The sequence below is a fragment of the Pungitius pungitius genome, chromosome 19, assembly GCF_949316345.1.
Source record: "Pungitius pungitius chromosome 19, fPunPun2.1, whole genome shotgun sequence".
Taxonomy (NCBI): domain Eukaryota; kingdom Metazoa; phylum Chordata; class Actinopteri; order Perciformes; family Gasterosteidae; genus Pungitius; species Pungitius pungitius.
Genome location: NC_084918.1, coordinates 12715734 through 12787822, shown reverse-complemented (window position 1 = coordinate 12787822; position 72089 = coordinate 12715734). Strand labels below are relative to the sequence as shown.

Genomic DNA, 72089 nt, shown 5'->3' with positions numbered 1-72089 from the left:
AAATGATCGTTTTCAGACAATGCGAGCTTTCACAATCGGACATTTGGGTGGACGTCATGAGCAATGTAAATGAATGAGATGGTGCGGGACCCAATGCTGTTTACATCCTCAAACTGTTACATTATTGGACGATAAAGTACAGCCTCTTGTACCTTATTGCTTAAATACGGGACGATTCCATATTTTAAGGGACAGATGGCCAGCCTAGTCGGACCACTTTACGCACTGCTAGGCTAAGCTAGCTGCTAGGCTGCTTCCATCTCAGCTCATCTACTCTGAGCGGCACACAGTCTGCAGAGGATCACCACTGATCACTCTGGAAAACGTGTTGGCTAAATGTGGGGATATTGTTGGCACTTCAAACACAGCCCGTTAAAGAGTTGAGAGCACAGCAAACGAGGACAACATGTCCCACTTGGTGATATTCTGCCTCCAACATGTGTAGGTTGTGTTGAAAAAAATGTGTCTAAAATACACACTTTTCTAAAGTGATTATCCGTTATTCTATATTATGTTATACAGTATTTGGATGATATTTTTTTTCATGGTTGCTTCCTGCATGTTTGGATAAAAAAATTAATATATATCAAGCTAAAAATAACAAAAATCGAAATTTACACATTTTTATGTACAGTATGAGTGCATGATTGGTGATATTACATTTAAAAAAAATACATTTAGCAACATGACCAGTCATGTCCTACCTTGTGTAGTGTATGTGTGACTTAATAAATCATATTGGAAACTGCGATGTCGGCACAGATGATCTCAAAGACACATATACACACAGAGACTAACAATTATGCATGTGTTAGACTTAGCTGCATGGACCAAATAATTAAATCCCAAATCGTGATATTGCAGAACCCTTCCTCATACCCTGCAGCTCTTGGCGTCCTGGCTTATCAGGGCCATATTGATCTGGGCCGGAGGAGACGCTGGTCTAAGGGAATTTCTTTTAATTTTGGAAGAGGACACAGCTGCCAGCAAACCAAAGATTAGTCTTTCTAAAGAGCTTTTCTGACAGCATCACTAAATAGTGTCTGGCTGGAGGAGAATCAAACCTCGGTCTCCTGGGTGGCAGGTAAAATGTTTATTTATCGTTCGTACAGAGACTGGACTTAAAACATAATCGATAATCCAAGTCCTCTTGCATTTGTATTGTAAGATCGTAATTGAGTTATTATTTTTCTATGAGTTTCATTACTATGAGCACATTGGATTTGGATTAACCATGTGAACAACTGGTCTGATTTGTAGGCTGCCTTCATCAAACATGCTCATTCTACACACACTTGAAAACACCTTGAAAATAGCATGTTTTATTTTGAGGTATTGAAACATAATCCTTTATTGAGTCATGTTGGGATAACTTAAGGAAACTTAAATGTCCTGGTGACACAACATTTCTGTACTTTGATTAAAATTTGAGAGATAACTAAATATGATGGGAGAAGTTGCTCAGCGACACACAGGTGAATGTGTGTGGATTATGTTGCATGGCATAGTTTTTGCGTGATTGTGTAGTTGTGTAAATGGCCTTATTATTGATTATTCTAGCCTTGGTGAAGTGTGTATGATGTGTGTAAAGCCTAGATGATGGCCTTGGCTTGCATCGATTAAATATTATCGTCATATTGCGTCTAAAATTAGTGTGTTGTGACTTCAGTATAATATTGGAGAACGTCTCCGGTTACGTATGTAACCTTAGTTCCCTGGCCTAGCTTGGCCTGCTTGACTGCAGAGAGGATCAAGCTACTCGAGCGGGAGACAGATGTGCCCGCGTCATGGTCGAATCCCAGAATCACGTCCAGGAAGGTGGTCCTTTACAGCGGGGATAGTACACTCTTCCTGGCGTTGAGTCTCAGCCCCAGACGGTTGATGTAGGCGAGCACAACATCTCGATGTTGGACCGCCAGTCGCTCGGATGGAGCTAAAACCAGTCGTCGGTGTAGTTTAGAATGCGGGTCCCCTGGGGCTCAATGGTGCCAGAGCTGCATCCACGCATTTGGTAAACGTACGGGGCGAGAGAGAGCTAGGCCGAACGGAAGGACCCGATTATGGTAAGCTTTGTCACCAAAAGCAAACCTCAGGAACTCCGTGTGTTGTGGAAGGATGGGTTCATGAAAGTAAGCGTCCTTCAGATCTAATGTGATAAACCAGTCCTCAGACCTGATCTGTGACGCGATTTATTCGAGTGTGAGCGTTGAAGCTCAACTCTGCGCGATTCAGCCGGCGTAGATCCAGTATCGGACGCAAACCCCATCCTTCTTTTGGAACAATGAAGTACCGGCTGCAGTAGCCTGACTCGCTGCAGGGAGCTAGAGCTCGCTCTATAGCTTCCCTTTGCAGCAGAGCTAGCACCTCCTGCTCCATTACCAAAGCTTGCCGGGCGTCTACCACTGTGGGTAGAACCCCTCTGGATCACAGAGATGAATGGGCTTGCCCTTGGGGTCCCTTTATAGCTTCCTGGTCCTGGCGTCGCTCGCCTATGATGTACCAGCTCGCCATTGGTTAGATTTCACACGTGCTTCATGACGTGGCCACGCAGGGGCGTTCCCACAGCGTTTCCACGCAGCTCGAGTTCCCTGAGAGGGAACTAAATAGGCGGAATACCATGTGTTTAGTTCACTAGAATACACAGAAACCTGGAATGAGACTTGAATCCAAAAAAGGTAGGACAGATCAATTTTTTTCTCCCCTCGAATCTACAGATCTGCTTTTTCAGCTCATTGTTTTGGTTTTAGAGGTCCAAAGTACTATATTGTTTCAACCTTGCCACACTCATTGTCTCTCGGTTTTATATACAGCAGAATCTGACTGTAAACTCTGAGACATAAAATATCTATAAGAAAATATATATGAACTATATATCTACAGATAAATAAATTTTCTCTAGCGCCACCTTAAGGCTTACATTTGTGATTAGGACCAAACTACTGTTTAATGGATTAGTAAGCAGTTTGTTCATGTTGTTTGTGACATTTGGTATCTCATGTTTTTTTATTGTCTGGTCAAAATGTCAATAAGTCTACCATCACTTAGTTTGGTGCTCACCAACATGGTAAACGGCGCTCCCGGTGTGGGGAGAGAGATGGTTCTAATGCAAACTGTGACCAACTTCTGATAAATGAATGTAACTAAATATATACATCTTCACAGAGGACGTTTTTCCCCCGAGATGGCATCATTCATCTACCTTAGGCACAGCTATATATGGCAATAGTGTCACTCAACTTAGTGGATGAAATTGATAGTTTGCTGTTGTGGACAGTTGGCTGGAGAGAAAAACTGTGTAAGATATGGAGCATGAAGCAACTGACCTGCTATTATCTGGCTACAGACTAAACCTAAAACTATTTTCCCCTCGTCTCACCAAAGTAGCAACATGCACATGTCTGGATCAACTTAGAGGCAGTCACAGGCCCATTGTTCTCCATACCATAACCATGGTCTAACTCTGCAGGATAGAGGTAGGCGGTATAGAGGTATAGTACATAAGCTATAGTACATAGGCTATAGTACATAATTCCGACACCATTGCTGGAAGAAAATTTGAGTACCTGAACCGCTTTGAATCTTAATTAAATACCCTTAATTGAATTGTGTTGTAGCATTAGATCATTTTACTCTTCGATGAACAGGCCAGATAGTAAACCCTTACTATTTCAATTGCAATTAGTTTACTACATGCGCACAACAATACAGAAGAAATGAGAGCGCTTTCTCATTCAATGATTTGTCCCATACATTTTATTTTTGTTCTCCTCCAAGTTGAAATCTTCTGCCTCTGTTGCGTGCAACAAGCCGAGTGCTACGCCCACCGCTTCCACACAGTTGCAACCCCCCCCTGTCTGAACTCCATCCCCTCTGATGGATCACCTTCTGCTCATTTATCGAGCCCAGGTAGGTGTATCCAATTAGTGTTTCTGTGTCTCCCATGTCAGGCTATGCTAAATCTGCCTCTGAAAAGCTGGGGATCCTATTAGCTTAGCGTAACGCCTCTGTATTTTATACCATGGCTTTTATGGGCTCTCCAATGTCACTGCATCAAAAGAGCCTTGTCCGTACATGAATCTCGCCATGCCAGAATCCCTCAACCCCATTATCTGGGTGAAGTGCCCTTCCTCAGCTATTTGTATCCTCCTGCGCCTCGCGCCATTACCTTCCACTGGGTAATGGCCCTTTAGGACTCTTGCCTTTCTGTCCTGCTTCTGTTGCAAGAAAAGAATTACGCGAAACTGAAGTTGTTTTGCTTCTTTTTCTCTTCTTTGTATGTTCTGCTGCAATGATGGTCTGTGGATGGGATATCGAAGCAGCACTCACAATGTGATAAGCACTGGGTAAATACGACAACAGAAGCCTGGTGAAACATCTGAAAACCACACTGCATTATATAATCGTACCTTGAGAAAAAGACACCACTTCCATCTTTTTGCTGCTCTCCCATTAAACTCAAATTAAATGGTTATTTACTCTGGATGTGCTCAGTCATGCATAGCCGATCTCTCAAGTCCCCTCCGCAGTGCCGGATGGGTGCGGAAAAAAATACCCCTCAAGGATAATGGAAAATTGATTTTTATCTCGCCGTATCTGTTTAAATATGATTAACAAGGATTTTGAGACAGCACATCAAATTGATAATGACGTGCGGCGGGGAAAACGCAATCAATAAGGGACAAGATAAATATAGATACCGCTTCGCAATGCTCCTGACGTGGGTCGCCCCAATAACAAATTAAGCATTAGCATGTGAATGATCATCAGGAGTCATTAGGCAGGTGTGAGCAACGATACTACGGCAAGTTTCGACGTCACCTCTGGCACTCCGAGGGCAGCGCGTGAAATTAACCGGGCCCCGGTTTCTCTCGGTTAATCAGTTCTGCAGCCTTTTAGGAACCTAGAGGTCATTTGGCAGAGCACCGCGTTACTCCTCCGCTTTGACCCCCCCCACCACCACCATCACTGCCACCGCACTGTTCCCCTGCTGAATCAAAAGTGAAGTGGAGGCTAATGAAAATGAATAGCACATTTGTATGTCGTTAGCAGAGAACGCGTGCTCCGGTGGGGAGAGGGAGGGGGGGCGGAGGAGGGAGTGTTGAGTGCACGAACGCAGCTCCACAGTGATTACGCAGAGGTTAACGGCCGCCCCGACATAAGTGTTAGACTCCTCGTATTATGTCGATTCACCGAGCTGTTGAACCGTTACCTCTCTCCCCCCACTCACACTGAGATAAAGGTATTTGCCTCTCGGCTAGACAGATGTACTTTGCATTTATGAGAGCATACATTATGTTTGACATCAAACATTTGCTTTACACTGCCTTGGGATCTCATTTCATTTCAGTCAGGTTGTGGTTTCTTTGCAGTTTTGTACCAGATATGCGCAGTTCTGTATATATATAAATACATCTGGGGCTGCAAAAGTGTAAGTGACGAGAATCCGTCCAAAGTCCTGACCCCTAACTTATCATCCACCTGCTCCAAACTATAGCTTTTAGATGACAGGGCTCGTAAATGGGTTATCTAAAATCCAATAAATATTGGGAGAGAGATCGCAGAGGGGCGCTTGACTGTATCATCCCGATCCATAACTTTCCCTCAAACCAGGGGCCAATTTATTGTCGATTCCATTCGAAAGATGGGTCTGTCAGTTGTGTGGGAGTCTCGCTGCTGTTTATTTTCAAATCAATACTCAATTACTATAAGGAAGATCCACTCCCTTGCCCATTTTCACGATGAAATTATGGACTGCAGCAATAACACTTAGTCAAGGCGAAAGCTGGTGTCATTAACTCACAACTGGGAAGGATAAGTACACTAGGATTTTCTAACAACTAGGTTTTTACCCTTACCCCTCTTCCCCTCCCTTTACCCTTTTACTTTCTAATGAATCACAGTGAAAAAGACCCTTTGCAACATGACGGATGACCAGAGAAAACAATTTCACCCTAAGAGCCTTTTAATTTTAAACTCTGAAGAGCTCATTGACTGCAACTCCCAACAACCCATCAATGCTAGTTTTTAATGCACTTCCTCTTTTGTTATTGAGAAGAATGGTGAGGCAGCGAAGGTCCTGGCTCCTCCTCATAACTCACGTCATTGATTTGCTAAATGCCAGACATTTGCCAGTAAAGAGTCTTGTCAATGACTGGCAGTGTGTGAGTAAATTACTCCATTAGGGAGCATTTTGGGGGGGGGGGGGGGGCGTGGGGGTATTTATAGTTTAGAGAAATAGAGGTTAGGCTGCATAAATGAGCAAGAACTGGGCGCTGCAAGTCAAACGCGCCCCTTGTTTGATTGCATCACACGAAGAAGTCCTTTAAGTACAAGAAACAAGTTCTCCTCCAATATTGCAAAATAAAAACAGAAAAGCCATCATTCAATGATAACACAACATGACAGACGTGCTTTGCGCTTGCGAAAGTAGGCTAGACAGGTCCGAGGGCAAAATCCGGCCTTGACAGGAGCCGTGCCAAACGACTCTGTTGTAGTTAGAGTCCGCACCAGTTGGACGGGTCAGTCGAAACATTCCTGTGACACAGGAAAAGACGTAAACAGGCCATCACTGAATGCCTGCTGTTGACTAGAAGCATGGAGAGACAACTCGCCAGAATCTGTCCACGTCCACGAAATAGAAGGCTAAAAATGCCTATCAACACAGCCAAGGCTTTTAATTAGCATGTTTTTTCATGTTTGTTTAGTCTGGAGTCTCCGTTGGTTGCCTAGTGAAAAGAATGCAGGATATCAGTGCGTCAGACCAAGAATCCCCCAATATCTCAAAGCAGATAAACTCCTGTTAAACCACAGGAACAGACAGATTAAACAGACAAGATAGAACTTGTCAATTAGAGAGCTTTAGAGCTGTTGCTGTTTCTAGTCTTAAGCTGTGCTAAATCAACCAGCTGCTGATTGTCACCTCATAATCAGCTGACAAACATGTTGAAATACTCCTTAAGAAATCCCCAATGAGTTTTTCCCAATGAGACAGGCATCCAGGAACAGAAAGCATTAATTGTAAGTTTCATTTGACCTTTTTCTACTATTTGTACTGGATGTTGCATGGTTCAAACAATGTTGGACATAAACACAGGAGACCACCTAAGGGAACAGGGATTTGGAGCAGCTTTGGAAGACACCGACACACAATGTAGTCCTGCTTCATGGACTACAATAACGTAACAGTGATCCAACTGTTCGTCTGCTCTGGAATCTCATCAACAGCAAACCCTTCTACTCGACCCGTGAGTTCGCTTCATTCATCCTGGTCGGTGTTTACATACCGCCGGCCAGTGTTGTGCCTGAACGCGTTCATTGAACGATAGTTAATGAACTCGTTCATATTTTGGGCGAACTTGAACTGAACGTACTGTATTAATGCCCGATGAACGTTACTGTGAACTCGTTCATTCCGGTGTCTGTGAACGGCGCGTTCTTTCAGGTTAACATCGTTCAATGGGGTGCCAGATTTCTATAGAAAACACACCGTAAACGCGCCTTAATAAGTAGCGGAAAAAACACCCAATCTGGCAACACCAGCCACCAGTGTCGCACCGCGCATGCGTCATCAAAAAAAGAGAAATGCATGGAGGCGACAGCAGCGTGTAGCAAAGAGGCGGCGTAAAATCATTTTAAAGTTTTATGAAGTTACTGACAAGGTCGGTGAGGATGGGAGGAATCTTAATGATTACTGTCCTTTTTTTTCTTTTAATAATTCCTTATTTAAAAAAGACCATTCAAGCAGCATGTGTTTGAGAATGTACTGTAGGGGTGAACGCTGCAGCTGCTGCTAGTGTGGAGTGAATGGACAGCAACATTAAAGCAACAATGTCCCCTCAATGCTAATGTAAACCCTGGTTGGATAAGGATTCAAAATTGGATATGAAGATTAAATCTGATGCATAGCTTCAGTGTAAAATATATATATATATATATATATATATACACTGTATATAAATAATTGCTGTGTGTGGTTCTATATGGGCTGTGGCAATAATTTTGAAAAATAATAGCTTGCAGCAACATATGGAAAAAAAGAACTGAACTAGTTCATTTTTTGGAACTGTGAACTTAGTTAAAAAATTGTGAAGTTTGAACTATGAACTGAACTAGTTCATATTAATATTTGTGAACTAAACTTTGAACTAGTTCATGTCGAAAGTGAACTTTCCCAACACTGCCGCCGGCAGGCAATGTGCAGGAGGCACAGCGGACACTCGCCGACCAGATACGGCGTGTGGAGCGGACCAACTTGGACACAAAGGAACAAAGGAAACCTCAGCCACGAACTTCCTAAGTTCAAACAGTTTATTAAATGCCCGACCAGAGAGGAGAACACGCTGGATCACTGCTACACCACAGCAAGAAGGGCTTATCATGCCGTCCCTCGTGCTGCGCTGGGACACTCCGTTATGGTTCCACGTTAACTCCACGTTATGGTTCACCTGATTCCTGGATACAGGCAGAAACTAAAGCTCTGCAAACCTGTGGTGAGGGAATCCATGAAGGAATCCAGGAACCTATGCCAGTATCTTGTTTGTGGACTTCTGCTCTGCCTTCAACACCATCATCCCGTCTCTGCTGCACCTCTCAGCTGCACAGAGATGGTTGTGGACTTCAGAAAGTACGCAGCCACACCTTCCCCCCTCACCCTGTGTAACTCCCCCATCACCACTGTGGATTCCTTCAGTGTCCTGGACTCCATTATCACCCAGGACCTCAACTGGGAGCGGAACATCAGCTCCATCACCAAGAAGGCCCAGCAGAGGATGTTCCTCCTGAGGCAGCTGATGAAATTCAACCTTCCAAAGACGATGATAATACACTTCTACACGGCCTTCATCGAGTCCATCCTCTGCTCCTCCATCACCGTCTGGTACGCTGCAGCCACAGCCAAGGACAAGGGCAGGTTGCAGCGTGTCATCCGCTCTGCAGAGAGGGTGATTGGCTGCAATCTGCCGTCTCTCCAGGACTTGTTCGCTTCCAGGACTTTGAAGCGGGCCAGAAAGTAGCCGACCCCTCTCACCCTGGACATGAATTGTTTGTGCCCCTTCCATCTGGGCAGGAGGCTGAGGTCCATCAGAACTAAGACCTCCCGCCACACTAACAGTTTCTTCCCATCGGGCAGTTGGGCTCATCAACAGATGACCCATGTACATTCACTTTGTCACTTGTCACTTTCTGTTTTTTTATTTTTTGTTTTATCTTTATTTCTTAACTTACTACTAACCCATAGCACAGTGTTTCTCAACTGGTAGGTCCCGACCCACTAGTGGGTCGCGGACCCGTTTGTAGTGGGTCACGGGCCGTTGCATGGAGAAAAAAAAAGTTTAAAAAAAAAAAATTCATCCTGGGATTTTATTTTGAAGGGACTTTCTCTAATGCAGCGGAGTGTCTGTGTTTTTCCTGCTCGTCCGTCCATGTTTTCAGTCAGCGCGGCAATTAGAACGCGGAAGCACCCCCCCTCCCCCGATCGAATTGGGTCGCGGCTCGTCATTAAGGGGTAAAGGTGGGTCCCGGAGCCAGACAAGTTGAGAACCACTGCCATAGCATATATTTTATTGTATTTTTATTTTATTGCTGCATTACGTTGTCTTTTGTCCATTGTCGTACTGTCTGCCGTCATGCACCAACTGCCAAGTCAAATTCCACGTATGTCTGTCATATGATGGCAATAAACGATTCCTGATTCCTGATTCTTTTTATCACTTCTTTGTTTCCGTCTCTTCACATTATAGTACAGGGCAGTGAAAGAAAAATACGACCAGCAATGAAGCCTCTTTTGGAACCAATACAGTAAATAATACCTCGCAGTACAGTCATTCCAACATAGGGTGAGTGATTGCGTATTCCTGTAGTGCACAGTCCAACTTTCCAATCATTCATTGCAACAATTCCGACATTCTACCTGTGCATGGAATGATATAGAGGAAAATCTCTAATGCACACTGTAGCATTAGAGAAAAATGACCCTTCTGTAGCATGTTGCGTTCAAACATGATGGAGCGAGCAGCTAGGGTCACAATCAGCAGGTTATTGTCTGAGCTTTTCCCTCTAATCACTACATTGTAGTTTCTCTTTTAAACGGAATATTCCAGCGTCAATGCTGCCTTTAAAACATGTTTCGGCTGTAAAAGAAGTTTCCTTTTTTTGAAGTGATTGCTGATGAGGTAGCATTCGAGTTGATTGAAAGCAGTCTGCTGCACTGGTACAAAGACCTGCCAGTCTTTAAGAGGACGGGGTCGGATTCCAGTAGATCTCTCCTGTTTGCTTTCAATCTCTAGAAAAATGACATGGCACAAGATAAACCAATAGCAAGCTCCGCAAGCTTTAATATCACGTCCCTTAGGAGACTCTTTTTTTCATTACTTTTTATAACTTTTTAAACAATCGCCACTGTCTTAATTAAACAAGATGAATGATATCACACAAGTTTCCAATTTGAAACGTTTCCTCGTGGATTTCTTGTGGCTTGTTTTCGTGCCACTATGCTCACTGCCCATGGATAAGGGCGTAGTGTTCACAAAGATTTTACTCATTCAGTCTGTGAAACCATTGCGAGTCCTAAGGGACTGCATTAACAGAATAAATATAAAGTATAAAGTGCCACTGAAGGGTGGTGTTACTTTTTGCCTTGACTCGTCTATGACACCTTGATAAGAAAATTATAGAGTAATTACCTTAACAAGTGGCATTAGAGAAAATTGTCCTCATTTTTTCTGCTAAAATAACACCGAATCAGTAGTGAGTGAATTCCAGAATCCCTAATCAGCATCTCATTAGGTGTCGCAACTGCCTGATTTAGTCAGCCGTCAATGACAAATGCAATTAGTGTCAGGAAACAACACGAAGGCGACAACATTGTGCCAAACCAGGCGGGTGAATGCGTCGCATCCTCTGGAGAGTTCACACGATTCTGCAATTCATGATGGCTTATTGTATTTGGAGGAGATGCTATCCGTGGCCTGAGGAAAAACAAAAGGTTCAAAGGCAACGGGAGCCACCACGCTGGGAGAGAGGGTCGGAGAATCTCTCCTCTTCCACCAAATAAAGGAGATAAGCGGAAACGCTCCATTCCTTGCTGCTCACGAGTTAGCTGCTGCAGCAAGGTCAGGGGAATGTGATCAGCCACTGTGTCTAAGCGTATTATCAGGTGGAATCTGTGGAGTGACGTGAGCGAACCGGGGCCAGTCAACTGTCTGGAAAAATCATTACACAGAGCCGGACATTTTGGATAACTTTGGAGGCAATAGGCCGCTTGGGACACTGGCACGGATCTCTGCGTGACCAGAACGCCCTTGGATGAAACACTTTCTCATCACACCAGTCAGGAGCCTAATGGAGGGGTTGACTATTTCTATGGAGAACAGGGTGAAGATGCTCTTAAGACTCACCAGTAAAACCCACCATATAGTATAACTTATGGTCTGAACAGGGGTGGCATTTAACTGACTACATTTATTCAAAACATATTCTTAAAGCTGCCCTGATCAACTTTTACATGAACAATGGAACAAGTGACTGTGTATAATGGGAAATTGGGCAAGTGCTGTGACGAAACCAAACGTGAATATTCAGCTTCCATCTGCTCTAAGAAATAATTTAGCATATATTAATATTATTAGCATATATTATAGCAGTTTTAAGGCACGGTTCTGCAAATTAACAAGTTGCAAAAGTTCAACCGCTTTATGTTCTCTTTTTTTACTTCATTTGAGCCTAAAATAAACCAATTGCTGTATTGAATAAGACTTGAAACTATTGAATGAGACCATAAACTCCTGTTTACAATGTGAATAACATTGAATAACCCTCACTGACCAATAGGAACAATGCTTAATGTTTTAAACACTTCTGCATTGACTTCACCTCTCATCGGTGAAGTCAATGCAGATGACGCAAATCAGAATGACGCTTGATCTCAGTTGGTATTTAGCGACATGAACCCGCCTCCTCCTCCTCATGCAAAGTCCATGTAACGTTAAATGAGTCTTCATGACCATTGGTCGATCCAACATGTTTTTTCTAACTTTATTGATAATCTGGGACAACACAGCGACCTGCAAGTAGCGCAGCGTCTTCAATAAAGTGACGTATGTCTTAATGCGAGGCTTTAGAAATGAACACTAAGGGATTCTGTATTTGTTCAATATTTTGATAACCGACCGCTCCTCATCATTATAAAAGCGATGCGCCCCCCCCTCCATGAAGTAGTAAACCATGGGGAGACACTGCAGTCTAATCAATGGGAACAACCTGTGTGTCCTCTGACTCGTGTCACTGGAACATGTTTTTTCCTTTGTTTAAGTCATACAGCATGCGGGTCGATACGTGTGTCCCTCTGTTGTTGTAGCGTCGCCTCTCTGAATGTCGCCATGTTTCCATCATCCGGCAGGTCACGTGACTTGAAGGCACCTTCACATCGTGTTCAATACTTTTACTTCAAGTAGTTTTAAAACCAGTACTTTTATACTTTCACTTAAGTAAAAACCTTGAGCTGATACTTCCACTTCTACAAAAGCATTTTCAAAACCTAGTATCTATACTTCTACTTGAGTAATGAATGTGAATACTTTTGACACCTATGACAGTGAACCAAAACCAGAATGCAAAAAATACATTGCAAAAGCAAGTTCCATGAGCTCTTTTAGGGTTTGTTCTTGATGGTGGAAAGGAAACAGATACATTCATTTGTACCAAAGTCAACTTCTTTAATGTATTTACTCAATGTTTTAACCTCCTGCAAACTAACTTGGATTTCACAATTAGTATCCTAATCACAGCTCATTAATTATAGGCAATAATTAGCCAGAGCAGCCCACTGATAAGACACAATTATGTCCCCGGATGCATTGTTTCTAATTGAGCCCTAAAATTCAAATGCAGCCTAGTGAGTGTAAGTTGTAGACTGTTTGTCACCCTGAAGACACTTCCTGGTTGTGTGACCCCCCCAAAAATACATTTCCCCGCTGTCTGTCTGCATGTGTGCACAACTCATCCCATCACATGGCTGTGTGTGTGTGTGTGTGTGTGTGTGTCTACATAAAGTGTGATGAGGTATAGTTATTACCATACACAAACCGGACGTTTGAAGTAAAATATCATTTAATGACTTATTTGAAGTATATGAATTGCAAAGCGGATGAAACATCCCTTTGAGGGGGGGAAATGCCATTTTCCAATCAAACATTTCACTGTTGCGAAGGTTAATGAATGCCATTAGCTCAGCCCCAATAAATTCAAACTCGTACTTTCACGAGATGCATAAATTAGATAAAAGCATGCAATCCAAAGCTTAATACAGGGGAAAGGGAATGTATGACGACGACACAATTACATGCCTGTAGAAGCGACGGCTGCTAAATCGAGACAATTTGAAAAAGCTTCAACAATTGCAAGCCTCCATCGACTTCCTTCCACACAGGCAACAAACCAGTGAGCTGCTTTTCAATATTTATTTTCATAGGAATAGCAATAATTATTAACCAATTTGGACATTATGATTCCTTTGAGATGCTAATCTTGTTGTTCACTTTGTTGCATCCTTTGGGGAAATGGCTCATCACTTTTAAAATTGTCCTGCTTGGCACTAATAAGGTCTGACATGGACATTTTATATACTTCATTACTCTATTCAAATGATCATTGGCCTCCTTAATTAGATGATAGTTGAATTATAGCCCCGCTGTAGACTGCGACCTTGAAAAGAAGTTGAAATCTGATAAATTGACACCACGCGCTAATCGGCTGGGAGAGAATGACATGTTGTTTTGGTCTTTGTTACTCTTCACTTTAAGGATTTTTTTCTTTTCGTTATAAAAAGTCCCCTTCCAGCCAAATGTAAACATTGTTAAACATTACACCTGCATGCTTTTAAATGCGTATTAACAAAATATCTAATTTACTTCAAGTCATGAAAAGATAGTGGCAGAGATGAAGGAGGAGAATGGGATATTGTTGACTTCATGCCCAGTGGGGCAAGATATTAAAAAACTCTTACTTGCTCTTACTTTTACAGCCTCCCTGGGTTGAACAGTACTATCAGGAATGGACTCCCCAACACACTAAATTGATGACACAAATGATAAAAATAAAAGTTTGGTTGCCTTTCAGAAGGTTTTAAAATGTAGGCAAATACCTAAAGTTTAGTTTGGTTAAAGTCGGAACTGCCTCAGGATTTGTATTGCCAAGTGTAACTGTCGAGAAATTCAGGAGATCAGGAGAGTCAGTATCCATCCACACATGGACACCATGGATGTCTGGATGCCAATCCATCACATATTCGTTGGGACATTTCTGTCTGCACCATAGTGGTGGGCTACTGGCCGAGAGAGTGACAAACTGACACCCCTATATATATATATATATATATACTGTATATATATATGATCTGATTGGTTAAAATGCTAACTACTAACCCATTACCTTTCCAAATGCTAAATTTCCATGCATTTTCTCGAGAAAATTCACCCAGCTACCTTTGTGCTACACTGCGTTTCCCCCCAAAGCATGCTGTGATAGGCCCAAGGATCCCAAGTGAATAAATGGCTCGATGAACAAAAGGATAAGGAATCACTACTAAATGTGCTTTTCAGAAACAGTGAACATTGGTTTATTTTTCAGTACGCCAGTTGGCAACATTTAAAGGGAAAATCTGCCAATTTGTATGATTCATTCATGTCATTTCTTTGATCTAAGATATACTGTATATACTGTATATATATTAACATGAACCACTTTCTACCAAACTGGTCCATAGACAATGAATTGGGGAAGTTGTTCTAAGACTGGGTTGGGACCCTCGGCTCTGTTGCAGAACATTTTACCTAATCTAAAATGAAAGGCTAGCTTAACTTGTATTTTTTTACTAGAAACAAGAGCCATATGACTCCACAATATTAAGTCTAACAAAAAAAATTTGAACAATGAGCCTGTAATTCAGCCTAAGTGCAATTATTTGCCCTTGTGCAGTGTGTTGGATTTGGCTGAATTTAGCAGTCAGGTTGCAAATAGAAACAAAATGAAATCCTGTTTGCCAAAAGTGTTTGACGACAGAGCTGGCTGGTGCCAAACATGAACGGCTACTGTATGAGTAGCAAAAACACAAAACTTCTTGTTTCAGGTGATTATACACTAAACAAGACTCACTTATTGATGTTACACAGCATGCAAAAAGATTCCCTTTAAATGCTGCACTCTATTCCTTTAACATGAAAAATGTGTGTCTCCTTGAAATACCTGGGTTTCCTTTTTTTTGATAATATGAAGGTGATAAAGAGGTGATAATAAAAATGGTCAATTTCTGAACAAATTTTCTCTTCTCACGAAAGGTTTTTTGTAAATTGATTTGAGTTTGTCACGAGGGTCCCCTGAAAAAAGCGTGGTAAACCTTGCTATTGATAATGCTGAGAGCAACCAGGGGAATGTTAAATGCTAAATATTCAGGTACATTCCCGGGGTTTAAAAAAAAAATGAGTTTTCAATATTTTTATTGGGAGATCATTACTGATTCTTACTTCGCTACTTTCTGGCTGTGAGAGTAGAACAAAATAATGATTGGACTTCCCTGAGCCGTGGAGAAACATATTACAATTCTTAAATGGAGCCGGGGTTCCCCTTTAATGCAGTGTGAGAGTTTGGTGCTCCTTGTTAACCAGAGCTGCTGCAGCGCCCGCCCCCTCACCGAGGCATCACTATCACTCTTCGTGTACACCGCCACATCACTCCAGTAAGCAAAAATCCCCCGAGACGGGCCTCTTTTTCACTGCTAACATGTGAAATATTGCTTTGCAGGGTGTTCACTCGAGCGAGCAGAAATCATTGCCTCTCTCTAGGTAAGGTTGACGGATGGCCATCCACACTGTGAGAAAAACAAAGGCTTGGATGGCAGAGTGAAAAACCAGGTCGGCACATGTTTTATTTCCCTTCACTTTGTAAAACGGCCCCCAAGGTTAACCCCCGCTGCCTTTCTTTGTTTTTATTTTAAGGGAAAAACTACAAAGAAAGCTGATCCGGTTGGATGTGCTTTGAGCCTTTGCCAGAGTGTTTTTCTTTCTACACCCGTGGATAAGAACATGTTTTTAAAATTCCACATTCATACCTGGCAGGATACATCTGACATATTCCTGCACTTAATCAACATGCTTAGAAATCTTCGTCTTCAAACTGAAATGCAATTTGCATGTGTTTGCTTGTGCAGAATAATCAAATCATGTGGCATTAGGGCACGCATCCAGCACTAGAGACAGTGGTTTTGTTCAGGCGCCAGTAATTGAGCCCCTCTGCCGTCTTCTTTAGAACAGAGCCTGACATAACTACTGGTTGTCGGCAATCTGACGAGTATCAGATGAATCATTTTAATGTTAATTACATAGTCGCAAGAAAATACATTAACGACCCTTTCATGATGGGCAATGAAGGAAGTTAAAGATGTCTTTGAATGCAGTACCATGGGATCATTTTTAAAACAGAGGATGTGGGACAGGGTTATATTCATAAGAGTTGCAGGTCTGGGTTATTAAACTAAACTTTCTCTTCAGTTAGTTTAGTTTCAACTTCAGTTAGTTTCCAATTTTACACTGAGGTCTGTACCTGTAATTAATTGCTTTGAAAGTACAGTAAGACATAATCTGGAAGAACAAGACTTTTGAAATCGTATATAGAGATGAGAGGTAGTCAGTTATTCTTTTGTTGCTTCCTGAAGGGCAGAAATAAAATATTTTCTAATGGAAACACAGCTGGAGCTCTATTATTATTTTTTCATGGATATGATTTACACTTAATTTCCAAAATAGAAGTTATTGATTTGCCAATCTACCTGCTGTGATCTCCTCAGTACGTCTACATAACTGCTGATCATCTCATTTTCCAACGCTGTGACATGCTGAATTTTCACAACGTAATGGAAGATTGATTTAGAGGATACGTTGAAAAGCTGGGGTTGATCCTTGGAACATTTCTGCACATTTCGGCCTCGTTTCATTTTTCCTGGATCACAGTGACATCAGTTCCATAATGAATGTCATTGTATTGAATATCTGATGGATTTGATGTAAGTCTCAAGCATTAAAACCACCCTGTTCTTATTCCAGACCTGTCACTGACCCTCATGTTATTGACCTGGGTACTCAAACTTTAAACACATATCACTGTAACGTTACAAAAAACCATTAAGTAGGCTTTGGCAAACATTGCGATTTAAGGTTAAAATATGCACATTGTCTAAGTTCTGTAACCTACGTAAATGAAGTGGTCAACTTAATGAACAATGGAAAAGTCCATGACAATTTATGAGTTGGTGTTGCCTTTGATGGCATACAATGGCATATGAGATTTGCTTTTACTCTAAGACACAGTCATTCACAAATCGCAGATCCCTATTATGAACCTAAATCATCACATAGTCCAAAAGACATGCTCTGAGGATTAGATTGATTGGGGACTCTAAATTGCCCTGAGGTGTGTGGATGTAAGTGTAAGTGTCAATGGTTGTTTGTCTCTGTGTTAGCCCTGTGATTGGCTGGCGACCGATGCAGGGTGTACCCCTTCCAATCCATGGTGTACCCCGTCCAATCCAGGGTGTACCCCGTCTCTCGCCTGAAGTTGGCTGGGATTGACCCCCAGCCCCCTCACAACCCTGTGTGCAGGATAAGCGGTTTGAAGATGGATGGACATTTCTACCCGATCAACAGACATCCGTGGTCCGTATTCCCGTTTGGGTGAATGCAGCAGAGTCATTTCCTGGTAGCTAGTTGGCTTGAATTGTAGCTGCAGTAAGTGAAAAGGGTGAGCCAGATAACACAATGTTGTGTGTGCCAAGATTGAAAACATTGTTGTAAATCTAGAGGTCGATCATCTTCTGTCGCTAACTCTGGCTATGTCGACATTGTCTGGAAATAACTGAAAGGGTTTCTTTGTTTCTGATACAAACTAACGTGGCGCCCGAAGCAGCACATCTCTTAGCTTCTGTGCTGCTAATATCACTGTGGTCTGCTTCTGCAAACTGGGAATGTGCTGACCAGCTTCTGACATACACAGGGAACACTACTGGAAAGCTATAGAGTGGCATAAAAACATTAATGGACCGCCACTTTAAGTTACAGAATTTTCCTTCAACTTGGTGCACCAGCCATCTATCAGTGAAAGATGGATTCTGAAGTCAGCTGGGTGACATGAAGACGGCCAGCTCAGACTCGGCAGTGATGGAGACGCTCCGTCTCACAACGCGGTGTAAGCAAAACCCACCCGTCAAGCTGTAAGTCTGCATATAGACAGGGTCACTTCACCTGGTTGCTCAGTCAACCCAGAAAGCATGTGTGCAGGATGATTCGATTTGCTGAGGCGGCTTTGGCGAGAGACATTTATTTTTTTACGGCAGGTTGGTAGCTAACAAACTTGGAGGCCGAGGTATTCTCGCGAAACTCGTTCAGCATTTTAAAATAACTCGGTGGGGCTGCTGCGGCACAGAGGTATCGTTTCATGCTGGGCCCTCAAATTCTCTGTTAGCCTCCCATGTATCTTTCGTTCTCCCCGCTGTGCTCTGCTGTCCATCACTCTCTGCACTTCATCTGGGTGGTCATAACTCACGCGGAGTTCTGTCGAAAAAGAAACCTCCTGTCCTCCGGGATCAACTCCGTGTTATCCCCCTCAGCATTGATTAGCATGCCGCCACACTGACATGGACGGAGACGGATGGAGTACCCAGAATCTGTCCGCCTGATAATCTCCGGTGCCAAAAAGAGGCGAGGACATCGGGGGAAGCAGCCACCGCACGTCCCGACATCCCCGCGGTTAAGGAGGCGACAATGAGGAAATGAGGGGGTGACCCGGCGAGGCCACCATGCATATTGCTTTGACCCCCCCACTTGGCCCCGCCATTGTTTTTCAATTAATCGCAGCCACTTTGCAGCAAACGACACTGACAGATGGCGAGGTCTTTGTCGGGGTTCGCGGCAGTGCAAGGCAGATACTGCTTACTGGTGGGGAAAAGTGAATTTTGGGGCCAAATGATACACGCCCCCGAGCAGAGCCACTGAGGCAGATTTTGAAGTGCTGATCTATTCAGAGTGCAAGGGACCAGGAAATAAGGTAGAGGTGTCTCTACAGGTCTGGAGGATATTACCGCCCTGTGTCAGGGGAGACACGGGGCATGAGGAAGAGACGGGATCTGGGTATCGTCATAGTTAGTCTATTATAGACTTTCATACTTTTAATGGAGGACAGAGCTGTTTTTAATGCAACCCCTGTGATGCCAAGCAGACCCCAAAAATCTGTATTTATTTGGCACAAAATAAGGATAGCAACTGGTTCTTACTTAGAAATATGAATTACCACTCTTTAAAGTAGAAGTTTCTGGTTCAACAACAAAACAAAACGGAGTCTCTTCTTTCAGTGCAACTGAGAATATAGTTTTAGCGGCTCGTACCTTAACAACACAATGATGTTTGTCAATGACCCAAAATGACGTATATGACCTTACTAGGATCAAGGGGACAATGTGGAATGGTCTTTGACACACGGTCAACCTTGAAACTAAAACCAATTTTTAGGTTCAAGAAAGTTAAAATGATATGTATGTAGTGTAAGTAAAGTAAGTTAGGTAACTAAGTACTGTTGTGGCTAAATAAACGCTGACTGCTAACGTAAATCACCCTGTGCGCTGTTTAGATAAAACCCCATTACTTCCTCCTTTGCTCCAGTGATATTTACCACAGCTACTAAAAGCTGCTGCATGAACACAAATATTATAATAACTAATAAGCTTCTCGCACAGACAGCCGTGTGGTCTGGGTTTATTACAAAGTGACAAAGTTCTCTTGACCTGTGTTATTAATTAGTGGAACCATTTCAGAACTTACAATGCATGAGTTCATTAATTCATGTTCTACATTTACTCAACTAGGATGGCTATGAAAGTGTGATGCATGAAGGAATAGATTCTCTAACTGCCATTTAAAAGTGAAAAATAAATACAATAGCTGAAAAATGTTGGGTCGTTCAAACAAAAAAACATAAATCAACAAATTTAAAAGTAAAATCAAAGCAGGACTTTCAACTTTCTATTGACTAACCATATAATTTTGAAGTAAACCACGATTTATCCTTAAAATACCTTTTTTCATCAATCAATCAATCAATCAATTAGATGTCCAACGAGGCACAATACACCTGACAAGCTGAGTTATTGGTGGTTTGAGTATTGTAAGGGGTTGTTAGATGTACAGGGATAGAACCCAGCTGGCCCTCTATTGTCTCTGGGGGCCAGACTCCGGTGCTGCTGACGGCCGGTACACGCTGACCCCTCCTCCTTTATAGCCGGCTACGGCGCTGGCAGATGTGCTGTTAAGTAGCTCTCAATGATTGTTAGTGGAGCCCTAACTTCTCCCTGGTGCCAAGCTATTGATTTTGCATTAGATAAACATGAATCTTGTAAATAAGGGGTGAGCGTGGATCCATTGACCCTCCCCACTCTGCTCTGAGAGAGAAAGAGGGGGAGGCAGAGCATTGAAGCCGACACAATGAACGGAGCTTCATTTGAAGCATAATTATCTTTCCCACTGATGTGCAGTGAGGGGACAAATGGGAGCGCCAGGGGTGACATAGATTCTCTACCGGTGGACCACAAAAGTCAGACCTCCTAGGTAAAAGACTAGTAAGGGAAAAAAATACACAGTTATTATGACCAACAAATACTATTTTAGCTTCGCGCAAAACTGCCCCAAGATGCAAATATTGATTACAAATCAAGGTCAGAGTACTTTTAAAAATATTTTTGAGTGGCCTTTACAGTTCAAGAAACAGGAATCATCATTGCATATGAATATTTTCAATGCATGACAGAACAACAGGGTTTATTGTTCACCAATCTCTACAAGCAGACACACGCATGATGGAGAATAGGCCTTCTGGGATTTGTTGTATGAATTATAAATCGTTCCGTGTCCCCAGAAGGTCAATAAATAAAAGCTATGGTCCTTAACTGATCCAATACTCTAAATCTAGTAATATGGAAATAAAGCAATAGCCTGGAGCTATGACTCTTGGTGTACTACCACAGATTTTCATCAGATCTTTAATGATACCAATAATGTTCTGAATGCTGCGACGACAGAAATTCATTTCAGAAAAGAGTAAAAAAAAAAGGGGCTTTTTTCATCCATCTGTTGAGGCAGCTTTTATTCGTAGCGAGGAATTCATAAAAAAGTCTCTAACAAGTCTGATTAATGTTTATAGGCCTCTAAACAGACAGGTAGTCAGTGGAGCTTGGGGAAGCGCTAAACAGAAGTACATAAAAACAATAGCGACGGGATTGGATCAGCTCAGCTGAGACACATTTGTCCTCGGGGGGAAAAAGCCTCTTCGCCAGCAAAAAGGAAGCGGCGGCAGGGAGAGACAGTATATCTGGGAAATGGAATCCGTTGACCGTTTATTAATCAATAAACACATTGGGTTGCATGAAAGCGTGACGCATTTTGCTGTGTTTTTTAATGTCCCTGATTAATTTCACAGAGGTTTTTCACTGCTACAGAGGGCTGACAGCTAACAAATTGAGCGCATGAGCCTCTGTGTGGTTGATTCTGGTGTAGTAAATACTGTACAGAACATGGATCAGAATGGGGGCCCACATTAGCAACTTTCACCTTCCTCACTCACGGGCGCGGTTACGATTTGAATTCAAGCCTCGTGGACGACGCATCAAAACCAGCAGAATGGTTTTTGTTGGCTCTACTTCTACCGAGAGCTGAATAAATGCCCATACATGTCACATCCCCACATGCCGACATCCAGAGCCCCCTCTATCTCCTGAATCTCCCGGTCGAGGCAACCAAGTTGGAGGCTGGATGAAATTGAAAGTGAAAGCCTTCCAGTTTTATTTAACCCTGTCCCTCTGATTCAATATGACGCCTGCCTGTGTGCACATGATAACTGAGAGCAAAAAGGTTGACATCAATAGGACTGACTTGACTGTCTCTGTTTGTGTGTGTACCAGTCTGTCTTCAAGCATACATACAGGGGGGGGTGCGTGATTGTGTGTATGTAAAGTGTGTGTGTGTGTGGGTGAGAATGCTACATCGCAGACAGACAGGCTGCTGGCACCGAGCTGGCCTGTCAGTGAGTGATTAGCGAAACCTGCTACACTAATAATCCTCCTGTAATAGTTTTCTCAGAAGATGGCCCATTTGATTATTGGAATTCATTGGGGCCTTTAATTACATGCGCCAGGCATTTCCAGGCTAATTTGTACCTCCATCCCGTTTAGCATTTCAAAGTGGCAGATCGTTCTCGGCACCTTATTAGACATTACCGGTTCTTGGCGCAATATTCTCTGCAGCCTCGGCCACATCAAAAACGGAATTTTTTGAATGGAAAGTTATAAAATAACTGATTAGCTGCATCAAGGTAACATAATCAGGGTACATAAGCAAATATTTATAGGATTGTAACCTAAAAAAATAAATGAAAAAAAAATGTATTTTTTAACCTGACTAGTATTATATTTCATGTTATATTCCAGCTAGACCTTTTCATCAAATGCAATTTGTCACAGTCTGAACAATGTCAGAGGTTTAAATGTATGCTAATTGAGGGGACATTAATGCAAACACTGAGCACCCCCCCCCCCCCGAGCTGTACAGCTTTTGTTGCCAGATGAAAGGAACTCACATGCTTATGAAAATCAAATAACTTTCATCTCAAAGGGAGTTATTGAATTTTGATGTTCTCCCTATGAGTGCCATTTATACAACTTAGCAGGAATTTAAAAGCCGTTTGACAATCTGAGGAATCAAACTGTGCAAGCTTATCACCATCATCTGCTCTTGAAATGTTTCCTTAAAGTCTGCGATTGTTTCTTCATTTCCTTTTCCTTGTTTTTTACAATCACAAAAGCCCCCAAGGCGTACTTTTGCTATGTGTACCCTCCACATCATCCTGTATCTTAGACCTTTTTCTCTAATTGTTGTACCACCGCTATTATAGATGTGAATTACTCCTTTTCCTCCCTTCTGGCCGTAGATCTTTGAAATGATTCCCCCGCCTGCCTACACTGATAAGGCGAGGGAGCCTATCTGATGGTGCTTGCTGAGGAAGCATGATTAGATCTGAGCTATGAAGTCAGTAGTCTGTTCTAAAATAGCCAAGAGGCAAAAAGTTCTCACCACAGAAAAATGTAATCTACAGAACAAAATGGTCAAACAATTCTCAAGTCTTCCATGATCTCTGAAACACGAGGGTTCTGCTTTTGCTAGATAACACATTAACAGAAACAGTTAATATCTAAGTCAGAGCCCAACCCGCTGTTGTGTCTTCAACAATTACACACTGAAGAACTGGATGTTCAATTGACCCTTTAAGCCCTGCTCGTCAGCCCATTTTTCCAACAGTCATTTGGTCTTAAAAAACAGGGATACAAGCACACGTGTAATCATTAACCATGATGGTGCCATTCAATCCATGAGGCCTTTACTAGTTAGATAGCCAAGACATCTATGGACTTGCATGGATAGTTTTGAAAATGGGAAAAGTTGGCTTGTCGGTAAACATAATTTTAGCCACCACTACATTTTTGTTTAGCTTTTTTAGCGTTTCAAGCTTGTTGTTGGCTACGGCTAATGTGCCAGGTGCAACTCGTTGACTGGTTGATTGAATCCCGACTGATTGCAGGCTTGGTAGCTTTAGAGCCTGTTTTGGCTCATTGTTGTGCCTTTCAAAACCACATATTTGGTCATTTACACAGCTCTTGCCAACCTCTTATCCAAAGTGAGCGACTAGCTGGTTAAACATTAGCATCTAATGAGCCAGATATTTTTCCTTTGTTGAGTCCAAAATGAGGGTAAATATTGGTCCTTTATTGCTCACAGAGTCTCTTAGTATTGAATGTGCCCATTATAAAAAAGGACAAAGTCAATATAATGACACTGTAAAGTATTTGCTCGTGATAATACAGCAAGCACGCTGCCACGTATGCTAGCTAAACAATTGTCAAAAGAGGCAACATCTCCAAAACCACAGTTCTCCAAGCACAGAGCATCACTTTAGCTTTGGCTAAGTTCCAGTTTGTATTTCGACTAGTGGACACAGCGGTGGTATTTGTTGTGGCCGTGGGGGGGGGAAGCAGCCAGACTTTGACTTCTGGTTCAAGGTTAATGCCTGTTGGCTCACCTCTGGACACACACGGCTGTGATTGATGCATGCTCGGTTGCCATGCTCCAGGGATTAACACTACCTCAATAACAGCAGCGTTTACATTCGGTGACCTCTTGCGTCACCTTCCCACTCGTGGATTACCGTCACCGGGGTGTCCATTCGTGTTTGATTTACCATCAGAATACAGATATCCTAAGAAGATGAGGGACGGGAGTCTCTGACAAATAAGAACGATGGACTGTTTTAAGGTCAAAAACTAGTCCCGGTTAACACCTAACAGGTACAATTCCAGATATGTTATTTCAGAATTCACAGTTAGTATAAGAGATCTTAAAATGCCAAATGCTAAGTATGACAGATAAACTGTGTTCTTGCTTATTGATCTGTTGAAAAAACTGCTGTTTCCAGAAAGAGTCATCCATGTAATGCTGCATTTCCACCACCTTATAATGAGTGTGACAAGGAAAACTGGGCCCTTGAGGCGATGGACCCGCTGCCTGTGTGCTGCTCCACATGAGAGTCGATCACAGGCCATCTGGTCAGGCCCAGCAACGGCTCTGCCCGCGGCAAACTACACAAGCAAGCCATTTATAAGTGTTGCAGGTGGTCCAATGCGTCCTACACTGTAATGAGTAATGAGGGTTAGTTCATCGTGGATCTGGCTGCGAGAAGGGGGCTGCAAATGCAAGGACACCACATCTACCAGCAGTTAATAGTTTGATAATGCATTATGGGAATGTGACCAGCAGGCTATGCATTTAATAGACACCTTGACCTTCATTTATATGATTTATAATGCATGTCCCCACAGATGTTTTTTTAATGTTATTGACGAAAATAATCATCTGCAACATGTTCATATAAATCAATGTTTATCTTGCCCACTTTGGTGTTGCATGATATTCTTTCAGATGACACAGTGTGGTGACTTTGTGGTTCATTTTGTTCATTTTGTTAGGCACTTCTTTGAAAGTGAAGATGCCATAGCAGTTTTCCACCAAAAACGCACAAAAAAATACAAAACATTCACCATTTCTGTTGGATTGTTCTACAGACAAGAAGTCCAATGTCCAGTCGAGATTTGAGGTTTAGGTTGAATTCAATCTTGAGATCAAAAGGCAACATATTCTTGTGCATTTCGTATCTTACTTACTACCTCTATCCCTTCTCCTTTTTAAGAGCCAGGCTTGGTGCTCAGTGCTCCCAGTGTCAACAAATATAAATATATAAATAAAAAGTGAACAACAACAAAATAGTTGTTAGTCCCACAATTTCCCCATTGTGGGACTAATAAAGGAATACCTTATCTTGAAGAACCATGTTGATAAGTGCAGTGATAAGTGGTGGAAAATAAATGTACTAAAACATACGTGCATATTCAAAATCAAACATGAGTTCAGATATAATTTAAATAAACTGATTATATTGATGAATTTGAGGTGTTAGATGTTTTTGCTTTGTATTGCCTTTAGCTTTGTACTTGCTTGAGTTGTAGTGTTAACTCCACAGGGCCTGCAGCAGCATTGCAGGTGTTACGGCCCAGAAAGATCACGTGGTCATAGGTTAGGACCAGGAGTTTGTGGTCATTGGCGGCCTCACGTGTCCTTCTCCCCGAGAAGGAGACGAACAAGCAGTGCTCCTAAAACACTGGAAGGAGGAGCTACGGACCAGACATCTTTCTCTCAAAATGAGACTGAATACGGACACTGGATACGGACAACAGGATCGATAACAAGGTTGTGTAGTGAAATTAAGCACTACTGCTAAGTAGGGAGAGAGTAGGCGGCTAGATTCTCGCCGTCTCACAAGATCTCGGGAGTATGCTTTTGTGTAATGTGTTGGTTTACGGCAAAACAGGAGGACTAATGGCAGCTGTAGCTTTTGTTTAAGTGCATGTGGGAGATGACACAGAGAAGCACCCATTGGTTCTGAAAAACAATAGCATCTCCTTGAGAGGTTAGCGTAAATGCTGCATGAGAGAAAAGTTGTTTTCCTTCTTCTATGTAATGACAGATGGTCCATCCAATCCCCTGCCAAGTACTTTCTGAAAACGCCTGTCCTTTTTAGAACCGCTTCTCAGATGGCGCTGTGAAACAAACCATCTGGCAAGTCAGGTGAGGAAGAAGCAGGGGGAGCGAAGAGGACTTGAGGAGGTGGATGCCAGAGACCGCACCTGCCTGCTGACATAGAGAGTGTAAAACATTGTTTGAGGCGTTACCATACTTAATAGCAACTAAGAATGGTACCAACATACGACTCAAGGTTTTCCTGAATTAAATTTGACAAAGAAAAATGGAAACTATTTCCATTCACACTCCTGACATTTGTCAAAGCTACAAGACAAGCCTGGTGGAGGTCACAGGAGGAATCGTTATGGCTTTTCCAACTGTTAAACAGCACAGCCTCACATTGAAAATGAAGAAATGTGTGCGACTTTAGTCCTTTTGGAATACACGGGTAAAGACATGCTACCAATGTGTGTAAGTGATAACATCATGGAAAAGAAAAAATATTTAAGCTTTGGTAAAACTTACAGAAAATCTAAGGAAAAGAGGTCACGGCCCCTATACGCCAGTTTGTGTACTTCAATACTGCTTTCAAAACCATAATCCCGTCTCTGCTGCAGGACAAACTCTCTCAGCTGCACGTGCCCGACTCCACCTGCAAGTGGATCACAGACTTCATGTCTAACAGGAAGCAGCACGTGAAGCTGGGGAAACATGTATCAGGCTCTCGGTTCATCAGAACCGGTTCCCCCCAAGGCTGCATGCTGCATTGTTTCCCCTTTGCTCTTCTCCCTGTACACCAACAGCTGCACCTCCAGCCACTAGTCTGTCAAGATCCTGAAGTTTGCAGATGGATTCCTTCCGTTTCCTGGGTTCCATCATCAACCAGGACCTCAAGTGGGATCTGAACATCAGCTCCATCACTCAGCAGAGGCTGTTCTTCCTGAGGCAGCTGAAGAAATTCAACCTGCCAATGACGATGATAATACACTCCTACACGGCTTTCATCGAGTTCATATTCTGCTCCTCCATCACTGTGTGGTACGCTGCAGCCACAGCCAAGGACAAGGGCAGGCTGCAGCGTGTCATCCGCTCTGCAGAGAGGGTGATTGGCTGCAATCGGCCGTCTCTCCAGGACTCTGAAGCGAGTAAGATTGTAGCCGACCCCTCTCACCCCGGACAAAAACTGTTTGTGCCAATTCCATCCGGCAGGAGGCTGAGGTCCATCAGGACTAAGACCTCCCACCACACAAACTGATTCATCCCGTCGGCAGTCGGGCTCATGAACAGAGCCCGGGTCCCCCCCTGACTGACTCTGACATTCTTCACACTCCACACGCACATACACCTGTCACTTTCACATACACTCACAACACAGTTGTGTAGAGAGAGATTATCTGTTTGCTGGTGCACTTTATTATTTATTTTTAGCTTTTTGTTTTTAACTTTATTTTTTTTTTTAATTCCTTCTTGTCCATTTTTTAAAAATTGTTTATTCTACTGTATATCCCCCTATCCCATAGCCTTATACTCCATTTTATACCGTTGTATTTTAAATACAATACAAGTCTGATGCACCAACTGCTATGCATCAACAGTCAAACTCCTTGTATGTCTAACATATGTTGAAAATAAACATTCCTGATTGTGTTTGATTGACATCTGACAGATTCAGTGCAGGCACACTAAAGGCATCAACGGCTGCTTAACTTGAAAGATGAAGCCAGAACCCAGAGAAAAACCGAAAGGCAGAAAGCGTTTGTGGATTACTCCAACTTTACTCCAACATAACCACGAAAAAAAAAAAATACTTTGATGAACAAAGACCCAGAAAGTAAGTTTAGCAGCCCTGATTGTAGCAGCGACTATAACGGGATCACGGTGTCCTTCGCTCCTTTGACAGTCCCCCACTCCTATATCTGAGGACCTAAGGACTGCTGTCCCCGGCTAATAATTGCTGACACGCCAAAGCCAACATAGCCCAGCGAGCCTTTAATAGTTTTCATTTTTCTTCCTTACAGAATGGCCTCTGAGGTGCCATCATGACTGATCAGCACGCAGCGCTGCAGCTCCCTGTGCAGGCTGTAGCTCTTTCTCTCTCTCTCTCTCACACACACACACTCACTCTCTCTCTCTCTCTGATCTTATAGCCAGCCCAGACATCTTTCAGCTCTCTGGCCATTACTCCCTCCGCGTCTTCCTCACCTCTCATCTCCTCCCCATTCAGACAATCTATTTGGGATTTTGTCTTTTCACACACCTTTCATCATATGGCCTATTTTCATCATCACAAGACCCATTTCACAACATTAATACTCTTCTTCTTACCAAAACCATCAAAACATGACTTCATAAACTATTTCTGAGCTGCGATTCATCAGGTCCTGACGGAGGATGCTAGACAAACATGAAGATAAGATGGTGGCTGGTCTATACCACTGACCATTATTTAGTCCAAGACCCTAAAAGTGTGGCATGCAATGATTGGAACGGATCACTAAAATACTAAAAGCCCACAAGGCTAAAATAGTCTGTGTGGATTTGGGGCGCTCTTGCATCCGGCCTTGCAACCCGTTAGCGCAGCAGCACACTTGGGTGGAGAAGAAGCAGAGCACGGAGTCTCGGGAGAAGCAGATATTTCCCACCTTATTACTCGGTTATCTGTGTGGAGGAGACCCGCAACACTTTACCATTTGATGGTAGTGCTCTAAGTCAAATCATACAAAATTATTACAATCATCTAAACCTGTAATGTAAGATGCTGCACAAACAGGACTATAAAACACAACCACGTTGATGTTGACAGAAGCAAAGTTCATTGATTCTTTGTCTTAATTGAATTTCCCATGTTCCTTTTAACTATTATCCCATCACTGGTTACGTACGACATAAAATACTGATTTTATGTTTAAAAAAACATAAGTAAATAAGTAAGTTTATTTATTATTTATTTTTAGCTTTTTGTTTTTAACTTTAAATTTTTTTTTTAATTCCTTCTTGTCCATTTTTTAAAAATTGTTTATTCTATATCCCCCTATCCCAGGAAGTAAATAAGTAAGTTAAAAAGAAAACCAATAAAACTGACTGCCTTTACATGTGTGTCTTATGTGTTCCTACCTTGTGCAACATCTGCAAAGCTTTTTGTTGCATTTGAACATATGGCTTACTTCTTCTTCATTTTGTTAATTGGCGCATTGTTCACTTCAGAGCGCCTGACTCCACCAATTGAGGATGAGGGGAACACCCTGGAACTGCTGGTGGGAAACGAATGTTAGATGTATGTGCACTTTTTAAATTGATTTCTTCTGGTGATGATGAAAAATATCCTAAACGTGTTGTTTCCACTTGCATCCCTAAACCCAAGCACAATTGACGAGGGGCAGCCCGCCAACTTTATTATTACTAACCGTGGTTCTCAAATTCTTTGTTTTCTCAATTTACAAGCTAAATTCCAAAACAAAAGATTCAAGTTTAGTAGAGTGAACTGTAGAAAACAAACTTTCACAATCATTTTAAGATGCCTTCTGTGCTGTCTTGCTGTTGCTGGTTGAAGTTATTACTCAGTTGAGAGGATATTAGGACTAGGAATTAGGATTTTTTTGTAAAATGTCTGTCTGCCTCTCAATTTAAGGTGTTTCCTTGCTGTGTCTCAGCTGTGCCCAATCTCTAATCTCAACTAATCTCGCTGCTATGAGACAGACATGAAATACACACGTTACCATACTTGACATATGATCTCCTCTGCTTTTGCCCAAAGTCCTGACCCTAAGCCAGAGAGGATGAAGTAGATTTGAAGTAAAGATGAACTTGACAAGGAAGAAGTTGAACCCCTTTGTATGCTTATTGTTTACTAGGAGTTCTCTTTGTTTATCTGCTACCCTCCAAAACTTTGGCCTCTGATCTGCTTTCATCAAAACACGTTGCATGTTCCACCTTCAAACCAAACAATCCCTTTCTAATCCTCTCTGACTTACCCCCACTCTCAATCAAACATCTCTGACTGTCAGCCGTGAGAAAGGTTTGATTGTTCATGATGACAATTTGCATCTTGTTTGTCACGATCGCTTTACATCAGTAATCCACCCTCCAACCCCCCCACAGTTACGCACTGTGGCTGCCACACTTCCCCCGGTTCGGCCTCTGCTTTCCGGGCTTCCTGATCTCGCACTGCCGGCTCTGTCTGCTCTGTCTGCTCATGTGCTGGGGCTCCAGCTGTCAAACTAAGGAGAAGAGGGGGGTGAGGGGGGGTGTTGGGCTTGTTTTGTTTCTGCTGCCAAGCTTCATGTACGGCTAGACACAACGCACGTCACTTTCTGGGGTCTTTTGGAACATAATGTGAAGGATATCATTGAGATTGCTTTCTTTTTAGGACACAACGGGTTTGTGCCTGTCCTTAAAATGATCACACTGGCAGCTCATTTAGGCCTGTATCGCATTCGTCTGCTGGAGGCTCACGAGGTGTCGGGCGCATGTTCTGTCAGGCGTGGTTGAACTAATGGGACGGGCAGTGATGCACTTTCGATAATTGCGAGTTTCGACGTCGCTCTACATTCCTCACCAACCCATCTCGGAGGATACTAGGGCGTTTCACACCGGAGCACATACTCGTGCGTGATTGATCGCTCTGCTTATAATTTCCTAATTTCCAATCCACTGGGGGACTTAACTGGAAGTAGCCATTTTTCCTGAGCACCGACCGGCTTCCTTTTATTTCCGCACAGGGCTAAATGGGGGAGAATCTTCCAGCCCATTAAGCAGACTTTCTATGTCATAAAAGTTTGGTGGCAGAGTCTCTCCCTCCTCTTTCCCACTCTCTCCCTCTCTCAGCCACTGCAGCAGCAGCCGGACGGAAAAGTCTGTTTGATCCGGAGGCAGCAGGTTAATAGAAATCAGCCTGCTCATCAGCAATAGTGGATTGAACTTAACCAGCCACCTCCGCCCTGTCAATTCAGATTTGAAAAAAACCCACTAAAACTCGCCATCATCTCATTTCCCTCTGTCAGGTAATCAGTATTTCCTTTTAATCCTTTTCAGGGGTAAAATTTCAATGACCCATCTCCGGTTCCTGAGGTGGGGCGGGAACCTCTAAAAACACCGAAAATAATGTGCTGATGTAGAGATTTTAGACAATCACATTAAGCAGCAGTTTATTCTAAATTAAAATCAGACACATGAAGATTCACAGTGCGACAAAATCATGGCAATGACATTTGTAAAACATGTAGGCCATTAATGAACACAAATAGTTGCCCCCCTATTGATGACGTGGTTTTTGCAGCAAAACGGCAGTAGCACCATTATGAGATGGGTATTGATGGTCAGAGCCTTTTCATGCGACATCCCATTTTGCCTCCTCGTGGCAATGAGTGTTGAGGGAATTTGGCTTGGCAACATGATTGATTTTTTTTTTGTAAATCTTCTATATGTATGGAAGCCCCTCAATCATTAAAATGAATTAACATCAAAGCTGTAATAATATAAAAAATTGAAGTTGTGGGTTTGTTTTATGTGTTTTACTGGCCACCAGTCTGTTGTGAGTGTGCAATCAGCTTAGCTTAGCATAAAGGGGGGGGGGGCAGCTAGCCTGACGTCACATGTTTATTGCTGAGCTTTGGAACAGCCAGGCTAGGTGTTACCCCGTTCTTTTAGTCTTTATGCTAAGCTTCCTCGTCTCCCTGGTTCAGGCTTTCTTCCTAAACGTACAGACAACACAACAAAATGAATAAGCGTATGTCAAATGACTTCCTCACGGTGTATTCAATGCGATGTAATTCAGGCGGTTTTCACCGTGTATGGGGCCTTTCCTGCTCGTCACTGGTTTCTGACTACTCATTGGAGATATACCACAGTCTTTGTAACCGATGTTTACAGGCAATGTTGTTGAAAGGTGCAGAGAACCATTTGCAAAAGTTGTCACATTCCTTTTTGTGCCCACGTCTCCTGTGCTTCTTTGAGGACTTTTCAATCACGCTTTGTGAACTTGGCTCTGAATTTAAGCACCTTTTTCCCTCAGTACCAGTTCAGTCTTCTGTTTGTCTGTCTTTCTTGGGGATTCAACACAAAATTAGATGCTGCTCATTTGCATGTCCCAGAATCTGACTTTGTGCCACAAAGTCCTGGGATTCGGGAACATCTTTTTGTTGTTTGCCGCGACAGGGAATCATTAGACCTGCGTCAAGTGTGAGGGGAGAACCTTATCTGCGGTGTCAGTTAATCTGAGACCTCCATGCTCTCGAACTGGCCAATCAATCGCTGAGAAATCATCAAGTTTGTCAGCCGCTATTATCAGCCTCTAACTTGGTTTAATGTGTAAAGCTTGAATAAAAAGAGGATGCGATGAAAGCACATTTTCTGACCTTAACACCATTAACTCATACATTGAGAATAAATAGAGAGATGGTTTTACGATGGGAAATCAGGTGTTGATTGCAAACTTACGTTAGCTGCTGATTGAGAAACTTCAATTAACAGACTAAAGCATCTCCATACGCAGTCCGGTTTGGGAACTTCAAATCAAATCAATTAAATCATGGTTTAATCATTCATTATTAGGGATTAAGAAGAGATGCAACTCCACTGTATCCCATTCCAATACTGGGAAAACATGAGTGACCAAGTGGGTTGAAAATATCTAGAGAGGGTTTGGAATGAAGCCAAAAATCAAAAGTAGAGCCTAAGAGTATGAGATTTTTCTTTTTATTGTTGAGGGTGTTGTTCAAACTGAAGCAAATTTGGCCCAAAGAGAAGAGGAAACTTGTTGCATGATAACAGAACTTCCTTAAGCTGTTGGCATTTCTGTTGTTCAAATTAAGTTAAAAAAACATGAACTCGCTTGTTTTCTTCACTTCTGTTGAGAACTAGCTATGCTTACAAGAGGAAAAATGCCCCCGAAGAGCGATTGCTGAGGATGTTACGCTGGAACGCTGGACACACAGCTGAAATGTAGAGGAGAAAGCTGCAGCGTCATAATGGCGACTGTGGTTCGGTGGCAGAATGAGCCGTCCTTCAATCAGTTGATTGGTAGATTGATCTCCTGCTCCGCTAGCCCATGTCGGTGTGCTTTTGGGAAAGGTACTCAAAGAGATCATGTGTCAAACTTAAGGGGAGGATATTGAATATGTGTTTTCATTAGCTTAGAGGGGTATCTAGTTTTTGCAATCTGCCACAAGCCACTAGATGCCAATACGACAATATCCACTGTCCCTTTAAGACTCGTTACCACAAATTGCTTCCAAAGCTGCACCTACGGTGTGTGAATGTTGGATAGTCCTGATGGGCAGGTGGCCGTTTGCATGGTAACCCGGGCTGGGCCTCAGGTGCCAGTGGCTGAAGGACATGCTTTTAGTGGTCGAGAGACTGGAAAAAAACCATACAAGTACAAGTCCATTTACCATAGCCGTAGCAACCTTGCTTGCCTTGCAATGCATGCTGGAACACACGGGCACAACTCTGCAAGCACCTTGCAGGATTTATTACTTCAATTGAATAAATTTACCATCAACACTGTTGGAAAATTACATATTAAAAATCACTGTCACGGCAAACAGCAGGAATTTCACATCATCACACTTAACAGTGTTAGCTCCTCCTGTGCTACAAAATACATACATGCTGCTAGAAGTGTGCCACCACGTCTAAGACAGTAGCTTCTGGCGAGCAGAAGGGGTTTATGGACAGGCGTAATAAAAACACACGGGGGGGAATGATACAAATAATTTATTAAAAAGACACAAAATGATAAAATTGTTCCAGAGCACATGACATCAAGCACAGCCGCAAACCTCTGCTGCACTATGTACATGATCCTTAAAACTCTTGCTGTTTTTTCCTGCCATATTTTGAGAAACAAACAACGTGAATTGCAAATCACATTGTCTCAAAATCTAAACTCTTAACAACTAAAATAGCAACTTCGGAAGGACTTTTCTTCAGTTTCTTGCAGCATCCACAAAAGTCCATGAGATAAGAAATAAAAGAAGCTTATAGTTTATGCATTTTTTAATCAACAATCACCCAGACAAACGCAAAAGGCTCAATACCTTGGTAAATGTTCTCAGTGTTTTCTGGGTCAACGTTTAACCCCAAAGCAATTGCCACTATCTGTTGTTTAGAATAATTGAGAGTTAAATAGCATTTTTTGGAATTATTAAAGCTCTGAATAATGCCAGCCTGGAAAAAAAAAGAAAAACCTTCCCGCATCTGCAATGTACATTGTTAAATATGTGTGTGTGTGTGTTTGCATGTGTGTGTGTTTGTATGAGAGAGTGACACGCTGTAGGGTACCAGACAGGAACACCAGGTGCTGATAAGCAGAGAACTGTGATTCTTCCAGAAGCTTCTCCAAACAAGAAGTCGCAGCAGATGCTTGGGATGACAGAGCAATGTGAGCGGTGACAGACTGCGGCGCGCGTGAAGGCCTAGCGCGTGAATACAGCGACATACACGAGCACCAATAGACGAGCGGAGTATTCAGAAGATGTAGGACTAAAGAAAGAAAGATTTTACTAAATGTAAAAATATGTTTTTTTTTAATTTTTTAAAATTGAATCATCAATTGAAATTGATTAAAAAAGGATGTTCCAGACGTTATACCTCTGGACAGAGGATGCCCCCTACTTCTTCATCCGCTGTCTTTTTGGACCAGAGATATCCGAATAACAATTGCAGACAGGAACTTTTCTGGCTTCCTAAACTGTGATATTTTTATTCTTTCTCTTTTTTTCAAGTTCTCCAAAAACCAAATACCTGTCGAAAACTTTCAAGTTGAAAAAGACAAACGCCATCAATGATGTTATACTACTCTCTAGTGGTCACATGACAGCATTGCAGCTGTTACACCTTTCTCCTTTTGTTTCCCAAATGATACCCTTCTGCTGAAAAAACAGACCTATTTCCATCCGTGGGAAAATACCACTAATATTCAACAAATAAAACAAATAATGAGAATCTTCTATGCTTGTTTCCCCGGCCCATTATCATGTCCTAATAGCTTGCTCAATAGTCCAGTGCGTTATGCGGGTTCACTGCTCAACCAACACACACACACCATTAGCTCGAGCAAACGTGGCCTCGCAGTGCCACACAAAGGGCCCCACAAAGGACACCTTGTTTGTATCACATTAGCTCTTTGATGTGGCATTGCATATCATATCAACAGCTGCAATTTATCAAACTATTTCTATGCTGATTTGCTCCACTGCCAGCAACCACCACAGCGCCCTGCAGCAGCAGCACCGCCATCACCACCACCACCCGTCTCCGACTCCTTTCCTCTGTTCCTCCATGAGAGGCTGCAGCAGCAAATAAATTAAACATGTGTCATTGAGCATGCCAAATGGCTTGCAACACATAATCATCTAAATAATTATGAGGCTGCCATTAAAGAGAGCTAGATGGATGACACATGAGGCGTTATGGAGAAACTGGAGGTAATGGTGCAGGATTTGATATGGGAGAAAGGGTAGATGGTGGTGTTGGGGGAGGGGGGTTATATATATATTTATGAAAAAGGAAATACAGTTTTCCTTCACTCAGTCTTCTCTTCTTGCTGTAGAAAATAACCAGACTCAAAGTGCTGAGGGACAATGGGGTGATTAGCCCAATCAGAAGAAGCATTGAAGGATTGTGGGTAGGATATGGCATGGCTCACAGCCGACTTTTTGTCCTCCCACATTTCATTAATCAGCAACCTGAGGCCCCACGGAATCAGTTCAGCAGGTTGGCAGCTCGCTCATTTGTTCCCGTGAGGCAATCAGAGAGGAAAATAAATCAGTTCGCAACCTTTATGCAGTTACCTGACATTATAAACCATCTCTTTGTGTTCCCTTTTTTACTTTTCTCATCTTATTTTTTCCTCTTGTTCTCCACTGTGATTTGCTGCTGAAAATACACGTTCCTGCCACCATATGTGACCTCTATTAACCCCAAGAGAAGGGTTTTTTTGTGCCTATTGATAAAAGATGAAGAATATAGTCTTTAATAATAAGTGATGCTTATTTTTTATTTCTCCGAGTGGTAAAATAAACACGTGCAGCATTCATCATCAGCTGTATAACAGAGTCTGCCACCAAGCGTCTCCACGTACACTATTTTAATGAGCCTCATGCATCAGCCTAAATGATGCAGCACGTCATAGGACATGCACAGCGAGCCCAATGATATTCTGTTCATTGAGGATATTGTTCACGGCTCCCCACTTTTTACACGCCATTACCTCACAGAGTCTGTCCACTGTGTACTTTACATGATTCCACTTTAATGTGGAATACAGAAATAAACTGTAATCTAAACGGGAGAATATGAGACACTCAAATAAGGTGTGCAAATCACTGCAAGGGTTACAGAGATGCTAACAGGCCTTTGTGTAGGGGGCAATACTTGTTTTTTATTAGCAGTATAATTGTGTTGGCTAAAGCTTTCCAATTGCATGTTGCAAATTACAGTTTGATTATTTTCCACTTATGGGGTACCATTTGAAGTATAAACATTAAAATAGAAGGGGTGAAGCGGTAAGGTGTAGCAGGGCCAAAGAGATTGGTTCCTTTAATTCACAAATGCCTTTTCCAATCACAAATTAAATACAATAATGCACAGTTTACAAATAAACACACTGTCAGTCAGATGTTTCTGCCATTCGGGTGGGATTCCAAAGTGGGACGGGTCTAAATCCTTTTATAGACAGCTCTTTACCAACCTGATATCATTTCAAATGTCTGTCAACATTGCATTGTTTCTACTTTTACAATCGGAATACTTTTATGTGCGTGTGATCACCAAAGCCGAACTGGCCACATCTTGGTGGCACACCTTTGCTTCAGTGGTTATAGTGACATTAGAATAAGCCTTTCACATACTTTTTAAATAATTGAATACCGTGGAACGGTTATGTAATTTTGGGGCAAACTGTTGCATTCATTTGGCGGTCAAAAGATGAAACGTAAGCTGCTTCGTTTGTGCTGTCGTCTCACGAGATAGTAAACAATGCACCAGACAACATAAACAGGCAACTAGGAAGTAAACCTAATATTGCATGTTCAATGTTCTAATAAATCACAATAGTTTATCATTTATACTATTAACATGCTTCCATTTTTCAATTGATGAGCTGTTTTTGACTTTACAATTCATTTCCATCAACTATGCGGTTCAGCCATGAGGCAGCAGTTCATCTCCTGGGACGAAGACAATTTGAGCTCCCTCCCTTTAGGACACAACATCTGCTGAAACTTATCCCAACCTGAAATGACCAATCTGAGTGTCAACCTCCAGCCAATAAGCAAACAATCAATGTGAGCCTGTATTGCACAAACCTGCTCAAATAGGGACCTGATTCCCCCTAGGACACTGCTGGCAACCGAGCAATGCAATAATGAATGAGACTTTTGGTGTAAAATTGTAAGCAGGAAATGTAATTTGACCGAGATGAGGTACACCTTCAAGGGACTGAGGACCGTTCGGATTTGAGATGCTGTCAGGAGGGACCTCTGCTGGCAGGGAAAGGTTAATGCTTATTCATCCTTGTGGGCTTCTCTCCTGGCACATCATGTGTAAGCACCGGATGTTTGGCATGTCTCTGTGTTGGCGTGATTCACTTTTGTTCAGCTTTCTTACAGAATAATGGAGGCTGGTCTTTTTCCTGTGCTCTGGGGTTGTTCATGTTGATCAGGCAGTCCACCACTTTGGTTCAGACTGAAGTATAGTTAACAACCTTTGAGTCACTGCCATGAAAATTAAATGCAATCGAGACATTGATGGTCCCAAGAAGAATTTAAGTAATATCTGACTTTTATCAAGTGCCAAAGTGAGGCAACATGAACATTAGCGGTTAAGTCTTAAATATCTCAAGTATTGAATGGATTGTCATTTAGCACAGACTCATCAAGTTAAACATTTTCTTCAGTCATTTATGACCAAATACAACAAAACATGGCCACATGTGGATCAACACATGCTTACACCTGTTACACCTAGAAAGCTAAGCCTGCATTCTGACTCCGGTGTCCCATTTGCACGTCTCAACGCACCATTACGTCTCACCATGCAAGAGCCACGGATCATCCGACCGGTCTCTTCGCATCCAGTGTCAGTTTCATGGCACGCTAGGATGAGGTTAACACAGTGGATCAGGCAGAGACAAAAGGCTTGGCTTCCTGTGGGGGCCATGGGTCTATGTAAGGTTACAGGTGTGAAAACTGCGTTGGTGGTGGCTCTGTGGACTGTTTACATGAGAAATAATACTGGGGTTTCTCACACTCTTGTGAGAGTGGGGTTTAATCATAAGCTTCCCTTAATGCTGTAATGGATGTTTGCATATAATCCTGTTGACATGCATGCATGCGTCGCTTCGGCATAAAGCTCAATAACAAATTACTTTGTGACATGTACTAGAACAAAAAAACTTGGATGACTTACTCTCACGAGGCTGATGGCACAATTTAGCAGATAGATCTTTATTGTTGTGTGAAAGAGGAAGTTGGGAGGCCAAACAACATTTTAAATTGACAGGCATAGATGAAATGCAGAGCGAAGGCGCTCGAGTTTTCAGCTGCCAGTGTCAACTGAAGTCACCTGCAAAGCCACCCCATAGAGGGAAACCTTATAATTGCTGCGAGGGAGGGTCTAACAAACATAAAAGGAAGCAATTCCCTCTCCTGGAAGAGATGAAAATAGATGTAAAATTACCAAGCAAGAGTGAAGTTCCCTTTATGGATAATTGAGAACTTTACAATCTTTTAGTCTTCATCAGCAAATATAATTGAATGTTTGACACAAATGAATTAGATATAGACATAGATATTCAAGCTGAATGACAAAGCCAGATATAATCAAAGCATGCAGTACGGACTGTTTGCAGCTCTTTAAATAAAGAAGGGATGACAGAAATATAGCATTCCTGTGTTTATAGATTCACTCCATACTTAAATATTCTCTGTTGGTCACATTAGAGGAATATCTGTTTCATATCTGGAACATTCATTTGTCTGAATGAATAACAAGGACACATGTACATGAGTGACATGCTGGATCAGCACCTTGGAGAGTGCCACCCACTGTGACAAAAACATATGCAAATATCACAGGCACCATTCACCTTAAATGTAGGCTAATGTGGGTTACAAGCTTTATTTAACTCACAAAAGCAAGTGGATTTGTTTTATTCTGCTGTAGTACTATAGCGCATATAGTCGGTTTGTAAAGTCTGCTGACTTTCATATAATATAATTATGTTTGGTGTACCAAACTCTAAATATATATATATACAAATACAATGTGAACACGATAATGAACAGCTGCCAAACAGAAATTTCAACAAAAGCTCTTTAGTGGAAATGTCTGAAATCAAAACAGAAAACAGAACAAGTGCCCTCTGGTGGAATGTAGCTTTTTTAAATGAATTTTCATTCTGGTTTAAGTGTTCCAAACACCAAGCCCTGTGTTAATATAGTCACACGGTAAGGTGTATGTATGAATGTGAATCAACAGAGTAAACTTTCATGGCAGAAAATGCGATCAATAGCTAAAATAAACAGTTAAACAGTAAAATTATGCAAACAATAGGATGTTTTTCTAAAGTTGTTTCTTAACAATATCCGAATATCTGCTCTTTGATCAGTTTATTGTAGCTTTCCATCATGCCTTTTGTCTTGCAGTGAGTGGAGAGCAAAGTCCATTTTTGATTAACTTCAGGTCCATTCTGCAGCTGCTATTACTGAGTTTGATGCAGTATGCATTTAATTTGCACATACAACTATCTCATAACATGGCACCTTTAATGCTCTTCCAGAGAAAGGGGAGGGATTTGTATCGCTGTGATGGACTGTGTGGCTAGAATACGGATGAACAATTGCCATAATATGTGAATGTCATGCCCACACACTCACAGACAGACGACAGACAGACACACAGAAAAATCCTTGATTCATAGAAAGATTTAGCTTTATAGATAGATCAAAATATATCCTATCTCATGTCATTACAATGAATTTCAAATATGCAGGAACTGTGTTTAAGATGAAGGATAATAGTTTACATTTAATGAATGTTACTGATACAAAGAAGTCCTGAATTGAAAGAATGACGATGAAGATACTTAATAGATTTTTACTCATACATAATACTATGTAAAGGCAAAAACTCTAGTTCAGTTTCTAGAAAGTTTTTTTTTTATTGATTTAGACACCCAAGTTAAATGACTTAGAGGTTGTAATTTCTTCTTCGTGCCAGTAGATGGCGACAGGGAGGCGGCATTTCATAATTATGTACTAAATAATTGCATGTTTCATATTTCTCACCAGGTGTCTTGATAAAATGTATTGTATAAAAGGCAATTTGAGAACTATTCACATCTCCCACACTTACAAAAGTGTTGAGCGGTTAGTTCAAAACTACATATGTGCTGCAAACTAAAATAAGGCGAATACAGAGAATGTACGCTGATACTTGTACAAAACTAAAAATTCATTCCATTGAAGTTCTTACAATATGCCGTTCATCCAACTGCATCCAGTAAACCTATTCCTCACTTGAGAGGAATTTTGTTAAGTAAACCGAGTAGAGGTGTGTTTAAACTTTCAAAAATCCCGGACAACGAGCATTTACATTGCCATCTTCTAATTGTCTGCCCCGCCTACAAATCACCGATGTTGCTCCCTATTGGTTTAAAATCCAAAGGAATGAACCCGAATCGTGATCTCGTTGGCCGAACACAATGTCAATCACTCTCCCACGGACACTGTGCAAAATCAGCAAGTAGACGCGGAACCGGGAGAAGGGGAGCGCAGCGGGCATTAATAGGTAGAGGAGAGGGCGGATGAGTGCTGCCCTTCATAATTTAACCTCACTTTAACATCGTCTCGATCCCGTTGTTTATTGTTTTGTCGATCATACCGCGATAGACACACAGCCGCTGTGAAAATGGCGCAGCCAGAAAGCAAGAAGATATTCTTTGAGAACCTGTCGGGAGCGGGGAAAGCCATCGCCGTGCTGACCAGTGGAGGGGATGCTCAAGGTAAACTGTGCTGTGACAGTTTCAAATGACACGGATAATGTGCGTCACCGTGTCACCCTCAAAGGGACAACATGCACGCCTCTAGCTGCGTGATGCCGGACGTTTTTCCTCATTCGGTGTCGCCTGCGTCGCTTCATGTTTTAATTGAAAAGTGAGGACAAGGCGGAGGGACAATGACCGGCCACCACCATTCAACTCGGCGAGTCCGCCGGTTAGCATGCTAACGTGACCCGTCGTGCTAACCCCCGTGGAGGCTAACGGGAGACGGCGTCAGCCTCCGCCGTGGATTTGGTGGCACGTTTCTCGCTGAGCCGCCAGTATGCGCAATGTAGTAACTGGTTCATGTTGTGTCATTTAACGTTAACTAATTTGTTCAAAACCAAAAACAAACTTTGCTGTGGCAGAGCGGCGGAGCCGGGACACTGCATTGCGGGTGGTGCCGGTTCGAGATGTGACAAATGGAGGCGGGGCCTAAGCTAAAAGCTAACATTGACCACATTGTAAAGGACGAATGAGATGACACTAGAGAGGTTTGTGGTCAGACATCATCTCATTTGAGAAATGCCTGCATCCTGCGTACGTGACGAGCAGCATATCCTTCATCCCTGCTACGTCTCCACTGGGGGGGGGGCATGGGCATGCGTGATGGAGGACACCCGGGTCAGGTGGTCCCCGGTTCGTCTCTTCATGCGTCTTAAACAGTAGTGACACATCTGTCAGCGCGATGTAAAGCACCACTTCTCTATAGTCAGTAAGGGCTATTGTTATATAACGTTACGCCAGTATATGACACACTTAATTGCTACTGAAAATTGAAAAACAATGTGGCGTTTCAGTTGATTTCATTGATATTAATTAATTTATTTGATGGCATATAGTGAGGGAAGGTGATATTTTAAGATAATAAAATCAAAGAGACTATCCAAATTTAAAATGATCGCTTTTAATATTTTATTTGATATACGTTTTTAGTCGAGGTATTCCTCTAGGCAGACATAGGGATTCTAATCAATTATGTTACTATTATGTAACAGAAAAAGCTATAAATAACACAAACATGGTGAAGGCAGCAACAAATCAATCATGAAGTGGGTTGTCTAAAGTGAAAAAAAGAATCACTATCGTATTCATTTGTTGATTAGTCACTTATATTATGGAACACCACATTATGTTTGATTATTGAAGTGCAACCATCTGAACTACGCAGATATCATATTTCTTTTACACAGCAGACATTTTCATGTATCATAGTAGGGAAAGCACAGGTGTGACCATTAATAATAACAATGGCTCTGTTCGATTCACAAGTCATGACCCACTGAGCCAGCACGCACAATACAGACCAAAGCAGAGAGGTGGAATCCACATATTTAAAACCACACTGTGACCTGTCTAAAGGTTGTGAAAGAATAAGGCTTGCGGGAAGTCAACGTGGAGATATCAGTTTGTTTTTACCATGAACACCAGCGCAGTTTTTGAACTTCACAATTGGCAGCCCAGCTTTGCGCATCATCGCTTTCCCTGCCTCAGGAGAAATTAAGCAATCTTTATTATAATCCACCCTTTGCACACATCCGACAAACACATTTGCGCAGAAAAATGGAAATTAAAAATGCATGCCGTTGAGGCAGGAGCATGCATGAACGACTGAAACTGAATGTCAGTGTCAAAGGGCACTGTGTAGACTTGGCTTGGTCTTTTCACCAGTCTGCATGAAAAGGTGTCCGGTATGCAGGGAGGGGGGCCGGCAGGCAACTTAAGGACTTTCAACTTTTATAAAGATCTCTGAAACCCGAAAGATACCTTTCTGGTAACTCTTTACATTTCATCTCTATCTCACATGCATTCTGTGAATTGTCTGGTAGTCGATCTCCAAACCTTTTCTACAGTCTTCCCGACTGATTAAACCAGGCTTTTCATTCAGACGTAGTTATGTAATGAGCCAGTCGTTCATGGGTTGTCACATTGCACACTGACCAGTCAGTCCCTTTCTATGGGCGTTGTGGGCGCTTTGTTGGTGCTCTGTCTGTAGGAATGTAATAGAAAACACACCATTTTCAAGTGTTTTTACTCCCTATATAGGTCTTCACTGTCCCTTCACTTTTGTTGCCGTCTTCGTTGCTCCCCCACTGGCCTTAAATCGGTTTTGTTGCTTAGTAACAGCACTGCTTGGCTCTGCCATTAGACCGGTGGTGTTCACCGGTTGGTGGAGAGAAAGGGAACTCCTCCTTTCCTGTGTTTATTCCTCCCGCAGTCAGCCAAGTTCCCGTCGGCCTGCTGTGGGTACAGCGTTATCCAGTGTTCCCACTGTCCGCGTTTCCATCTAATCTGAAATTGACATTCAAGCCACAGAGCACTTCCTTATTAGTTTGCCGAGTTCACTTGAACGAACCACAAATAACTGGGAGGGTGCAGAGGAGGAGCTGGGAAACAGTCTGACCAAAAATGGCTGTGCGCTGTGGTGCGAGGAAAAAGAAGTGGCCCGAGCTGTAGAGAACAGTGCAAACACAGCTAAGCTGCACTTAAACACATTAACACACTTTGCCTTTCCCATTTAAGACCCATAAATACTTAGAGGGGGCGGGGGGATTGAAGGAGGTGAAATAAATATTCATGCAGCGGCTGTCAAACAGCCATGTAAATTAGCATTTAGCAATGATTGGCTACAGTTGACAGTTGTGTGCGTTTTCCTTCTCTGAAGCTTAGCTGTCGCTTCTGCCTGTTGCTGCAGTGTTGCACAAAGATGGATTACTTTTTGATATTCTATCTTTTTTTCAGGGATGAATGCTGCCGTACGTGCCGTGGTCCGGATGGGGTTATATGTGGGAGCAAAAGTTTATTTCATTCATGAGGTGAGTCGATACTATGTGACGATCATTGATATCTACTTATACTCAACCGTGTGAAGTGCGGAAATATAACTATAAACATCTATTCACACATTTTTTTCCTTTATCCATAACATTTAAAAACAGCAGATTTATGATAAATGCATTTTTAGCAACTACTTCCAGAGAAATCTGCATCTGTGACCGGTGTATTAGAATACATTTCACGACAGGGTGCCTGAACTTTAGTTGCATCTTAATAACGCTTGGTTCCTGGTTGACATCTATGGACACAGCAGGGTTTGTTTTTTTACGCAGCAGATGTGAGAGGAGCTCTGCTTGCTCATTCTGTGTGATCCCTGCACATCTGTGCATGTCATGGACCCTTTCAGTCAGAGTCTTGTTACATAACCGACTTAGCAGATGCGCCCTGTGAAATTCCCTCCCACTCAGGTACCACAGTACTTGGTGTGTTTTCCTGCATGCTTCTGCAGAACATTGCATGGTGATTGAGATGTTTGGACTGGATATTTTAATGTTTTTTTCCCTAATTACAAAGGTTTTCCGTAAGCTAATTCGTATCGATGACCTAATGATGCATGAGTTTGTGTTATTTCCTAAGGAGTTTCATCTCTTGTTTTGTTTTTGTATCAGGGATATCAGGGTATGGTGGATGGTGGGGAGAACATAGTGGAAGCCTCATGGGAAAGTGTCTCCAGCATGCTACAAGTGGTAAGTATTTATTAGGCAGCATGCCACGTATCAGAAGCATTACTGCACAGGCCCTATGAATGGCTGTGTTATGTGTGGACTTCTGTTTGATTCTAAGATTAAAATATCAAAGCAAGTATTGGCTGACAGAGCGAATATTCAAGAGGAAATTGCAAGTCATGTTGCTATAAGATAGGGCTGTTTTGTGGTCAGCCTCTAACATGCATGCTACTGAGCACTATGACACACAGTACTCGAGCGGAACCCCTTTTTTTCTCGTCCTAAGGGCGGGACTGTTATCGGCAGCGCCCGCTGTAAGGAGTTTCGCACCCACGAGGGCCGCCTGAAGGCCGCCCACAACTTGGTGCAGCAAGGCATCACCAACCTGTGCGTGATCGGTGGGGACGGTAGTCTGACAGGCGCCAACCTCTTCAGGGAGGAATGGAGTGGCCTGCTGACAGAGCTGGTGGAGCAAGGTACAGAGGACCGTTGAACCCTCCACTTTTTTTTATAGCTTTTATTCCAGCGGCGGCGGCAAGGCTTTATAAGAAATCCTGCGTCTTTCATTTTGTTTGATCTGCACACAGTGGTCCATGTCATCCCATTGTCTCAGAAGTTTGACTGTTTATACATCTGCTGTCATTTGAAATATATGAGGCCTTTTTTACAAGCTCTTCCTGGATAGCAGATTTGTCTAAATCCCCCTCTTTTGCTTAATGGGAGTTAATAAACGAAATTGTCGCTCCAAACACAAGGATATGTGACATTTTTGTGATAATTAAGTTTCTCACAATAAACGTAACTTCCATAATTTCTATTGCTGCTCGCGCTGTTAATATTTTGACCCCAAGCGGTGCGCGTAACCTGCCAGAGAGCCAGTAGGAACACTGCCCTGGTTCCACCCTAACGTCCTGCCGCTCGATCAGGTCTGATCGAGGCCGACGCCGTCCAGAAGTACTCGGCCCTTCACATTGTGGGGATGGTTGGCTCCATCGACAACGACTTCTGTGGCACCGACATGACAATCGGCACCGACTCCGCTCTGCACCGAATCATCGAAGTGGTGGACGCCATTATGACCACCGCACAGAGGTGAGGGGGAGCAGCTATATTTGTTGTTGTATTTTGTAGTCTGTGATTAGTGGTTCATCCTAATCTGGCAAATGAAAGTTTTTAAGTCAATTTGAAGTCCCAAATGGATATTCTGTTCATTACCGAACATGAATACATAGATCTTTAACTACCGGCCATATTGGATTTCTAACAATTATGAAAAAAACATATATCTTGTGCGAGTGAGGTGCTATTAAAATGCACTTCTCAGTCCTACGTTTCTATTCTTTCAGTCACCAGAGAACCTTTGTTTTGGAGGTCATGGGCAGACACTGTGGGTAAGAAAGCATTGGATAAAACTTGATAGAAGATCCAAAATCATAATATTTGAGTTAGAGGCGGTTATCACCTCTGGTTGTGTTTACAGCGTTCCGTGTGTCTTCTCCCAGCTACCTGGCCTTGGTCAGCGCCCTGGCTTGTGGAGCCGACTGGGTTCTGATCCCTGAGATGCCCCCAGAGGACGGCTGGGAGGACAAGATGTGTGAAAAACTGTCTGCGGTAACACAATCTTACTTGTTCCCCACCAATGTTTTTGGATCAGTCCTTTATAATGTTCCTCTTATCTTGTTTGACATGACAAGGATGGTCTCATTCTGTCTTATTTGTCTTTTTTTTTCTATAAGGAGTGAATCCTCACTTTGTTGTTTTGGTTTCCACTAATCAGTGAAGGGAAATGTGAAGGAAAAGTGTTTAGGCTCAGTCCTCTGGTGTCTCACTGTCTTTATTTCTGCTTTGGAAACCATCGTTCTATGATTCAGACCCGTTCCAGGGGCACAAGGCTGAACATAATCATAGTTGCAGAGGGAGCCATTGACAGGCACGGGAAGCCTATAACTTCTGGTATAGTCAAGGATGTGAGTACCTGAGTGCAACAAAAGGGGAAACCAGAAGCACGGAGGTCCGACTGATGGAGATCCACAGCCCAAATGCTCTGTATTGCAGTGTGCTCGCAGTTTTCCTGCCATGATCACTGGCGTCAGAAAACTGGCTCGAGTGAGAGGGTGAGAAAAGGAGTTATGATGCTGCGTGTCTATAATAATGCAGCGATGGCAAGCAGTAACCGTGGCAGGATGTTGCTGACTTGCCCACACTCCTTGGCTGTGGGCGTCGTCCGGCCTCTGTGCTCCTGAAAGCCCATGTCGCAGCCACCATCTCAGTTTTTCTGTCATGTTGTCTCTCCACCAACCCTCCCTGTAGAACCGAGCAGGGATGAAAAGGCTGAATATCATAATTGTAGCCGAAGGGGCGATTGATCGTAGCAACAGGCCAATTACCACTGACTACATCAAGGATGTAAGTACAGAGCTGCGTGTAGAAAAGTGGCCAGAGCCGGCTTGGAGTGCCTCCTGTGTGACCTCTGTACTGGCGTGGCTGTGACTCTGTCGCTGTGTTTCTGGAGCGTCATAAGCACTCTAGTCTGGAAGAATGGCTGTCACCATACTGCTGCTACTACTACTACTACTACTGCTGCACAGACCTCAAGCGGAGGCCCTCACTAAACCGCACACCCACTTGTGAAGTCAATATTTGTAACTGCCTCAAAAGTTATTTTTTCCTTTTAATTTACAATGTTTTGACTGTAGTAGATTTGCCCAAAGCGACCACCCTGGACTAACTGATCTTCGTTTTGAAGGCAAACCTTTTCAAGCATTTAATGTTCTTACCCAAGTATGCCCATTATTTCATACAACACGCCCCCACGCCACCCTATGCAAACATGACTGAAAAATTAGAATGGCTTGCTTGTGCTTTGCTGTTTCCCCTTCTCTTCTGCTATTCTACAGTGTTTGTGTCTATATGTGTGTGATGTTTGTGTCATTATGAATGTTTCACCACACCGCCCTATCCCAGGCGGAATTTCACATTTCGCTGTACTGCTGATGTGCAAAATATATGTTGGTATCACTTCACATGCATCGTCCAGAAGTCAAATATACAGTAGCATTGCTCTTTGGAATGATGACAAGGTATTTTGCCTGCCTATTGCATTCTCCCAGCTCGTGGTCAAATGCTTGGGTTTCGACACACGAGTGACCATCCTGGGCCATGTGCAGAGAGGAGGGACCCCTTCTGCTTTTGACCGCATCCTGGTAGGTCCACCGCTTCAAAACTTCTAGTCCTTTTTCACGTGCTGGTTGAAGCTTCTGAAATATCAGGATTTGATACTTTGCCAAGTAAATGTTATTCATTTATTATTAATAATATTTAGATTTTGTACTGTTGGGAATAAAATGTTGTCTAAGTAGATCGCCTGAAGTTTTAAGTTGATAATGTGCAGATTGTAGAACCACCCTACTCCTCAGGTAGGATTTGCCTATTTGACGACACATTACAGGGTTGACCTTTTAGAAGTTGTCAACAGTTTTTCATTGTTCCACATGTTGGCTCCATGCTTTTTTGTATGAAAAGGTCTGGAGCGTTTCCTGTTTAAGCCTCCGTGTGCCTGAGAAGTGGCAACACGTTTCATGTTATGCATATTATCATAGTCATGGCTGAGCACTGAATCACAAACAGCGAGTGACAAATCCTTTCATGTTTACCACAAAACTTAAATTTTTTATTTTTTTAGAGGAATGTGTTGGCAAAGTAACAGTCTCTGGAGAACAGGAGAAACACAGGTATGATGATTGGTGTGTGTGTGTGTGTGTGTGCGTGCTCCCACAGGCCAGTCGAATGGGTGTGGAGGCTGTCCTTGCACTTCTGGAGACCACAGCTAACACGCCAGCCTGTGTGGTGTCTCTGTGCGGTAACCAATCAGTGCGCCTGCCTCTGATGGAGTGTGTACAGATGGTAAGGGCCGAGCTGGGAACATGCCACACAATCAACAAACACATACAGTACAGAGACACACAAGCACGTATTTACAATAGTACGCAAGCTGAGGGGAAACTACAAAGCACTCACAAACACACTGGGAAGTGACTCAGCAGGAGCCAGAGTCGGGTCAAGGGGGACGGGTTAGAGGACCGTGAAGTAATGACACCAGTGCGTTGGGCCTGTAGGGGCACTAATGATCAGAAGAGTTCTGTTGTGTTGGGTTAATAGTCTGCGATGACAGTCTGCTGGGTGGTGATGTAATAGCATTGCACAAAGAGGCTTTATTGCTGCCCTCATACACCATGTTCAGATATTGAAAGAACAAACGGGGGAACACATTTCTATTCTCAGATTTTGAGTTCGAGGAATGTGCATCGAAACAAAGTTACGTATGCCAGCTGTTTAGAGCTGAAACATATTTAAGATAGAAATGAATGCCGACCGATGTCATCTCAGCCGATATTAATCACAGTGTTTTTTCTTTTGTACATACAGGGAGCACACTCTGGCATAAAATAGAGAATAAAGATGAGTGAAATTCTCCCTTTTCCCCAGACTCAGGAGGTCCAGAGGGCCATGGACGGGAAGCGGTTTGAGGAGGCTGTGCGGCTGCGGGGCAGGTATAACCAAACTGCTCAAGATCAACGCATCCGTTTGACATTGCTTACTGTAGACAGACGGAGTAGGGGAAAAAAGGGTCATGTTGCTAGTTAGAACACCAGCTGCCTGTTGTTTAAACACAGAAACGCGCATTGTCATGTAAGTGGCACTGAACATGTAGCACGCTGTTGTTTTAACAATATTCCACGTGCCATGTTTTACTGCAGGAGTTTTGAAAACAACCTGAGGACGTACAAACTGCTGGCTCATCGCAAACCAGAATCCGAACTGCCAGTTGTAAGTCACATCCCGAAATCTTTACAGTGACTGAGTGCTGTCAGCTATGTTTCTTTTTTGACAAAGGACACAAATTTACACACACACACACACACACACATAGTAGGCTCATATAGCAGTCCCTGAGCCAAGCCTGGATTGCAAGAGTTGAATCGGCGTCCCCGACCCGCTGTGATTGAATATCTTTTAACGATCTGCTTCAAATACTAACTCAGCTGCAAAAGTCTCGATGCTGCTTTCTTTAGAGCTATTCTTGGCAAAAAATGATTATTCTTGTTTTGCCAAATAAGTTAAGCATTTGTCTGACAGGCATATTAAAGAATAGCCGCAATCCGTCAGATATGCTACTAATGGCGACCAGCTAAAAATAACGCGCTGACCCTTTCTATCTGTGTGGCCTCTAGCTGCGGTACCATTCTTCACGTGAGGCCCAGGTGCCTCAGTTCTCTGTTGTGCCGTGTTATCAAATGACACCTGGCTGCCCCACTAAGGGATGACTAGCTCAGACCGAGTGAGTGGAGTGTAGGGGCGGACTCTGGGGATCAGCTCGTCTGTGCACTCTGATAACGGCCGCTGTAGGCGCAGCGGGTCGCTGGGCAGAAAGCCTTTATTGATTCCCTCTACAGGCCCTGACCATCGACCGTCTCCCTCTGTTTTGGTGTGATGATTAGAAGTGAAGTCACATTGTGTTTCCTGCCCCTCAGAGCAACTTCAACGTGGCGGTGTTGAATGTCGGTGCCCCCGCGGCGGGCATGAACGCCGCCGTGCGCTCAGCCGTCAGGGTGGGAATCTCCGAGGGGCACAAGATGTTTGCCGTCAGTGATGGTTTTGAGGGATTCTACAAAGGACAGGTGGGTGCTATATCAGTGATGTTTGGTGCTTCACTGCTTGTGTACACCACTTTGCAATCTCATTCCTTCTGATTAGGTATGTTGCAGCAAATTCATCACAGTAAGGATTTTTTTCTTCATGGTGTACACTGCTCCCGTATTTTCCCTCTACATCGAAGAGAGTAGGAGGAGAAAGAACACAATCCCCTTTAGCTCCCTGACTGTAGAATAGCCAGGGAGGGCCAGCAGGGAATAATCCGTCCAGATTAATGTAAACCTATTTCCCACACAGACTCTCCCTCTGCCCGGCTCGGTCCGAATGATTCAATACCACAATCAACCAGTAGAGGGCAGCACACCACATTAGAATGAGTCTGCTGCTCCAACTATAGAGGCAGTCCTCATTTTTGAACAAGGGGTAAAAGCTGACTCGAGACTATTTGAGTGGAGTCTGATGGTGCTTTTGTTTCAGACACTTTGATTCCCCGCAGTAAGCAGTAGGTCTGGTCCCCCACTCTTATCCCTCATCCTCACTTGACCCTTTCTTCCTGATAAAATAAATCATGAATCCTCATTCAAGAACAAAGTCTAATGAGCAAGCTGATAATTTATCTCCATTTAAATGTCCCCAACGTCACCGCTGAGTTTAACATCCAGGCGAGCCCTGGCCAGCTGAAATCAGGCTGCGCCAATTGAACCGAAGAAGATTAGACCAGCGGGATTAATGGATTTCTAAAACTCTGCAACACAATCTCTGCAACACACCTGTTTGTCAGCACTTATGTATCAGGGAGTGTAGCCAGGAAGAGTGAACACTCCCTCTAACCATCACCTGCACCATGACACCAGAAATACATAATAAAAATAATAATGGACACAGGACTGACACATGAGCTCCTATGTGTATTAGTGTGTGTGCTAAAGGCACCAACCTCAATGAAAAAAATGCATTTGAAATGGTAAAGGAAGGAAGGAAGGAAGTATTTCAAACCGGTGGTTAGATTGCACTTGTTGTCTTGTCCCCTCAGATTAAGGAGATTAAATGGGCCGATGTGGGAGGATGGACGGGACAAGGAGGAACTCTGCTGGGAACCAAAAGGTAAAGAACCATTTATGCAGGAACTGCTCAGTCATTTGTACATGCAAAGACCTTTTTTATAAACATCAAGGTTTGTTCCTTTCTTTTAGAACACTTCCTGGAAAGCATGTTGACAAAATTGCTGAGCAGATGCGACTGCACAATATTAATGCTCTGCTAATTGTTGGTGGATTTGAGGTATGTTTCAAACTTTTCCTGTGTGCCCTTCATCATATTTTACTGATGAGGCTACATTCTCATTTACACTTTCCATCTTTTTTTTTTATTTCTTTACTTTTTGAAAATGCCTGATAGTAGCGTTATTATCTTTCATAATAAGCGACGTAGAGCATATCGGTTTTCTTAAAAATGACAAACCAGCTGCTAAAGCATTGCTCATTAGATTGTGAGATGTCCCCATGTATATAACGGCAAACTCTGATGTTGATCCTCTCCATCACTCATTCCTTTTTATGTCAGCGCACCATCATATGGCTCCTTTCTTAGTTGTGTTTAGAATCATGCTTCTTGGAATTAAAGCCAGTTCCCTGATGTAACGTGATTTATCAACATGATTTGGTTTTAACTGGAAATGCAGAGCACCTGCTTTTTCTTTCTCCAGCCATTTCACGCATCCCTTCTAGATGCTCACCAGCTTTATTTTCCTGTGATATATGCAAGTAAATGAGTTTCATGTGAATGGATGGATGGATTGGTGTGTGTGTGTGTGTGAGAGAGAGAGAGAGACGATGTTGGAGTGGTACCTGTCTGTTTCGCTGCTGTCCGTTGTGATAGATCTGGCTCCTCCCCTTGGCACCATCCACTTTTGTCTGTCCCCCCTCCCTTCTGGCAAGTAGGACCTCTCATCCAAACCACCCTGCCATACGCCCCTCCCTCCCCCCCTCTCGCAAAGACTAAAGCCCTTGGCTCCGCCCCGCAGGCCTTCCTGTCCCTGCTGGAATTGTTAACGGCACGCGGGAAATATGACGAGTTCTGCGTGCCCATGGTCATGGTCCCAGCCACTGTCTCCAACAATGTGCCGGGCTCAGACCTCAGCATCGGCGCTGATACGGCTCTGAACGCCATCACCGCTGTAAGTGACTGGGCTGGCGACCAGAATCTGAAACTCCCTTTGCGCTCACAGGGAGGAAGGGAGAGACCGCTCGCTCAAGTCCTTTTACCAGCCTGTTGGTGACGTATTTGTCAAACTTAAAAAAAAAAAAAAAAAAAACAACACCTCAGGCAGACGAGTTGAGTCGGTGCTACGAGGCATTAGCAGAGAGGTAAGACCGAGTCACAGAGCAGCGTCCCCCTCCGCTTCCCTGTCAGGTGAGTAAGTGAATGGCAACATGGAGGCATGCTGTGAGGTGTCTGAGTGTTATGACCAGCCGCCATGTTAGCTCTGCCCGCCCTCCTCCCTGTCTGTTGGTGTCCTATCATTCTCTGTTTCCATCTGCCCTTAATTCTCCCCCTCATTGTCTACACTGCTTCCCCCCCCCCCCCCCCCCCCCCGTGCTCTCCACCAAAGGGAAGTCTCTATCACACGGAGAGTCGGAATGGCGGGATGCACTCTAGCAAACCGAGAGATTAGCCTCTCGTTCGCCTCTCTCTCTCTCTAACGATGGTCCTCATTTTGCGGCCCCTTAACACGTCTTCACATGCTGCCGCTTCAGGCCTTTGAGAGTCTGCTGCAGCTGTACGAGGCTCGCGCTACCCACGAGGACTTTTGCATCCCGATGTGTATGCTGCCCGCCACCATAAGTAACAATGTGCCGGGCACAGATCTAAGTATTGGGGCAGACACGGCCCTCAATGCCATCGTGGAGGTAAGGCAGTCGGTAAACTCCCATCGGCACCACTTTGACTGCTTTGCTCCCCCATGCTGTTGCTTAGAGGATGAAAATGACACACTTTTATTCAACAAAACTGTCAGCTCCCAAAAGCAGGAACATGTTGCACCGTAGTCATTAACTCAAAATGAACCCTGATTGTAGATTTAACATTCTAGGTAGAATATTAACTTATACTTCAAAATACCACCTCTACACATCAAGTTCAGTTACTTACCAGTTCCAATCAGGCTGTGAGTTGTAGAAAGACTGCGTTAGCACCTGTAGGTGTGCGTTACCTCAACAGTTAGGGATTCTTTGGGAACCGGAGCCACACTAGGGACTACAAACCCAAATATCTATGATTCTCCTGCCTTAATTGGGACCATTTTTTCATTGATGAACATACTTAATTACTATAAAGCCCCTTTAACATTGTTAACGGGGAGTTTTACTGACCTATTACGCTGAGACTTTCTTTGAATAGAATTCTGTTGTAATTGTAATTTTAGATGAGATTTGAGATTTACTTTTTGATCTGCTCTCTTGCTACGCAAGACTTCAGGCTAAAATGTTGCTTTCTAAGTAAAAGCAACATTGTAGCCTGAATCTGCCTGAATTGTTTAAATGTACAAAGCCGACCGTTGTGCAGATTGAAAAAAAAAAAAAGCATGCCATCTGTTTATCCACAGCATGTGGAATGTATGACTTGACCTCTAATCACCACATTGCGACCATCGTCTTTTGACTCTGTGATGCTAAACTTTCATAACGCTGTAGCTCGTAACCATCGCCTGATGTGTACTGACTGAGCCTGTATGCATGTGTCAGACCTGCGACCGCATCAAGCAGTCAGCCAGCGGCACAAAGAGACGTGTTTTCATAATTGAGACCATGGGAGGCTACTGCGGCTACCTGGCCAGCGTGGGCGGGCTGGCAGCCGGAGCCGATGCTGCCTACATATACGAGGAGCCCTTTGACATCCGAGACCTGCAGGTAACCCAGCATCATAATGGGAACCAAAACACACAGGAGTTCTGTTTTAGTCTGGTCCTCCACAAGAGGGCGGCTACAGCACATGTATATGTGTCTCCTCACAGGCCAACGTAGAGCATTTGACTGAGAAAATGAAGACCAGCATCCAAAGAGGACTAGTCCTCAGGTAACTTCATTTTGCTATAAATCATTGGTGTTCTTTGTCTATTTATTTCACTGTGTGCGTGTGTGTGTGCAGGAATGAGAACTGCAATGAGAACTACACTACAGACTTCATCTACCAGCTGTACTCTGAAGAAGGGAGGGGTGTGTTTGACTCCAGGAAGAATGTGCTGGGACACATGCAGCAGGTACGGACAGCCACACGGGCTAATATTTGTATCATGAATATGCATGTCCCATTGTACATGGATGGGCTTTGTTGTGTTTTGGCTCTGCGTGTCTTGAGATTAGCGCGGATGAAATCGGATCAGACAAAACTGATGATCCCCGAGGGGAAAATGAGTTGTGCCTGCAGCAAGTAATGCGATACAGGATAAAAATGAAAGGAGACACACTCTAGTATTTTAATATTCAAAAAACGCTTGGATCTGCTCTTAGACCTGTGACGCATACTAATTATTTTTTTTAAATAATTTCCCATTTCTTGACTCTAAATGTGCAATCTTTAAAACATGTGTCATGCTCGTGGTGTTTTCAAAACAAAGACATTTGTATTCTTTGGAAAGGGAGGCGCGCCGTCTCCGTTCGACCGTAACTTTGGGACCAAAATCACAGCCAAGGCGATGCAGTGGGTCAGCAAAAAGCTGGTGGAGACATACAGGCAGGGTAAGGTTGATGTTCCTCCTTAGTGTTAGTGACAAGACTCCTGCTTGTCGACCCCCCCCCAACAGAGACGTGACGAAGCAGACCTTTACACACATCCGTCATGGAGTCATCGTCCAATATTCTGATGTATTTTTAGGAAATTATTTATTGATCCATCAACTATGTAATGAGAAATTGACTTGAACACAGCGACGGGAAACGGCAGATAATGACTTGTGAAGAATAATTTGTCTTAAAAGCACGTCAAACAAACGTTGTGTACAAAGTAAAAAATCCTTTGTTTTCTATTCTGTCTATTTCCCATACACATGGATGACATAAGATGAAGGTAAATCTTCTTTTTTTTGCTGGCTCCATGACCTCTCCATGTCCTTGTCTTGTGCTTTCCATTATTCTAATAGTTGCACTCAGGCAGTTTAGGCACTCGTAGGTCTCATGAACATGTAGCGGTAGCCACCATGCTACACACATTCCACTTCACAAGTCCTAACGGACACTTCTTCCCGCTTTGCAGCACATCTTCCTTGTTCATCTGAGACGCTTTATGTCGCCTCAGTTGCTTTTTATGATTGGACCCTGAGTCGCATCCCTTTGTCATTCATCCAAAGAGCCACGCAGAACATGTTGTGTTAACGAAGCCGCTAGCCACCATCGCTACACACAACCGCTCACACTCACTACAGTTACCATGCTACTGCACGCTTGCTATGGAAGTAAATCTGTGCCATCGGGGGTTGAAATAAAAAGTTGATTGAATTTCTAGCACTGAATATTTATGCATTGAAATTATGTACCTGAATGTTTTTCAACATTAAAACACCGCAAAAAAATTCAACCTAAAAAAAAAAAATGTTGAAATATTCGAAATGGAGGCTACAATATTCAACCGCAAAAAATTCAACCTTGGCACACCAATATGCGGAGGCTACAATATTCAACCCAAATAAATTCAACCTTGGCACACCAACATCCGGGACACTAAGGTAGAGCAATCGATTCTAGATTCAAGATCAGTAGCGTGCGTCAAGCTGAAGGAGCGAGCACCCAAAACACCTTCGGCTTCGGATTGTATCCATGTCCAATAATAACGGGACTTTAACTCTTCTTCATGCCATCAGTGTGGCAACGTATGAAGAAATACATAAAAGAACATATAATGTTCACCCTAAACCAAAACGTTTGCTTGCCACTGACGATATACAACTCTATTAAAATATACAAATCAACTGATATCGATTAAGCTCGGTTGGCCGAGTGGGTAGCACAGCCGCTCTGTGGCACTACGTTATTTTGAGCGACACGGTTCGAATCCCGGTTGTGGCGGACTTTTAATAAATGTTCTTTTATGTATTTCTTCATACGTGGCAGTGACGTAGTGCTCACTTATACAATCGTAATCGCTGCAATGGATATGGGATGCATTTTTGAACATTTTCAGAACAATATGTTTGCAAATGTGTGACGACTCAAGTGACGGAGGCAGACAACACCTGCCTGCCGGGGGGAAACAAACACGCACCCGTAGCCAAACCAGTAGTTCAAAAACCAGTAGGCACGTAACACCGGGGGAAAACAAACACGCACCCGTAGCCAAACCAGTAGTTCAAAAACCAGTAGGCACGTAACACCGTCACTGAAAAATGGGTTCTCGTTTCAGACTTTACGAGCAAATACAGGATCCCTTTGAGATAAATTCTAAAGCCTCGCATTAAGACGTACATCCCTTTATGTAAGACTCTGCGCTACTTGCAGGTCGCTGTGTTGTGCCAGATCCTCAATAAAGTTTACCCATGGTCATGAAGACTCATTTAACGTTACGTGGACTTTGAATGTCGCTTAATACCCAACTGAGATCGGCTTGTGCCGCTGTGAAAAAGGATCCTTCCACCGACGCTACTGCGGTTATTCCTGCATGTCCTGTCGGGTTTATGCGTCTGCGCGCTCCGTTAAAGCCGCTGCCGCTGCCCCCCCCCACTACGATACAGCGGCTCATCTGCCTCTTCAAGCGCGTTCCTGGTTTTCAAAACTCCGCCAATCACTCATAACAGCTTGTCGAAGGATCTCAGCATCATTAAATGAATTCAAAACTAGAAGAAGAGGCGTATGTGAGCGGCTGTACGCTCTCGTTTAACTTCCGCTTAGTTCATGTCCAACACAGTCTGTTAATGTACAAATGTCAGCTGTCTATTACGGAATCTTACAGACACAAACCACACTGATGACATGAAGAAGAGTTAAAGTCCCGTTATTATTGGACATGGATACAATCCGAAGCCGAAGGTGTTTTGGGTGCTCGCTCCTTTAGCTTGACGCACGCTACTGATCTTGAATCTAGAATCGATTGCTCCTCCTTAGTGTCCCGGATGTTGGTGTGCCAAGGTTGAATTTATTTGGGTTGAATATTGTAGCCTCCGCATATTGGTGTGCCAAGGTTGAATTTTTTGCGGTTGAATATTGTAGCCTCCATTTCGAATATTTCAACATTTTTTTTTTTTTAGGTTGAATTTTTTTGCGGTGTTTTAATGTTGAAAAACATTCAGGTACATAATTTCAATGCATAAATATTCAGTGCTAGAAATTCAATCAACTTTTTATTTCAACCCCCGATGGCACAGATTTACTTCCATACTTGCCCCCTGAAGTGCCTTCCCTTTGTTTCCGCCTCTTCACCGCTGTGGTTTCCCCCCCCGCAGGCCGAGTGTTCGCTAACACAGAGGACACCTGCTGCCTGCTGGGGATGCGACGCAGGGCTCTGGTCTTCCAGCCCGTGGTACAACTGAAGGGCGAGACCGACTTTGTGTACGTATCGACTAAGTGGGATGACACCTAAGCACATGCCACCAGTTTCCACATTTGCATTTTTCTGTCTCACCCAACCTGCTGTTGTGCTAAATGCTAAACTGTTATTTCTTATCTTGAAGTCACGCTTGTGTCCCCTCTCCATGTGGTCCAGATGGGAATTTGTTTTTCAAAGTCCTGATAACATATCAGATTGGTGCCACATGGGACCAGAAGTGACCATTTGAATTACTATATTTCTGTTACATTAAATAATGAGAGAGAAAAAAAAGGCAGCCACAGTGCTTAGATATGCTCTTGTCTGCAGTCACAGGATCCCCAAGGAGCAGTGGTGGTTGAAGCTGCGTCCTCTGATGAAGATCTTGGCCAAGTACAAGACGAGCTACGACGTGTCAGACTCCGGTCAGCTGATGCACGTCGTGCGCAACCGGCAGAAAGAGTCGGACGCTTCGGTGGCCATCTAAAGGCCAGCGGGTCCTGTTTGTGTGTGTGTGTGTGTGTGTGTGTGTAGGGCAGCGAGGTGTGCGTGCCCCGTAACAAGAGCTTCAGTGTTCATTTCCTGTCTGTCATTTCCTGAATCATGAACTGTAACGCAGCCTCTGCAGTGCTCCTAAAATCAAACACACACGTGCATACACCTGTTTTGCCGTGCATCTTGTGTGTCCTTGTCGCCCTGAATGTTTAGTGTCACCGCCATTTTAAAATTGCACTTTCTCTCTTTCTGGTTGGGTAGGCAGGCTCTGAGCGCAGAGCTGCACAAGAATGGAATAGACACTGTAGTTATCTGGGGTAAAAACCTGTGAGTGCGTGTGTCTGCCTGCCTGCCCAGACCCAGTGTGAGGTTCAGCATATTTATGTGATAGAGTTCTACTGCTGCAATTCAAGGGTGCTGCGCTTTCCTTTGAAACTAATATTTATCTTTTTAACATTGTTTATTTTTCTCGTCAACCTGGATACATCATTATTTGTAGGCAGTGCTGTGCTGGGTAGCTGTCTGTCACATTGCATAGAAGTTATGTGTAAGACTAATGTTTCCCACAGAATAAATATCTGACTTAAGAAATGTAACCTATTAGTGTCACTTTCTTTGATCTATCCACTAAATTTCTGATTTTATTTGCCCTCGGTTTTAGTTGGAAAAATCATGGTTTCCCACTCATTTTATATGGCATATAAAGCTGTATATTAATTGTACATTTAATTTATATTGAAAAACCAAAGCAAATCTGCAGCAATGAGTCCTGATGCTGTATCGTCTGAAGTCGAGAGAGTTCTAAAGCCCAGTCTTCTTTTTTTGTGTTCAGCCTGGAGCGAGGAACAACCAATAAACCCTGATCAGAGACCTGCTGCTGATGACGGGCTCTTTAATGTGAGCAGGCGCCTAACCCTGCAGGGCTCTGAATGTGAGCACAAGAATCTTGAACTAGATGCCACTCGTGATGGGAAGCCAGAGTACAGAAATCAAAACGTCAGACTCATGAGGAGGACTTTATCCAGAGCTCGGCAGCAGCAGACTGGACCACTTGTGGGCGGTTTAGGGGAGGCTCAGTGAGGCAGGTTAAAAGAGAACTGCATTGGTAGAGAAGGGGGGGAAAATAACTTGTGAAAATTCATGCCAACACCCAATATTTAATATCTAAAATATATCATAACCCCAAGATTTCATGGCTACGCCATCATTGCATCTAATAACAGTTTGCTGCTGGTTAGTTATTAGAGAACAGATTAGTGGTTATGGACGCTCAGACCTACAGAGCACCGGCTCAGGGGCCTCAAGGAAACTGGGCCACTGGACCAGAGCCTCTGTTTGAAGACAAAGTGACCAGAGACGCTAAAGAGCAGCATTGTTTGAGGATCTTACACAGCTGATAGTCCGGCCATGTTAGTGGGCTCATAAGGAAATGCCTCTTTAATGGGGTGTTGCCATTCAGTTGGTTCCTGCTAAGATCCAATGGCATTTTGTATTCGACTAGTAAGAAAAATAAAGTTGACCCAGTCAATCTAAAAATGTAATAATGTGTAAAATATACAAGAAGCATCTGGTAAAAAGAGACTGCCCGGTGCTCTCACTGTGCAGCTCACAGCCAGCAGGTGGCGGCCACGCGCCGCGTGCGCGCCCGGTGCCCGGGTTCACCGGGTGCATGACGACACGGATTCCCTCCATCAGTCGCTGTCCACTCCTGCGCTGCACAGCTCCACTGCACGGAGCAGATTAGGCGCGTGAGGCCTTGTGTGAGCGTGTGTCTGTAGCCATAATTAGGAATTTATCTTATCATTTGAAAGCAAATTCCGATTTCCCATGGGTGTATTAATTGTGTATACATGTAATTGGGGCTGCTTTTTCCTGCCTAAATGGACCTTTTTTTTCTTTTTCTTTTTTCTTCTCTGTCTCAACTAGTAATTACATGCATATATGGCCTTGCCGAGGCCATCGCTTAGCGACAGCGCGGTGAAGTCGAATGTAATTTGAAGCTAAAGCTACCTGAATCACCTTTACTCCCCACGGACCCCCCTGGAATAATTATCGTCCTCGACTTGTACCGGGGCGGTTAATTCAGCCTCACACCCTGGGCACAAAAAGAGGCCTTGCGTCCCTGTAATTTGCTCGGACCCCGATGGGCACGTGATTCATTGTGGAGGCATTTTCTTATGTTGCTGGCTAACAATACTTCTCTCTGAGCATGAAATGAGCAAATCCAATAATTTTGCCTGATTTAGGAACGTGAGAAGGGACCGCGGGGCCACGTGGCCATAGGTAATCCATACTAATTACCATTTCACCCCCCTCCCCCTTTTATTTATCCTCCAGAATCACGTGTGGATCTCATCTCATTGGATTGATTAAAGGTTGCAAATGAAGGGTCCTCACTCTCCTATTCTCATCAAAGGCCAAGCACACTCTCGCTAACTTTGTCTTCATTTAATTCTACATTGTCTTCAGACAAGGCCCCCAATTATAAGCTTGCAGTGAATCTCCAGGATGGCTAGCGCACATTGACCTTTTTTTCAGATTAAAAGCACATTCTGCTCTCATGGAGTCCCATAGTGTCCAATTTCCCTTCTAATGAACCACAATGGTTGGAATCGTAGAGCTGTAATAACAAGTGGAGTGCAGCAGTGCTAAAGTAAGATTACTATAAAGGTATTGTGATAACAATAGCGACGGGAGCCAATAGATCCTGACTCGCTGAGATTGGAAAAGCAATATTTTTTTATTTATTTTCAAATGAATCACACATATGACATTCACAATGAATATTTATGAATAAATAAATCCATGCAAAAACAAATGAACACATAATACATTCCAGGGGAGAGATGAAAAAGCGCAGAGCAGCAGAAGTTATAGATTTCAGATACTGCAGTCCCTGCTGGCTGAAAACGAATACTTTGCAGGAGCTGGTTCCCAAATAACGAGTGAGTCACATGACCTGTTTCCAGACATTGGACAGGGGATTTGATCCACCTCTCACACACACACACACACGCACACACACACAAGAGAAGCTCTGGCTTAAAACAAGCCCCGCGAGTCGCACTCCAATTTAGACTTCCCACAATCCAGCAGGCCAAGTGAAGAAACGCTCACACGAGTTCTCCTCAGACAATTAAGACACCCATGGAGGCATGGAGCGCTCTCAATTCCATTAGCCTCTGCGCTGTTTTCATCTGTCCACTGAGCCTGAACTTACTTATTAGTACAAGTCTGCCGTATTTGGTTGGGGAAGCGATTAGCGGAATCTACATGAAAAGGCAATACCCCCCCCCCCCATCCCCATCCCCACTGTCACACTTCATCGGGATCAGACAGATCTAAAGAACGGCCTTTGTTCACTAATGAAATTGTCTCTGCGTCATTTCGGACGTTACCCTTTGGACGGAGGCCACTTGTGCGTTTATTTGCTGGTTTCTGTGTGGCCGGTGTTGGTTAAACCCCCCCCAGGCCCGGTTTTCACCGAAGGCCGTGGGCATCGGCAGGCAGTCAGCTTAGAGACCGCTGCTCCACTTTGATGTATTGGAGTTAATATCTTCCCGACATTTCTCAGGACAGATTATTGTCACTGGATTCATCTGTACTTTTGGGGCTACATGATGAATGAGTCAGGACACTCATTTTCCTCCCCTCGTCTCCCTCTTCTGCCGAGTAAGGATGTGTGCGTGTAAATAGGAATCTACTGGTGAGATGCAGGGGTGTGAATCTCTTCATGAGGTTGGTTGTGCATGAGTGTGTGTGTGTGTGTGTGTGTCTGTGTGTGTGTGTGTTGTGTTCCTTTCGGGAGTCTGAGGCGAGCGTATACTTGTGACACGAAATAGATGGCGGCATTAATGGAACTGACACTAATTTGACAGAGCGCTCACTAACATGCGAAGTCACTCGCAGTTCATAATAATAATATTAACTGTGCATTAACATGCAGGGCTGTCTGTTCCTCCAGATGCCGGGCCGGGCCCGTTGTAGACAGCTTTGAATGGGGAGCTGGCGATATGAGCGTTCTTAGGGCTGTATGCTGTAATACACTAGCTAGCTGTAAATAGCTTATCAGAATTTTGGTTGACTTCTCACTCTTCTACGTTATTGAAACACTCCACACTTAGTGCATCCTTCTTCCCGTCACATCACTGGTCTAAAACAGCAGTGTCAATCACAGTTAGCGGTGGTGGACTGAGGGCCACTGGTGAAAAGAATAGGAAAATGCACGCAGTTTTAAGAGCAGAAGGTTTTATATATGTAAGAGAGCCTATCTGGCACTAAGTTGTGTTTTCTCCATTTAAGAGAAAGTTTGAAATTTTGTTTTCTCTACTGCCAAAGCAACCTAGAGGGCAGTTTATTTTGTTTTCTCCATTGGAAGGGCAACCTAGAAGGCACTTTATCCTATTCCTTGTCTGGACTGGGATTCAAGAAGCAAGTTTACAAGTTGTCTCAACTGGAAGACCATCAAAGAAGCCCCTTCATCATGTTTCTCAAATCTAAGGGAGCCCAAGAGGGCTTTCATGATTATCCACTTAAAGGCGTCTGAGACGCAACTTCGTCTTTTTATTCCTAGAGGGCACCTTAATCATGTTTTCTGTTCTCAAAGGGCATCCAAGGACACCGCGGCTGTCACAATCTCGGCTGTGATGTCATAACCAAAGTCAAAGAATGGTGAAATGGTTGGACTGACCACACAGCTCGGGGTGTTAAAGGTCTCTTGGACCACAGTTCGGATCAAACAGTCCAATGACAAGACGTGGTTTCAGTCCGTTTTTTTTTTATGAACTATGAAAAGTTGTGGGAGGCTTTACAGGCGCTACAGGAGAAGGGAAGTTCCTGGAAGGAGGAGCTTGGACATAGTGTGCGATCGAGGAAGGGATTGAAAGAGGCGGCAGTACCAGGGGCGCGAGTGAGGATCGCGTCTGGACTGAAAAGAAAAAGCCAAATTGCTCCAGTGTGTACACCGCCATCGCTGCAAGCAGACACCGAACCTCAAAATACCTTGAAGTAACCCAGATGGTGCAACGGTTATAGTTTAGGGGGGCAGGGCTCAGACATAAAACCTGTTTGTCACTGCACGGACAATAATGCTTTTTCAACCTGATGAATTGCTTGCGTGCCCTTGAGCAGAGCACACACACACACACACACACACACACACACACACACACACACACACACACACACACACACACACACACACATACATATATAGCAGGTGTAGCCAGTGGAAAAGCTGAAGGCTATTTAGGCGCAACCATTAACACTAATCAAAAAACACTTTACCTGATAAGAACTGCAGTGGCAATCTTACCAACTACCAGCACATCCCTCTTTGCTAATATTGACCGGGCTTAAACAAGGTGCCACTAGTAGGGGCCGTGAAGGTGATGAAGAGTTCCGGGTGAGAGTGCTAATTCGTAGCAAGGCGAAAGAGGGACCACTTAATCGCTGACCTGGATGATTAGTCCATCACAGATTGTGTTCGAAATGGGGAAGTGTGCACACACAACCCGCGTATAAAATATGCCCTCACGTGGATGAACGCAAAAAACATTAACGCAAGACACAGGGAGACTTAATATGTAAGCATGCAAGGTTTTACACACACACACACACAGAGGCCCATACAGTATGGATTGGGCATTGACCAAAGCTCATGAAATATGCAGTTATGCAGATGAAGTCAGGGTGAGTGAATGCAGGCTATAGGGGGCTGCTGTGGAGCAGACCAATGCCACCCCCCCCCCCCCACTCCCCTCACCCCAGCTGATCGGTCAGCTTTTCCAGGCCACAGAAACCTTCAGGTGTCACAGTGAATCAAGGAAATACAATAGTGCACAGTGTCCCCTTGGTAAGCAAAAAAGGTCGAAGAAATAAATGTGGAAACAACTTGCACGATCAAACAATACCTGTGATTTTATTCATTTAGTGTCGTTACATTACAGTATGTGAATTATATATACCAGCAAACATACCTTGTGACTGAAAAGGTATAGGCAGAAGCTTAATGCTCATATATTCCCATCTTAAATTATTATCAATTAAGTTAGCCTCACATTTGCTATAAAAGAAAGAACAAGCAAAAAAGACAAGCTTTAAAGCTGGCGTGATCAATGTGCTGATGTAAACAATGGAACCGATCCATGCTTTTGAGTGACAGCATGGTGGTGTGGTGGTTTGCACTGGCGCCTCAGAGCTCGGCTCCAAACCAACACTCGTGTTACTCTGTATCTTGTCACAGTGTAAACACGTGTTTGCTAACAAAGTGAGCCGATATTACCTTTACAGGGTGCAGCAACACCGGGGGGGGGGGAAAGCAATTCAGACAAACATCCTACCGCTGTGTTTTATTCCTCAAAGCAGCTCTTGTTTGATCCTTCAACTGGTGTTAGACTGGCCTGCGCCCGCCGTGTACGTGTTGGAGGATGTTTCCCACGCTTCTTCGCCGAGGAGCACGTCAGCAGCGTGCACTAGCGCCCTCATTCGGTGCTCGCTCAGGGGTCCGAGCGAAGAGGATCCTACTGTAGGAAGAAGGGTTGTAGGGTGTCCTACTGGAACTTTCCATCGCTTCATACATAATAATAATTCCATGTATTATCTTGAATTTCTATGCTTTTGAATATTTATGTGGGGGGTTGGGATAGGAGCTTAATGCGAACTCGTTCAAAACTTGGCTAATCTGTGAAAACTCGCTCCCTGCGACATATGCGCCTCGGCCGGAGATGTTTTTTTTTGTCGCCCCATCCGCCCCGACCAGAGGATCGTGTTATGCTGCACCATCACTGGTGAATGAAATAATGAACTCGGCTTGACACAAAGGCAGATGAAGGCATATTTGAACATTCAAGAGGGCGAGCGAGGGGAGAACGAGGGAGAGAACATTCCCAAAATTAATTTTCATCTCCAGGGTTCATACATATTTAATAGAGAGCGCTTGAATATCATAGGGTAATACTAGCCCCGGCGTGCATACAGAGGCCCGGGCTCGCGGAGAAAATAAACGACCGTGATCGTTGTCATGAGCAATAACTCTCTGTAGAGTTGGGAAACAAAATAGCCAGAAATGCTTTGATGAAGGAGAGCCGAAGAGGAGCAAGAGGGAGGGAAGAGGGAGAGGGGGGGGTGGGGGGGGGGGTTGGGTTGTGGGACACATAGCACAGTAAAGGAAAGCAAGTGAGACAGAAAGAAGCTGCAGCAGAGGTTAAACACTGGTGGAGGGATGGTCCCCTCGGATCCAGCTGCCGCGGCTGCCGCTGTCTTTGTTTTGTGGGGGAGCATGAGATACGGGGACGGTTGAGGGGGCGGGAGATGACTGAGTGACAGCAGTTGACAAGCCCCGTGGACGGCATCCCAGGAGGCTCTGTGTTGCTCCCCCCCCCCCCCCCTCTACCCCAACTCGCTTTTCAATGAGTAAACACATCACAGAATCAGTACAAGGAGGCACGCTGTGCGTGTGTGTCCTACACCCACAAACACAAGTTTGCAGTCGTCAGCGAGGGACGGACGGAGGAAATACAAAGCCCCCTCTACACTTTCCTCCTTTTAAAAGGCACATTAAACATTGAAGAGCCCGCTGTTACCAACGGGCCGCGAGGCAAGGAGCTGTGCGGGGGGGGGAGGGGGCGTCCACCTGTTCGGCGGAGGAGGCTTACCACGCGCCTCTTCGAGCACGTTCCGACTTTGCGTCTGCTCGCGCGGTGAAACCTGTGATACCCTTGTGCCGTATTCACCCCACGTTCGGGCCCAGGAGGGGGAGGGAGGGGGGGGGGGGGGATGAGGCATGAAACACCGTTGTCATGCTGAACAGAATTTTAATTAACGAACTTCTCCCTCCTTCTAACACGCGCGCGTTTCCAATTGGAAGAGGAAGAGAGAGGGGGGGGGGGGAGGCTCTGCGGGTTAGATGGTGACATTATCGCGGTTCCATCAGCGTGCGGTAATAACAGCGCGTGAAACAATTCAGTCACGTGGATGCAACAAGAACCGAAGGAAAAGGCCTGTTTTCTATTTTACACCTGAGAAGTATTCGTAGCATTTTGATGTGTACATGGGGCAGTGGAGAGGGGGTTGCGGGGGGGGGGGGGATACAGTCAGATTTACCCTGGTAAACATCAAGCAAGAGCTGTGAAGTGAGGATAAAGACTGACGTCGATCAGAATCTACCCCTCCCCTCACCCCTCCCTCTGATCCCCAACCCCCTCTCACCCTCCAAGCCGAGCTCGCTGACAGCTCGGGGAGCCCCACTAACTCATCTCAGCCCCCGCAGCTCCGACACCCTGCTTGTTTTATTTCCCATCCGCTAAATTGAGTCGTAAAGACTTGTAAAAATAACGACGGGCGCGGATGGGCCGCGTCCCTTTTTTGTCTTTAAAAAGTCCCCTCGCACCCAACCCCCTTCTCTCTTTCCCATGACTCCCAGGTGGGCCGTTTGTCGATCCGTTTAAAAAGCCGTGACACGTTAACAAGAGCGATAGGGTACTTAAGAAAAGCTGCCCAGCCTCCCTCCCCAAGCATGGCTGAATTGGACGGTTTGATGCACGCGTGTGCCAGACTTAAATTTATGCCCCTCCATCCGTCTGAGGGAAGGAGGTCGAGGCTGATCGGAGACGTGCAGACGGATACGTGGGATGTCCTCAGACTCCTGAGCACAGGGAACATGAACCTGGACCTCCACAAACACCAAACCCAGCAGAACACAGCACGGGTTAATCCTCAGGCCCACTGTGACAACCCACACACACTACGAATCCCAATCAGGGCAAATCAATCTTTCATATTCTCCATTTCACACCTTTCACTCATTAACCATTTCCACATCGATTGTTATTCCTGTGGCAGTTAACCTATGTTTAACAAAGGCAGTTAAGTGAAGGGGGTGTTAAACCCACTCGCTGGCAACGCAATTCATCAGGCGCAATTCGGTGGCCGTGTACCTCATAAATCATACGCTGTTGGAGTGGTAGCAGTACACCACTGTACAGCACGGGTTAGAGGGGGGGGTTATGGCATAGGCAAGAATAATGTAACCCAATCTGCAAAATCCTTTATCCCTCAAGCACGCTATCGCTCCGAGCAACCGGAGTACAATAGAGCCACGAAGAGAGACAACGTGAGTTATACAACCCTGTTAAAACACATAAAAGATGGATGCACAAAAAAGTCCTGCAGCATTTAATTGTGCCTTTTATTGAAGTTTTTTTTTTCTACTCAGCTATTATTTCTGCACATGTAGGGGATATAATCCAAAAGAGAAACTTCCATTGAACTTATTGTTCAGGTAAGACACATTCCACCGGACAAGTTTGACGTAGAGCGAGGTGGACTGCTCCAACTCCAGCGGTCCCCTTGTGGGCCGATCGAGCGTGCTTTTATTCTTGTAAAGGCTAACGTCTAGACTCCAGTGTCTCTCCTGGGATCGTGCCACGGCTTTCCTGTGAGTCTGTGTGCATGCACACGTGTGCCCTTGCACATGCGTACGTGCCCCCCCCCCCTAGTCAGGTATTACTCGCACTTTTATCTCCTTCAGGACTCGGCCATGTGTGAAGGAGGGACACGCTCAGTCTGCTGCTGGTAAAAGCTTCATGTGCCAGAGGTGTCACTATGGATCTCTTGTCACGGATGGGCACTGAGCAAGAGGGACAACTGACAGTCGTTTCCATGGAGAGGGTTTGAGGTGACGTACGAAAGCACTCTCTTGCTGCCATATCGGAGGTCAGCTACCGGCAGCAACAGCTGGGATTAGCTTTATCGCCTGTCCAATGGTGTGTGCCATTCACCACCCGAGTTGACCGTCTTCCAGTACCCAAAGTCAGAAAAAGTAATTATTAATAGTTCTAGCCATTTGTGTCCCGACACATTTAAAGGGACAGAAATGAGACTGAAGTGCAATATACAGTATATATATATATATATATATATATGCATATTCCCTTCCACGATAACACACATCACAATGGTGTACATTTTTGGTTCAGACTGTAGATATGTGGGCGGGACCTATAAGGGTTTTTCATATCTCTTGAATTTCATACAGGCTGCAATTTCTGTGTTTCTCCTGAATCATGAACCTCTGATCTTTGATGATTATAACTCCCCTAGATCGGAGGTAGTAGCAGGACATGTACAAGTTTTAAAGTCATTGTATAACCCAGGACAATATTTTGTTATAGTCTTCTTAATATCTTCTGCCTTTCAGTGCCCATCCAACTTCACTGAATATGTGGTGTTCCTTGTCTTCTTCATTATGGTCTTCTTGTTTACTTCATTAGTGACAACGTCTCGAATGCACAGAGGCAGACTGCTTTCCAGTCTCCTTACAGCATCTACATGCCACTTCACTTTGTGCAGACATTTCTTTCACGTTCCAGGGAGATGTAATTATATTTTCTACATACACACTTTTTTGTCTTCCAGGATGCACTGGAGATGTTTAAGCAAAGATATTTGTGTGTCAATCAGATGAAACAGACGGCGTAGCCACAATGTTCTCACTGCTTGCACAAATACGGTTTGAGCAAATAGGCCCCAGTCTATATTTATCAGATGAATATAGCACAATGATAGCAGCCTGTGATAGCAGCGTAGGTATTAATTCAGCATTCTAGCAAGAAGTGCAGTCTAGTGAGAAGGGTAACTTCAGCAAGCTAGGCGAACTAGCTTCCACTCGCCAAGGGGAATGAAAATGCAATGTTGTACATTCATATGGCTTTAGGCAATTACGTGCATTAATATTAACAAGTATTCAACAACCTTATATATACTATAACGTATTTGAAAACCATGAGTTAAAAAGATGATTTACAAAATAAAACATCATAAAACATTGGTGCAAAGGTAGCCATGAAATAAAAAACTCAAAAGAACATCATACACAGAAAACAGAATAAAAATACAGCTTTAAAGAAGTAGTCAAACTAAAAGAGATACAATAAATGCATAAGACCTATCGCTAATGCCTTTGCCACCTTATGGGTAGGTGAGGAAGTCACTCTACATAATAATTAGCCATGTTCTTCTGTTTGTTGTGGGCAGTGATCATAATGTGTAGGAAATATAAACTATGTCAGAAGAAATCATATCTCAGTTTGACTTCTAATTCTGCTAGATCTTCTACATTCTTAGTGGTAAGCGGTGGTAAGTCATTCGCTCTTCTCTAAGGCCGTCCAGCGGGTAAGCTCGGCACCAAAAAAGCCACTTAAGATAAGTGAGCTGGCGCTTCCAGCCATGCATCGTAGTGGCGATCAGGATCAAAGGCACAGTGGCAAAAGAAAACACAGTTTACAGTAACCTACAGTTTGTCTGAAGACAGGCTTCTTATCAGACTGCAGCATCCTGAATCCTTTTTCAAGTTTGGTTCTTTTCCAAGCTTGGATATTCTTTTATGCACAAATTCTTCCTGTGGACCTCCACGATGCTGGCGTACAGACTTGCTGAGTAGATTTGTGGGACACCTACAAAGCCCTGAAATAAAGAGAAGAGAAAAAAACAAGAAAGAGAAAGAAAAAGCTGTCAACTAGAGACAGACAGTTGCTCCAGTGAGTGAATACGCTGTGCTGCTTTTTCTTTTCTTATAGTGAATAAAGGCACACACATCCGCTATCTGGAAGGAAAAAAACGAGTATCATCCTGAACTCGAGGAACACAATTCAAAAGAACTTGTAATATTTTCAGCTCTTCAAAGAATCTTTGATTTAATCGGAAAGTGTCTCTTTTTTATCCTGTGTTTCCATGGAAACAAGTGAAGTTGGGGAAGGGGTAGAATGGGCAGGGGGCCTGATAAGGGGAGGAAGGGAGAGGAGGGATAAGGGAGGGGTAGTTTCATTTAGGAATTGAGGGGAGGGATGAAGGGATGAGGATTAGCTGTCACGATGAAGAAAGGTGTCTGTCCTGTAGCTCTCTCTTTACACCCCCCCCCCTGCCCTCCCTCTCTCTCTCTCTCTCTCCCTCTCTCCCGTGAGCGCTCAGGCACTCGAGCTCCCTCCCGTCACTTCCATGTCCTTGACAAGCTCGCTCACAAAGGTATTTATCGGCCTCCATTCCATTAATTACCATCCAATTAGCTGCTCCCGCAGTGGAACTGCTGCAATGCCGAACAGTGTCACGTCGGTTCACTAAGCGAGTCCTGACACCTTGGTGCTTGCCGCTTTCTTCAGACTCGCAGAGAAAGTTTCCACAAAGAATTCCTCCGCATGCTAACGCATCCATCAGGAGCTCATTCATCTGCTGCATTAGACGTGGCTGAGAAGATTTGTCACTAAATAGCTGTTTTGGCTAATTGGCAGGGCAGCTTAGTTTTGTGTATTTGATGTTTCTCGCTGGACGTCTTTCATGTCAGTGACACGGGCTTATTAATGCGCCGAGCCTTTACACTCCTCATTCATTCCAAAGCCTTCCCAGGGAAAAAAAAAATAAGTTCAGTGTGACTTTTCAGGGGTTAGGGTTAGGGGGGTGGGGGCGATGACGGGCCCAGAGCGAGCATGGCTAATTGGTTTGCTTTGAGATTGGCCCACTGGGCTGTGGGCAAGGACGAGCATGTGGCGTCGCCGACTTGTTAGCACGGAATTAGCCCCTGCTGGTGAATTAGGCCGAGCGCCTGCAGCCAGCGGCCATCACACGAGAGCATTGCACATTCGTGAGGGCTCTCCTCTTTGACAAGTGCAATGCAAAGGCGCGCGCACACGTGTTGGCGAACGAGTTGCACACAGCAGGGCAGCGCTCACACACAACTCATTAAGCCTATAGCCGGAGACTAAATACCCAGAGAGCTCTTAGCTGTGTGCTCTGCATTCATAACAAATCAAATTGCAATTTCTCGAAACGAGCTGCCGCACTCAAATCCCTGTTGATGAAAAATGAAAAAAAAGCAACACATTTGCTGGATGAATCCAGAGAGTAAGCATGTTAATGTGTGTACAGTCGGGTCCATGATGATGATGATGATGATGAAGTGTGTTTGTGCGGATGGGACGGAGGAACGGGGGGTTACTGAGTCTGCAGCACATCACCCCTCACAACAAGCAGAGCGCCGGGGGTATTGATGAGTTCCTTAGCCATGCTGTGTGGACCCCTCCCTTCTGCCCACTGCCCCCACGGGCTGAGAGTTGGCTGAGATGAACTCTCTTTCTCACACACACACACACACACATACCTATATTGAAGCGTAATGTTCTCCTCTTTGATCGGGCCTTTGAGGCATGGTGAGTTCAGGAACGGTAAGAGGTTGATGTTTAAGGTGATTACGAGTGTGTATACCCATGTGGATGCGTAAGAGGCAGCAGTGTGTCCGTTTCATTCAGATATACGTCGTTGTTGGTGTGTGCATGAAGCTTCGCACTTAGAACCAACCTCACCCGTGGTTCTGTCATGATAGCTGACATGCAAAAAAGTCCAGTGCATCATGTAAAAAGCCATCCATGCACAGAAGCTTGTAGGCTCGTAATCGTCAGCCAGAACATGCCCATAAGAAAGGCTTTGGATATTCATCCAACAGTTGGGACGTGACATTTCACTCAAAATCCACAAGGGATCACCAAAGTCATTAGGATACACCACCAGATACACTACTGTAATGTTGTAATGTTTGAGATGTAATGTTGTACCAATCCGTCCTGGGGATGTTAAGACATTTAACTGGATGAGTAAAACGTTTGACGTCCTGTTTCCAAGCACTTTGAATTGCCTTTTTGGCAAAATTTGCTATACAAAAGAATTTTCCTTGCCATGCCTGACCAG

At 43.8% G+C, this 72089-nt stretch overlaps 1 protein-coding gene across 6 annotated transcripts; it reads left to right on the top strand.

Moving 5' to 3' along the window:
* Nucleotides 1-40849: 40849 nt before the first annotated feature.
* On the top strand, nt 40850-58951 carry pfkpa (phosphofructokinase, platelet a). Of its 6 annotated transcripts, none has more exons than XM_062559132.1 (23): nt 40850-40943; nt 41045-41157; nt 43936-44009; nt 44640-44717; nt 44983-45172; nt 45623-45788; nt 46043-46087; nt 46199-46307; nt 46568-46663; nt 47807-47899; nt 48474-48599; nt 49182-49246; nt 49454-49523; nt 50228-50374; nt 51382-51452; nt 51542-51629; nt 53105-53257; nt 54092-54256; nt 54361-54422; nt 54495-54606; nt 54985-55084; nt 57778-57883; nt 58191-58951. In XM_062559132.1, exons 2-23 carry the CDS (start codon nt 41064-41066, stop codon nt 58345-58347), a joined length of 2367 nt encoding a protein of 788 aa, XP_062415116.1. In that variant the 5' UTR covers nt 40850-40943; nt 41045-41063; the 3' UTR covers nt 58348-58951. The 6 variants fall into 6 exon arrangements, with proteins under 6 accessions (XP_062415116.1, XP_062415117.1, XP_037311870.1 ...); XM_062559133.1 differs by lacking the exon at nt 46568-46663 and adding exons at nt 47007-47102; nt 52372-52524 and having other exon boundaries at nt 40868-41157; XM_037455973.2 differs by having other exon boundaries at nt 40868-41157.
* Nucleotides 58952-72089: the final 13138 nt, after the last annotated feature.

Excerpts from the sequence above, each read along its gene's own strand:
- pfkpa (XM_062559133.1), top strand. The coding sequence starts at position 41,064 with ATGGCGCAGCCAGAAAGCAAGAAGATATTCTTTGAGAACCTGTCGGGA. Across the intron at positions 47,900-48,473 it reads CTGCTTTTGACCGCATCCTG|GCCAGTCGAATGGGTGTGGA; the intron begins GTAGGTCCACCG and ends GTGCTCCCACAG. Across the intron at positions 51,453-51,541 it reads ACTCTGCTGGGAACCAAAAG|AACACTTCCTGGAAAGCATG; the intron begins GTAAAGAACCAT and ends CCTTTCTTTTAG.